The 72,089-nt window shown below is 42.8% G+C and overlaps 1 long non-coding RNA gene across 1 annotated transcript; it reads left to right on the top strand.

The window, feature by feature from the left end:
* The first annotated feature begins 14,391 nt into the window (after nucleotides 1–14,391).
* LOC103239192 (uncharacterized) lies at nucleotides 14,392–43,121 on the top strand. Its single transcript, XR_499449.3, has 4 exons — nucleotides 14,392–16,316; nucleotides 16,548–16,638; nucleotides 26,078–26,242; nucleotides 34,938–43,121. It is a non-coding gene; the product is annotated as an uncharacterized lncRNA (long non-coding RNA).
* The last annotated feature ends 28,968 nt before the right edge of the window (nucleotides 43,122–72,089 follow it).

Below are 72,089 nucleotides of genomic sequence, written 5' to 3'. Positions count from 1 at the left end.
GTGACATATTGTAAACTAGTAAACTATGTTCTTACTAAGATTACAATATGGGTCTCCGAACAACACCAATCCCGCTGCCACCAGCCCTGTCACATTCTGATTCACCATAAAATAAGAAAGAGTGTAAGATAATTTTTTTTTTTTTTTGAGACAGAGTCTTACTCTGTCACCCAGGCTGGAGTCCAGTGGCTCGATCTCAGCTCACTGCAACCTCCACCTCCCAGGTTCAAGTGATTTTCCTGCCTCAGCCTCCCAAATAGCTGGAATTACAGGCACCCATCACCACACCTGGCTAATTTTTGTATTTTTAGTAGAGACAGGGTTTCACCATGTTGGCAAGGCTGGTCTCGAACTCCTGACCTCAGGTGATCCACCCACTTCAGCCTCCCAAAATGCTGGGATTACAGGCATGGGCCACCATGCCTAGTGTAAGATACTTTTAATGGAACTTTCCTAAAGGGGGTTAAGTGGAAAAATGGACCCATGATCACAATAATTAGTAAAAGATGGAGCTAAATTATTCTTACACTGAAAACTATAAAACATTGATGACAAAAATTAAAGCAGACACATAAAAATGGAAAGATACCCTATGTTCATAGATTGGAAGAATTAATATTGTTAAAATGTCCTTATTAACCAAAGCAATTAACAGACTCAATGCAACCTCTACCAAAATTCCAAAGACATTTTTTACAGAAATAGAAAAACAACCCTAAAATTCATATGGAACCACAAAAGACTCTGAATATAAACAAAGCATTTGTAAGAAGAAAAAAAAAAAAAAAAGCTGAAAGCATCACATTACTTGACTTCAAAATATAATGCAAAGCTATAGTAATCAAAACAGTATGGTACTAACATAAAAACAGACACACAGACCAATAGAACAGAATATATAGCCCAGAAATTAACCCAGGAAATTTTGAACAAGGACACCAAGAATATGAAATGGAGAAAGAATAGTATCTTCAATAAATGATTTGGGGAAACTAGATATCCACATGCAGAAGAATGAAATTAGAGTCTTAGCTCATACACAAAAATGAGCTCAAAATGGATTAAAGACTTAATGTAAAGCCTAAAACTGTAAAGCTCCTAGAGAGAAAAACATAGGGAAAGAGCTCCTTGATGTTCCCTTTCTCCTGGCAATTATTTTTTGGAATATGACACCAAAAGCACAGACAACAAAAGCAAAAATAGACAACTAAGCCTTTATCAAACTAAAATGCTTCTGCACAGAAAAAAAAGTCAATAAAATGAAAAGGCAACATAAGGAATGAGTGGAAGAAAATATTTGCAAACCATATATCTAATAAGGGATTGATGTACAAACTATACAAGAAACTCCTATGACTCAATAGCAAAAACAAAACAAACAAACAAAAAAAAACCTACAAATGACATGATTTTTTAAATGGGCAAAGGGGATGATTAGATATTTGTTCAAAGAAGACATAAAAATGGCCAAGAGGTGTAAGAAAAGATGTTCAATGTCACTAATTAGCCAAGGAAATGCAAATCAAAGCCACAATGAGATACCACCTCACACCTGATAGGATGGCTAGAGTAAGAAAGAGAGAGAGGGAGAGAGACAGAGAAAGAAAGAGGAAGGAAGGAAGGGAGGGAGGGAAGGAGGAAGGAAAGGAGGGAGGGAGGGGATTTCTGCCATTTTGTTACTGTATTCTGGTAGCTGTGCTCTCTGGACCACCCTGCAAGTCTCCAGTTGGGTTCGGCATCCCTGAAGCTATGCTTCCATAGTGCTCCAGGGCTCTGTGCATTTCCAAGGGCAGCAAAGATGAATAAATCTCCGCTATAATTCCAGAACCTTCTATGTGTTTCCAAAAGCAAAAGAAATGAATACATTTCTGGGGTTGGTATTGTTTAAGGATGTGGCTAAGGACTTCACTTGGGAGGAGTGACCAGATCTGAATGATACTCAGCAGACCCTGTACAGGGACGTCATGCTGGAGACCCACAGCAGCTTGGTATCCTTAGGACACTGCATTATCAAACCTGAGATCATCTTCTGGAGCAAGGATCAGAGCCACGGACAGAAGGGCCCAAAACACAGCTTCCCAGCCATGTGAAGGTGCCTGCTACCACTTTGCTTTGTGCCATAAGTCAGAGTTCCCTGAGACCTCGCCAGAATCAGATGCCGCCATGCTTCCTGTACAGCCCACAGAACCGTGAGCCAATTAAACCTATTTTCTTTATAAATTAAAAAGAAAAGAATACAAATGTGAGCAAGGATATGAAGAAGAGAACCCTTGTACACTGTTGGTGAAAATGAAAATCAGTGCAACCACTATGGAAAGTAGTATGGAGGCACCTCAAAAAATTTAAATCAGAAGTACCATATGATCCAGCAATTCTACTTCTGGATATATATTCAAAGGAACTGAAATCAGGGTCTTGAAGAGAGATCTGCACTTTTACGTTTATTGCAGCATTATTCACAATAGGCAAGATATGGAATCAACTTCAGTGTCCATCAATGAATAAATGGACATAGAAATTGTGATATTTAAAAAAGTATATATTTATGGTATATGATATAATGTTTTGATATATGTATACATTGTAGAATGGCTAAATCAAGCTAACTAACATATGAATTAGCTTGTTTTTATTAATTTAAAAATAAATTTTTTTGACAGAGTTTCATTCTGTCACCCAGACTGGAAAGCGGTGATCTTGGCACACTGCAGTCTCCACTTCCCGAATTCAATCGATTCCCATGCCTCAGCCTCCCGAGTAGCTGAGATTACAGACACGAACCACTACACCTGGTTAATTTTTGTATTTTTAGTAAAGACAGGGTTTCACTATGACTCTCAGGCTGGTCTCGAACTCCTGGCCTCATGTGATCAGCCCACCTCAGCCTCCCAAAGTGCTGGGATTACAAGCATAAGCCACTGCACCCAGTCAATTTTTTTTCAAAAGTAAAGATAATTATATATATGTGTGTGTAAATACACACACACACACATATATATATATTTACACACACACACAATGGAATGTTAGCCTTTAAAAAGAAGGAAATCCCGCCATTTGCAGCAACATCGATTAAACTGAAGGTAATTATGCTAAATGAAATAAGCCAGACACAGAAGGACAAATACTGCGTGATCTCACTTGTATGTAAAATTTAAAGTAGTCAAATTCATAGAAGTAGATTATAGAACGGCAGTTGCCAGAGGCTGGAAGGAGGTTGAAAATGGGAAGGTGAAAATTTTAGTTGTGCAAAATAAGTAAGTTCTAGAGATCTACTATAGAGCATAGTGCTGACAGCTAACAATACTGTACTGTATACTTAAAATTTGCTAAGCAGGTAGATATTATTTAAGTGTTCTTGGTACCAAAATAATCATCATGATTAATATCATAATGGGGGCAGGAGAAAACTTTGGAAGGTTACATGTATGTCTACGGCCATGATGGGTGATGGCATCATAATGTATAGTTTTTTCCCAAACTCACTGAGATGTATACATTAAATATGTACAGTCCTTTATATGTCAATCGTACCATAATAAGTGGTTCAAAAATGAAAGAAAAGAATTCTAGTTTCTTTATTATTATCAGACTTTTAGAGCCTTTAGATTGTTAATTACATAATAGGACTCTCTCAAAGAAAAAAATAATATTCAAATATTCAAAGAGCTAATTAAAAAAAAAAAACTTTGGAGATGTTCATCAAGGGCTTATTTTTGAGCCAGTTTAATTATCTTTCATATTCTGTTTAGGACAAACTGCACTGCACCCTATGCTGACATGCATGAAAAAGAAGAGACACACTAATGGAAGAGGGAGAGCGTAGGGCATTAGGGTGGAGATACATATACTTCTGCCCTTTTCTTTTCATTTACTTCCAGCCTGACAGTCAAGTGATCACTCTGTCTGCCATGTCCAGGCACTGAATGATGTGTTAGTGACACAGAGAAAAACAAGACAAAATTCTTGTGTCCAGAAAATTCTAGTCACAGAGAAAGTAATGATACCTCAATACATAGTGGACCCCCTTAAAAGGAGAAAAGAAAGCTTCCCGGCAAAGAAGATGCCCAGGGTATCAGGAAAGGGGTAGAGGGCATTTTGAATTTATGTAAAAAGTAAGCAAGCCCACCCCAAAGCTCTTCTAGTTTTAAAATTGACGAGTCATACTATCTGCACAACCCTTTCCAAATGTATCTGCTGCTGCCCCTCTGTTGGCCTTCCCAAAGCCACATGGTTAACTTTTGCTACAGAACAGAGATCAGCGGAAATAATTGACACAGATTAAGCTACAGGCAGGTTGTATAGATCATGGGCCCAGATCTAATTCCTGCCTGGTCCACTCAATTACACAGGAGCTTCTTACTGGAGAAGCAGGTGTAGTTACTGTAAATAAGTTCAACTTTGGGCATGGATGTCATTGAGTAACTGCATTTGCCATGCTTGGGTGATACATAAAGTAGCCATCAACGGCATGATGGTTGAACTTGCAAAGATATAGCCAGCCCTTCCTGACAGTCTGGTATCCTCAAGGCAGCCTAGGATGGGGGATAGAAAATGCACTGATAGACTATCAGGAGGCTGGAGTGCTAGTCCTGGCTCTGCCTTTGATTCATTGTGTAACCTTGATTTAAATCCTTTCATTTTGCCAGGTCCATTTTCCTTTCCATAAAATAAAAAATTAGATTAAAATGCCAAGATAGACAAAGAGGGCAGAACAATGGTACATACATCAAGAACTGAGTTAGATAGAAGTGAGTTTAAATCCTGACTCAACTTATGTAACCACTCTAGGTCTCAGTTTTATCATCTACACAATAGGAATCACAATTGTTCCTACTCTTCTATGATACCTTAAGATCATGTCTTTTATAGGCCTGGCACATAGTAGGCATTCAGTAAGTATTCATTATTAGTATGACCATTAGTATTAAGATTCTGAGGTCATTTATTTATTCAACAAGGTTATTTAAATACCCTTTATATCTTAGGTACTGCACTAGTTTTTAAAGTACATTATTTATCTATTGCTGTATAACGAATTACTTGAAAACTTAGTAGCTTAAAATACAAGCAAATATGTATATCTCACAGTTTCCATGCATCAAAACTTAGCTGGAACGTGGTCCTGGCTTAACTGGGGTCCCTGCTTCAAGGTCTTTCATAAGACTGTAATCCAGGTATTGGCTGGGACTGCAGCCTTATCTGAAGGCTCAACTGGGAGAAACTATTTCTCACAGGTCGTAGAACAAAGGGTCTTGAGTCTTTGTTAGCTCAGGTCTTTCCTTACCATGTGAGCCTATCCTTAGGGAAGCTCACCAAGTGGCAGCTGGCTTCCCCCAGAGACAACGAGCAAGAGAACCAGCGAAGGCGCACGAGACAGAAATCACTATCTCTTTGTAACCTAATCTTGAAAGTGATATTCCATATTTTTGTTGTATTTTATGCATTAGAGTGAGTCAGTAAGTCCATTCTTCACTCAAGGGAGGGAACTGCACAATTGTATTCAATATCAGGAAGTGGGGATCTATTGTGGGTCACGTTAGAGGCTGCCTGCCACATAGGGGTACAAACATGGGATAGGTCACTTCAAGAAACTTATATTCTAATGGGGGAGACTAAGATGGAAACTAATAAACGTAAACATAGGAGTTTTCAGGGGATAGAGGGCACAAAGAAAAGAACGATTCTGCATGGTGATGGTACATGATGGTTCTGCCTTGAGGGGTAGGGGGATAATGAGGTCTGACACTCAAGAGCGAAAGAAGCAAGACCAGAACCCAGCTCAATTTCTAGCTCTGTGAATATTACAAAGTCTCTGGCCTTTCTTTCCACATTGAATGACTAATTCCCTTGCATAAGGTCCTAGGGTTGAGAATTGACAGAGCCAGAATTCAAAACTAGATCTGTAGAAAGTCAGGCTCAAGTTCTTACTAATGTCAGCCTATTGCCTTTTTCTCCCAAGTATCCCAGTGTGGATATTTGTCTCCTCCAAATCTTATGTAAACATTTGATCTCCAGTGTGGAGCTGGAGCCTAGTAGGGTGTGGTGGGGGGTTTGGTCACGGGGGTGGATCCCTCATGACTGGCTTGGTGCCTCATGGGAGTAGAATGCTGGATACCGGGGACAGGGAGCAGAGGAAAAGGGGGAATTGCTATTCAATGGTGTAAAATTTCAGTTATGCAACATGAATAAGTTCCAGAAATCTGCTGTACAACATGGTGCCTAGACTCAACAATACTGTACTATATCCTTAACATTTATATAAAAGGGGACGTCTTATGTTAAATGCCTTTACTACAGTAAAAAAAAAAGTGGGGGTTGGGGAGGAGGGATTTAGTTTCCCAAAGGACCAAGTGTTGAAACTTAGTGACAAAATGCCTAACTTTGCTCAACCTTACTATCTTCAACTGTTAAATGGGTCTAAAACAGCAGTTACCTTATAGGGTGATCTGAAGATTCGATGACATAGCCCAAGTAAATATTTGGCTTTGCACATGATAAAGGTCTAGTGAATATTTGTTGTTACTCTTTTTGTTAGCAGCAGCAGCTGTAGCCTTATTACTCCAGCACCCAAACAGGTGCCAAGAATTTATGCTCTCCCATCACATATTCCTTTGCACAGCAATTGTTTCCAGCCAGCTAAAGCAAAAAGGCTGAATGGCAAATCAAAACCTCCAACCCCATCTCAGAATAAGGAATATTCAATAAACTTCACAATCTAATAAAACATTCAAGGGAACCCTAGGGAATTGAAAACTCTTCAAACTGAAAATTATAAAAACAAGTTATTTTATCATATCTAACAACAGTCCAGTTGTAATGTCAACAATGTTCTGATTCTTAGAATGAACAAAGTTCGAATCAAGTTTTGGCAAGTTCTCTGAAACTATCTATTTACATAAATTATATGATACCATAAGATGACACGTTCCCTTCACATTGGACTTTTTGCAGCAGGATCATAAAGAGGGTAATTTTTCAGAAATACTGGAGGGCTACATCAATTTTCCTAAAGGCCTCTCTTAATTCTTTGATACACAAATCATTCTCGTCTGAAGCACCTGTCCTGTCAACCGGCCTGATGCTACCACATTCCCATCCATCAGATGCTTTGCTTGTAATTAGAGCCGTTCTCCAGCAAAATTTCCATCCACTTTCTGAAATCCTGCATCTTTTGCAAGATTTGCAATTTCACTTTGCAATCAATTTGCATTTCATTTGCATGGTATGGTCAGATACCTATAGCATCTGGCAACCTGTGAGGGAGTGTCCAACAAAGGTATTGATGCACTAGTGAGTAGTTACACTCGTGTAAAACGACTGAGAGGTTTGCTGGGGAATATGTGCTTGAGCTTCTGGTGATTATTTTTATATCATAACAATGTGGACTTTCTTATGCAATGTGTTGTGTAGGGCTTGAATAACAAATTCCTAACTAGTGGGGTCCCCTAAATTTTGTTTCTAACCCTTGAATACACAGGATATCATCCGGTGTCTGTTACAGTTAATTCTCCTGACTTGAACTAGGCTAAGTTTCTGTCCATAACAATGAGTGTTTCTTGGTCGGGCACGGTGGTTCATGCCTGTAATCCCAGCACTTTGGGAGGCCAAGGTGGACAGATCAGGAGGTCAGGAGATGGCCATCCTGGCTAACACGGTGAAACCCCGTCTCTACTAAAAATACAAAAAGTTAGCCGGGCACGGTGGCCTGTAGTCCCAGCTACTATGGAGGCTGAAGCAGCAGAATCACTTGAACCCGGGAGGTGGAGGTTGCAGTGAGCCGAGATCGCACTGCCGCACTCCAGCCCGGGTGACAGAGCGAGACTCTATCTCAAAAAAAAAAGAATATTTCTTGACTAAACCCTCCAGACACTTCAGCTCTCACACTTTTTTTTTTTTATTGTTTCACATGAATCAGTTAGTTCAGACTTGCTGGAATTGTGTTAATGTTAAAAATTGAGTAATAGTCCCAATAATAATTTCTAAACAAAGGGTGTTTATAAGCAGAGTCTTCATTACATAAGAATTTATTATCCAACTCTAACACAGTAATGAGGTTACATCAAGAGGCAAAAAGCCATTTTTAATATAAAAAAGAATTGAAAGACCACTTATAAAATGAATACCCATTCCAATCTCATTCTCCACATAATTGACTCAGTTGGTGACCTGGAACAAATAATTTCAACTCTCATATCCTCAGTGGCCTCATGTATTGCAAACTGAACACAAAATTATCCCAAATCAGAGATTTGCGCATTAGCTGAGATGAAACATGGAAAATATTTTCAATCAGTACATTGAAGTAAAAAGAAGGGTATGTGCAAGCAGAACCAGAGAGTTATCCCTCAATGTCAGTTTTTCTTTTCCACTGCATGGACAGAACAATTGAATTTTAGTCGGGCTGCCCATTTCCCACCTCCCTTGCAGCTAAGTGGGAACATATAACTAAGTTCTGACTAATGAGACAGAGAAAAATGTGTGTGATTTTTGTGTCATTCTCTTAGAGTGAAGGAGCTTATTTTCCCTCACATTTATCTTACTGTTTCCACTGTTTATATTACAAATTTGGTGGTGAAATAACTAGAAAAGTCTCAATGGCGAAAAATATTCTAAAGATGACAAAGAAAAATGAGAGACCCCAGCCACTGAAAACTCCAAGATGCAGAGCCACCAGATTAGCACAGTCTTTTATGTGCAAGAGAAATAAACGTCTACCTTGTTTAATCTATGATGGGGGGGGGAGTGGGTTTCTCTGAACTATCTTCTGAACTATATCATCTGAACTATATTCTACTGAGATTTTCCTCTTACCTGCCACAACATTAAACACACTTTCATTGGAAGGCAATATTGAGGAGTGGCTAACAATATGGGCTCTGAAGTCAGATTGCCTGTCTCCAAATCCAGCTCTACCACTCCCTGGCAATATGGTAAATTTAACCTGTCTAAACCTTAGATTGCTAATCTACAAATTGGTTATAAGAAGAGTAGCTACTGCTACCTCATGGGATCAATATGAAGTTTAAAGAGACAATGCATGGGAAGAATTTAGCATAATGGCCAGCACGTACCAAGTATTCAATCAATTTTAATCATGATTGTTGTAGGGAAAGGTTTTCAAGGCTGGAAAACACCCCAATGCTAAGTTCATTTGGGGGCTCTAAAGCTAAAATGGTGTCATTGGGGACTTGTTCATACAAACTTTGGCTCATCTACTAAGTAGATTTCCTTTTGCAATGTGACTGTTTTTCTCTTGGCAAGTTAGCAAATTTGGGGTTGGAAAAAAAAGGGGGGAAGACCATCATCCCTTCAGATTCAGTTTGGGTTTGGGAGATGAGTGTCAAGGATATAGTAGAGCCAGGCAATAGATGACACCCACTTTTTTCCAAGACTGTACCCGTCCCTCTTGCCACATGTGCCAACCATACACCTGCTCGCTCTCAGATCCTTTATCTGCTCTGTTCTCTTCCAAATCTTAAGGAGCTACGTTTTCCAAGCTCCTTTGCCTTCTTGCTTCCTTGTACACTCAGCCAATAGGAGGCTCTGGTGGAAGACTAGAGCGAGAGAAGAGGACACAGTTGAGTAGCTATCACTTCACACACCCATCCGGCTCTGGCAGAAGCTACAGCTACTTGATAATCTTGGCTATACTTGAAGGTCCTGGCACTTAGCCTCTGAAAGTAAAAACGCCTCTTTTTGTCCCTTTTCTTTAGGGACAGTAGTGACTTCCTGTTATTGGTAAACTCTAGGTTGCTTCACTTTCTGCTTTCTCAGTTCCTCTGTCACCTATGGATTCAATTTCCTCTATTAAATTCTCTCTGATTGAAGGACCTTTAATGATGCCAGTTTTCTTGCTGGACCCTAACAGACACAAGATGCTAACTTCAGTATTGAGTGCACTGGCTCTTATGTGCTGGGGAGTCAATGTCTATTCATTGAATAAATGCATACTTGGAGGAGAAGTTGATATAATCACCCTGAACCTGGTCCTCCAACCACTCTAAGCACTGTGAGACTAAAAACACCCCTTATGAGATGCTCATTTCTGTTCACAAAGACTCTCTGCTGGCTAAATCACAAAATATATAAAAATATTCATCTTTCAAAACCACATTTCTGTTCTGGTCCCCCAGACTAGTAAACCTCAAGTCCTTAGGCCCTCAATGCCCAAAGGTGGTAAAATGTCTCTTCTGAGGACTTTCTGGTTATAGGATGATCTAACTGAAAGCAAGATAGATGAGGAGGGTGGAGGAGGAGAGGGTGTAGAAGAAAGCCTAACTTCTCCGAGAAGCTATTTATCTCCAGACAGCAATGTCACTCCTGGGGAGCAGCAGAGTGCTTACAATATTTGTAAATATATATTTGGCCCCGAGAGTTCTCTCCCATGGAAACAGCTAATAAACCGAGCTGCCTGAGTTTACTCCTAATGCCAAGACATGTTCCAGGGGCTGATTACATTGCTGTTTTATTATATGGAAAAGAAGATAGAGTGTATGTGCAAGGGGCCAGGGGAGGTGATGGAGAACTCAGAGCTGAAAGCAGGAAAGTTACACTTCCAGGTTGATGAGGTCTTTATCATAAATATCCAGATCTAGAAATGAAAATTAGAATTGGCACCAGCTGTCCCCTTGAAGCAGGAACTGCCCTCTTGACTCAGAGTTCCAAAATGTTCAGGCACATCTGGCTAAGCAAATGGCCACCTTACCAAGTTGCCAAACAAAACCTGGAGATTGTAAGTACATGGGAAAGGACCTCTCTCCAAGAAAAATAATACCCCCAGGTGATGTCACCGCTGCCGATCTGTGGACCACACTTTGAGTGGCAAGCTGATGCATTAATCCCCTGTTTATGTTTCATAATTTAAAAGCCCAGTATCCAAAGCAGTGAGGTGGTTTCCATCTGCTCACAGCACATTCATGTCCAAGGTAGGACACTGGTACAACTCAGGGTCTGCTGGAGTATGCCCCTTGTCAAGACAACGCATTTCCTACACATGCCGAAATGTGTACCCTGGGATTTTCCTGGGACATTATTTGATTTGCCTCTGAGGATTTCACTGTTTGTTAAGATCTTATGAAAAAACAACCCCCCTCCCCAAGAAAAAAAGACAAATGAAGATCACCTTTGCTACTTGTTAAGAACTAAATTTAAATTAGTAAAGAAACTCTTTTGAGTGCATAATTTCAATAATTTTTTCCCATTTCATCCAAGCCAACAAGCTTAATTACTTTTTGTGATGACATTATAATAAGAATCATTGACTTTTACAGTTGGAGACAACTTTGAAGTTCAACCCCCTCCACGGTAACAATAATAATGTGTACCATTCCCCAAGCACTTGCTATGGGTGGTGTGCACTGGTCTAAGCACTTTACCTATTTTATTCACATGGTAGCCTAGACCAAAGTGTGTTCCTAAGAATATTAATCTCACACTATGCTCCACAAATTAAAGATTCTGTGATCCAAAAACTCTTGCAAAACTTGTGACCTCCTAGGTCCTTCTCAGGGAGACAAAATCAAAACACACATGGGCATACAAGAGACCTTAGGAAATCCTACGGTGAGAAAGCCATTGCATTTTTTTGAAAACAAGTTGCTTCCAAAACCTCTCTGTCTGTGCATTTCTTACTTTCTAAAATCTAATTCGCATTTCATTTAAATTAGTTAGATAGCTCAATTTCTTATTAATATTCATTGTCATATTTAATTAAGATGGAGAAGGCATCTGGTATCTTAGAGTTTTCAACCGTGAAGGTTATTAACAAAAGTGCTGCTGAGCACTTTCTTAACCAGAAAAACGACGACTGAAATCCACCCATTTTTGTTAAGAGATTTAAGATCCTCTAAATGAAGTCTTCAGGCAAATCTATGGGATATCTTCAAACACATCACTCGCTCCTCACCCTAGCGTAAGTCAGTCTCAGATGCGTTATAATCGATATTTAAACAACTACAAAGGTGAAGGCTGACCCTAAGCGTCCTTCCCATCCTTCCCCACAGTCCACTCGAGATGTTATCTGCAAGGAGTAAACAGGCCCGTCCCCAAAGTCTTGACCACCCTGGTGTGATATCAAACAGCTGCTCAGCGGCCCTGGAAGCCGCCTCCCATCTTTCTCCTGCTAAACTCACAGCAAGTTGAGCTTCCTGGCAGGGCTTCTCTTTGAAGTTCAAGAGGACCCTGTGTATGGTATGTGTGGGAAGGAAAACTAAGATTCATCTCTCATGGAGCCATCTTTTCCATGAGAACAGAGTGTCTTTCAGGAAGAAGGGGTCTAATTCAGCACCTCAAATAATAAAAGTGGTAACAATAGTAACCCACATGACATTTATAAAGCACTTACCAGTGTCAAAAATAGCACCAAGTAGTGTCTTAAGTGCTTGCTAGGAGTTAAAAACTTTAATGGTTCCCCTTTTATAAATGGGGAAGCAGGTTCAGAGAGGCTAAGTGACTTGTCCAAGGTCACAATAGGAGACGAGTGATGGAGCTAGAAGTTCCACTCAGAACTAATTTATGTGTTCCAAAACTGGGTGAAACAGTGGAAACAAATGTTAACTCTCAAAAGCGTCTGAGAGCTGGAATTGAGGCTCGGGCCAGAGACCTCTGGACCTCTGCCCTCTGTGATTATACGGGCATTTTCCTCCCGTAGCAGAATGGATCATCATTTTACACATTCCTATGCCCTTCATCACACTAGTGTAAATGTTTGCTTGCTTGTCTCTTTCCCACACTAAGTTGAGAGCTCCTTGCTGCAGACACTAAGGTTATTAGCCTTTAGCCTGGTGGCAATGATTATGATGACAGCTACCAGTATCTGGAGAGTTTATCGTGTGCCCCACCCCAGGGCTGATATCAAGCCAGGTGGTGACCATTCTGACTGCTTATACACAGTTTGTGCTGAGTGCTAAATAATTCCAGTATGATCCCTGCCAAGCACTATGCTGAGTGTCTTTGTCTGTCTTTTCCTCCTGAATCTTTACCGTAACTCTCTGAGGTTCTTCATCCCATTTTACAGATGAAGAAACTGAGACCCAGGGCAGTAAGATTATATTTGCCTGCAGTCACCCACGTAGTCCATGGTGGATGGAGCTAGTTTCTAGCTAACTATAATTAGCCTGAAAAAACAGTTCTTTTATTCATTCATTGATTTATGCATTGGTTTCCTTATTCATTCAAGAAATTTACACTGAGTATAGTATTCATGATCTGTGGCCCCATGACAAGTTACCTCAAAACTCAGGGGCTTCAAACAAAACCAAGCATTTATAAACTCATTTTTATGGGTCAGTAATTTAGGAATGGCTTAGCTGGGTGGTTGTGTTTCAGGCCTGCTCATGAGGCTGCAGTTACAAATGTCACCTGGGACTATGGTCTCATCTGAAGGTTTGACTGGGGCTAGAGGATCTACTGCCAAGGCAGCTTACTCCCATGGCTGTTGGCTGGAGACTTCAGTTGTTCACTTCATGGACCTCTCCATGGGGCTGCTTGAGAATCCTCACCACATGGTGGCTGGCTTCCCCTGAGCAAGTGACCCGAGAGAGTAAGGTGGGCATTGCAATGTCTTTTGTGATCCAGTCTCAGAAATTGCACATTATTTTTGCAATGTCTTATTGGTTATACAGGCCAGACTTCTTCAGTGGCATTGGGGGTTGGGGAGTAGCATTTATACAAGGGCCTGGACACCAGAAGGCAAGGTCATTGAGAGCCATCTTAGAGGATGCCTACAACGAACAACTACTCTGAACCACAACCAAATGTAGGTATCTGAATAATACAGATCTCCTGGTCTAATGGGGATGACAGGCATTATTTATGTAATCACATAAATGAATACATAGGATTGGGGGCTGGGAGACAAATGATATGCTTCTCTTAGAGTGTGGAATAGAACGGGCCAGCCCTGCTGGGCAGATGTGGCCAGGACTCTAGTCCCTGCAACATATTCTGTATGTGCCTTCGAGTAAGTATTCAACCTCTTAGTCTCAGCCTCAGCTAGAAAATGGGGACAATGTCAGTGACTCTAAGGTGTTGAACACATCTCAAGTTATGACGTGTCTACTTCTTAAGTGAATGGATATAAAATAAAAAGGTTCTGAATATTTCCAAAGGGCACTTTGGTGCTAGAAGATTATTTCTTGTTGCTTCCTTTGCTTATATTTGCCATCAGATTTATCTGAGAATTCATTAATTCATTCAACAACCATTTACTGAACATCTACTATGTGTTCCAGCCTTAGTCTCCTGTGCTGGGCACTGGCAATACATCAGTGAACCAGACAGACAAACATCCTTGCCCTAGAGGAGTTTATGATCCACTGTAGGGGCAGCATGTGGGAGGAAGTGGGACTCACCCCACCTGGTCTCAGTTTTCACCAAAGGTGTCCTGATGTCACCATGGACCTCCTGTGTTACTCAACATATTAACCAAAACCAATCAGAAGCTTCAGTCACAGAAAAACAAGCCATCTTGCCACTATGGCAGCCAGAGGATCAGGGATTTCATGGGTGGAAGCATCTCGGGACAGTGGTAGGTCTTCTTATGTTTTAACTACCCATAAAGCTGTACCAATGCATCCAAACTTAATGTCAGCCCTGGCTGCAGTTAACGTAGTTCTTGCTCTTGTATCCCCAATTTCTCCTCCATTGAGGGGAAGCCATCAATATCTCCTACCTCAGATCTCAAAATAAAACCTCGTAAACCTGGTCACTAGAAAAACGCTCAGCAATGCCTGTAATGGGTTGAATGGTGTCAACACTAAAAAGGTATGTTGAAGTGTTAAACCCCTACTACCTGTAAATTTGACCTTATTCGGGAAAAAACCAAAGGCCTTCGCAGACTGAGTAATCAAGTTAAGACGAGCTTGTACTGTTGTGTGGTAGGCACTCCTGCAGTATGACTGGTGTCTTTATCAAAGGAGAGAAATTTAGACCCAGACACAAATTTAGACACACATGTGAGGACACAGACACAGAGGAGGGCACCATGTGAGATGGACAAATGCAGCTGCAAGCCAAGGAACTTCAAGGATTGACAGCTCCCACAGAAGCTGAAAAAAGCAAGAAAGGAGCTTATTCAGAGTACTGAAGGAAGCGTGGCCCTCCTGACAGCTTCATTCCAGACTTCAGCCCCCAGAATTCTGAGAGAATATATTTCAGTTGTTTTAAGCCACCTAGTTTGTGTGGTATTTTGTGACAGCAGCCCCAGGAAACTAATGCAATATTCAAATGCTGAAAAGAAACTTGACGTTCGTTTCCAGCTCAGCATTTCCATTGTACGGATGAGCAAACAGATGAGACCCAGTCAGAGGAAAGCAGTTGCCCAAGGTTACCAAGCAAATGTGTGCCCAAAGTAGGCCCAATCTCCCAGTCCGGGGCTCAGAAGATACCTTTTTTTTGTTTGTTTGTTTCTTGTCATCATCAAGCTCCAGTCATCCTCAATGCTGTTATCATTTATTATTGCTGCAAGAAAGGAGGAGGCTCCAGAGTCTCTGTTTTCCAGTCTGCCGGGCGGTCTGTTTTTGCTGGCTTTGCATGAAAACGGCCAGGCTGTTGGCTCTGCGGGGTAACAGGCTGACTTGGGGTGTGATGTGAGTTGTAAGTACAATGACAGACGGCTCCAGGAACAGCCCTGGGCACAGTCTAGCAGAGTGAACCAGAAAACCACAGCACGTCAAGAGCATCTAATGGCACCATGTGGTTTCTCCACACCGCTCTCTGCCCTCCCTGCCAGGGTGCTTGCGAGCCCAGTGGGACTTTCTTAGTCTTTGTATCACTCCTTGAAGAGGAGGAGGAGGGGAGGGAAGGAGAGTTTCTGCTTGAAGGCCTCAAAGAATTCATTTTAGTATGCATAATGACAGCCTTTTATGCCAACTCTGATTCAAAGGTGCATCATTTTTGGCATGCCCAAATAACATAGAAGATGGGACCCGGGTGACAACAAAAGATGGAAGAAATAAAGAGCTGAGCCAGGCAGCATCCAGGAACTGGAAACTGTTGGATGGCACTAGAGCCATGAGTCAGCCCCCTTGGAGATAGCCTCACTGCAGAGTGGACACAAGCCAAGCACTTACAGATGACCTTTCCTCACCTTCAGCCATGATGTTGGCCTTCAGGAAATGAGAAAGCATCAACCTTCTGCCTGTCCTTGGAGTCGGAACATCTGGTTTGAGACACTGGAGAACTTGTCTGATTCAGGAGAAGCTAGGGGATTTCTCTGCAGGCAAAAGGATTGCAGCGTCCTGAGGCTGTCCCTGACTTTGGAAATCCACGGAAGTTTCAGCCCTGGCTGAGTTGCTCATTTGCTGTAGGACAAAGTCAGTTTGCGCCTCTGAACTTCAGAGTCTTCACTTGTAAAATCAAATATTGATACCTTCTGTGGAGGGTTATGAAGCATCACCTACAAGCTTCCATTATGCACCCTAAAGTGAGATGACCAGTGGATATGTAACCTGGCCCCCTCCTCCCACTTGTCGGCTGGGAAATTTGGGGGAAGACGCTTCAAATTCCCATGGCTCAGTTTTTTGTTTTTTGTTTTTTTCCCCCAGCATGGACCTAAAGCGGATATTATGGGGCTAGACCCATACCCTCCCTACACCGTGCCCATGCAGGCAGACTCAATGGCTTCCGACTGTAACCGTGAGTACCTACGATTCTTTGCCTGAGGGATTTATTTGGACTGCATGTGGGACCTGCTGGAAATGTTGGGATTGACTCCTGGAGGAGCCCTGCACTGTGGTTGACAGGAATTGGGGCCTGATCTCCCCAACTTCCTTGCCATTTGGTGAGACAGCCCTGGCGTGCATCCTTCCTAGAGATTCCCACGGGGACCACATGCAAGTTGCCCACAGTAGGGATGCTGGTAACATGGGGCAAGGACTGAGGCTTGATGAACTTCTTTCCTTTCCCATCTTACCTCCCCACTTCCTTGCACATGCTTCTTGAGATCTCCTCTCAGATCCTCCACTTAGACTCAAATCCTGTCTCAGGGTGGGCTCCTGGAGGCCCCTGATCTCAGCACTGCCTCACAGAGTTACTGTGAGGATGAAATGAACAAATAGATAGAAAATTCCTAGAGGAGTGTCTGTTACATGGCAGGGTTGAGATAAATGATTAGTCTGATCATTGTGAGGATTTAAATAATCTGGGAGCCAGGCTCAGTGGCTTATACTTGTAATCCCAACACCTTGGGAGGCCCAGGCAAGAGGATCATTTGAACGCAGGGGTTCGTGACCTGCCTGGGCAACATAGCAAGACCTCGTCTTTAAAAAAAAAAATTTTTTTTTAAATAGAAAATAAAAATAATCTGGCACGTGGTGCATATAAAGAACCTCAGCCTAATGCTGGACACAGAGTAAGGGCTCCAGCCATGACTGCGTCATTTTGCAGATGTGGAAACTGAGGTTCAGAGGCCTGAGGTAACTGTCCTGAGGTTGCATTCCACAGTGGTGGAGTTCCAATGTAAACCTAGATTGATCCCGCTCCTTATAACCTCTTCAGAGGGAGAAAAGGGGAGCAAAACTGTGGCTATTAGGACAAAGTGTTAACATCGACCCCTGAGCCTCCCTTTCCCTGGCCGGCTGTGAATCCAGAAGCTTGAACAAAAGCAGCTTTGGAGCCTCAAGCCCTGCAGATACAAGGCGTGTAGAAACAAAGCCGTGTCTCTCAGTCCTGGCTGGTGACCCTTCCCCGAAGCTATCCATCACCTGGAACAGGGATTTTATGCACCCTGTACGCCAATCACCTCTTCAATTACCTCTCAGGAGGAGGGAGAAACCCAGTGGTATCTGATGTCCCATTTGATTTAGGGTAAGTCACACTTAAGAGGGCATCTGAGGTTAAAGAACACAGAATTCTGGGCCTGTTTATAAATCAACAGGCTTGAGGTTTTCATTATTCACCTTCTAGATCATGGAGCGATATGACTCACTGGATCATAAAAGAGATCAAATAGCTTTGTTGCTAATAATTCTTTCCCTGACCCGCTCCCTGGCACATTTGGTTTGTAAACAGAGTTTTAATGGCATCCCTTGGACATAATAACATCATTTCTTTATAGCACCTTGGCCGCCTCGCCACTCTTGGCTGTAATCAGGTTTAGGTTTAAGCCTCCCTCATTTGTGGGAGCTAATGTTGTTTGGTGTTTTAAGAACTACTTAGGGCTGGGGAGATTGCCCTTTGAAAGGATTGAACCAGCTCCCTTCAGAACACAGCACTCTGATGAGTCTGGCCTAGAAGCCATGGATACTGTGTCCAGGACCCAGAACTTTGAGATCCCTGACTCTGGCCCTCACCCGGATTCCGCAGGGAAAACCCTTCCTATACAAGTCCTCAGTGACTTCAAAGGTGGTATCTCAACTTGTCGGGAATGTCGAATCAGCTCTTGAAGCCACATATCATTGCGTGGGTAAGACAGGATTGTTCATTAATTCACCATCACACACACAGATGCTCCAGGTTTGAAGCTTCTTTGGTTTGAAGCTCCAGGTTTGAAGGGGGTGGCTTAGTGATCACAAAATAGTGTGAGAAACAGGAAAAAAAAAAAAAAAAGAGTTGAAAGGTCATTAAAAGGATGGAAAATATCCTTCAGGACAAGCTTTCCCAAACATCAGTCATTTCTGTACCACTCTACAATGTGAGCCAAGTCTGAGCACCCTCTTATTATTATATATGTGCTTTGGGGGGTTTAAATGGACTTACTCTAGATACATTTAAAAGTTTGCCATAAATAGGAAGTAACCATAAAAAGAGATGTGGGTCCACATCTCTAATCCAGAACCCCCAGGGCCAGATGTGTTTCAGAATTCAGAATTTTCTAGACTTTAGAAAGGCAACAGGGTCATATACCCCTAGGACTGCACCCTTATTAGATACATTCATAGTTTTGCAGCATAACATATACACATTCACGTTAAGATAGATTTTTTTGTTCATAATGAAGACCATTATATGAAAATGAAAGACTTATATTTTTAAATTTTTTTGACATTGTAATTATACATATTTATACATTATGATTTGATGTTTAAGATAGCTATAGGTTGCATAATTATCAAATCACCTCATGCATTTATCACTCCTTTGTGGTGAGAATACTCAAAAGCTTCTCTTCTGGCTAGTTCACAATACTCAATGCCTGACTGCTAACCATAGTCACCCCACTGTGCAACAGAATGGCAGAACTTGTTTCTCCTCTCTTATTGCAACTTTGCAACTTTGTACCCATTGACCAACATCTCCCCATCTTTTCCTATTCCTGCTGCCCCTTCCTAGTCTCTGGTATCCACTGTTCTACTCTCTACTTCTGTGACATAAATGTTTTAGATCGCACATATGTGTGAGATCATACGGTATTTGTCTTTCTGTGTCTGGCTTATTTCACTGAATAATGTGATGTCTTCCATGTTCATCTATGTTGACACAAATGACTAGATTTCATTTTTTATGACTGAATAATATTCCATTGTGTATATATGCCATTTTAAATTTATTCCTCCATTGTTGGATGTTTAAATTGATTCCATATCTTGGCTATTGTAAATAATGTTGCATTAAACGTAAGAGTACAGATATCTCTTTGATATGTGAATGTCATTTCCTTTGTATACCCAGTAGTAGGATTGCTAGATCATGTGGTAGTTCTATTTTTAATTTTTTGAAGAACCTCCATACTGTTTTCCATAATGGTGATACTAATTTACAGTCTCACCAATAGCATGTAAGTGTTCCCTTTTCTCCACATCCTTGCCAACTTTTATTTTGTCTTTTTGATCATAGCCACTCTGACTAGAGCAAGATGATATCTCACTGTGATTTTGATTTGCAATTCCCTAACGATTAGTGATGTTGAACATTTCTTCATATACCTGTTGGTCATTTGCATGTCTTCTTTTGAGAAACGTCTGTTAAACTCTTTTGCTCATTTTTTAATTGGGTTACTTTTGAGGACTTTAGGGTTTTTTGTTTTGTTTTGTTTGTTTGGTTTGTTTTTTTTTTGCTTTTGTTTTTGTTTGTTTGTTGTTGTTTTTTGATGTTGAGTTAAGATCCTTAAGTTCCTTAAGTTCCTTATATATTCTGGATGTTAAACTCCTTGTCAGATATATAACTTGCAAATGCTTTCTCCCATTCTGTAAGTTGTCTCTTCACTCTTTTAATTGTTTCCTTTGCTGTGCAAAAGCTATTTAGTTTGATGTCATCCCATTTAAGACAAATTTTTAAAAGGCTATACATAATCTCCTGTCTGTTTGGTTTAAGTATAACTATTAAATGGTTTATGAAAAAATTTCCATTTTCAGAGCGCTTAGGACTTTGAAATTTCACAAAAGGGGTTATGAGCCCATACAGTGGGGGTAAAATAAGTGTGATTAAATTCCAGCTGAATATGATAGTGTGCCTGAAGAAACGAGCCAGAGAGAATCATGCTTCCACATTCTAGTATCAACTTGAGCCTCTGTCTTAGATAAAATGGGAAGGATTGGATGAGAAATGAAAAAACAATAACTGCTCAGAATAGACTTCAATGCTGCTTGATTTCAGGCAGTGGGTCCCCAACATCATGTCCAGGAACCCCAGTGGCATGTATCACCCACATGAGGAGATGCCTATCTATAAGGAATAAGTCGTTCAGTAGAACTAGCTAAACCATGGCATAGATGTTCAGATTAAAGGAGTCTTAAGTTTCCATCTATTCCAGGGGTTGGCAAACCCTTTTTGTAACAGACTAGACAGGAAATGTTTTAGACTTTTTAGACCATATAATCTCTGTCATAACTACTTTACTGTTGTAGCACAAACACAACCCAAGAAGATACCTACACAAATGGGCATGATTGTGTTCCAATAAAACTTTATTTACAAAAACAGGCAGTGGGTCATGTTTTGTGCAGCCTTTCACTAACACTTGAGGAAACTGACACCAAGAAGGAAAATGACTCACTCAAGATGATTAGTAGCAGAGCCAAAATCAGAAGCTGTGAATCTAAAGAAATAAAAGGAAAGAGGAGAGAGAAAATCTCAGCTTCTATCTTCAACCCTGGGAATCATTTTAAGGCAAAGTTTCTTGGAAGTCACTCTTCACATTCAAACAAGAAATAGCAGGTTCAAAGTGAAGCAAAGGTGGGAAATCTGCATGGATATTTAAAAGAACATACTTAGGTTCAAGGATACAATGCTTGAAAGGAAAACAGAACTTCTGTGAAGAGTCAATCTTTAGACATCTTCAGCAGGAAAATCACCTGCTGAAATGGATCTGGCTGAAATTTTTCTGCCCTGGGCAAAGGTGGCCTCAAGTTTCCTTATTATTATAGAATAATCTGATCTATTTAGAGAGGTGTGGGCACCAAAGGGGATTAAGTCTAAAAGACTCCAATCAGGAGGATATTATTTCTCCACTCCATTCAATTTAACGAATATTGATGACACTCTGACTTTGTACCAGGAACTGTGCATGTCTTGTTGAAGATGGAAATATGTATGAAATATGGTCTCTGCCCTTAAGAAATTTATAATTAAGAAACAATGTTATTGTCCAGGCACGGTGGCTCACGCCTGTAATCCCAGCACTTTCGGAGGCTAAGGTGGGCGGATCACCTGAGGTCAAGAGTTCAAGACCAGCTTGGCCAACATGGCGAAATCCTGTATCTACTAAAAATACAAAAATTAGCTGGGTGTGGTAGCAGGCACCTGTAATCCCAGCTACTCGGGAGGCTGAGGCAGGAGAATTGCTCGAACCTGGGAGGCAGAGGTTGCAGTGAGCCGAGATCTTGTCACTGCACTCCAGCCTGGGCGACCGAGTGAGACTCCATCTCCAAAACAAACAAGCAAAAAACAATGTGATTACTTCTCATTCTCAGGGAATAAGGTGTTACAGTGATAGAGAAAAATTAGTTATTAAACTTGCTCAAGGAACAAAACAGCTTTGAGTTGTCACATTCATGGAAGAAAAAAAAAAAAAGAACAGCAACCGACAGAGGAAAGTACAGGGAAGGCCCACATCACTCTCCAATCAGAACTACGTGGTCAAACAGGCTTCAGTAACCTCACTGGATTCCCCAATGCACAGTCATGTCAACAGGGAAGGGTGTATTATGAAGTTTCTTCTTCCAATGCCCTTTTGCCCTATACAAAGAGGCGGTGGCCACAGTATGGGATTCTTTCCCATGTCAATTCAGGGAATAGGCATCTGAGAGAGATAAGCATGGCATAAAGAGAGAGAGAGATAGGCAGAGAACAAATCTGAGGAGAAAAAAACAGGATGGTCAAAGAGGAAGAGGCAGAGAAAGAAAGAAGAAGGAGAAACAAGATGGGAGAGGGAAGGAGAAAGAGAGGAGAAGGAGAGAGAAGGAAGAAGATAACAAAGAAAGGGAGAAATGAGAGGGGGAGAAGAGTAGGAAGAAAAGAGAAGAGAGGAGACAAGAAAGAGTATCCTGGCGATTGCATTCAATTCCAACTACAAAGGGCACAGAGGGGATGCCATATGTGATATCTGAGGCCTCTGCTTTCTTTGGGAAGGCATTGAGAGGTTTCAAGTGGGGGAATAGTTAGTTAGATGTATACCATAAGACAAACTCTGTGCCTTCCACAAGAGGATAGGCTGAAGGAGATAAAATGAGACCAGCAAGGAAGCTGTTGCCATTGTCTGGCAAGAAAGATGGAAGAAGGCACAGAATTGAGCTAGCATGAGAAAAATCTGCCCTTGGACAGTGATGGGCTGTGGTGTCAAGAATGAAGTAAGACTTTCATCCACGTCTCTGGATCCAGAAACTTAATGTTTACTGAGATAGGAAGCACAAAAAACAAGGCAAGATTCATTATGAGTAGAAGAAATTCCAAGAACATTCTTAAAATAGAAAGGGAAGAGGAGAAGAAGAAAGCAGCCTAACTTCTGAGCACTTTAACAGGCACCATCTCATTGAATTCTTCCAATGAGCCTATGTGGTTGGCATTATATCCCTTTTTTTACAGATGTAAAGAGTAAATTTCAGGGAAGTTAAGTAATTTGTCCAAGCGCACACAGTTGTGCATCCAAACCATCTTTCTAGCTCCAGTGTCTGTGACCTTTTTATCTCTATCAGAGACACACAAACTGAAAGACATGTGTATTCTATGCCTTCGACCTGGGGTGCCACATATGGGAAATGGGAAAGGAAGATGGCTATAATCTGGTACTGGATATAAATGAATCCCAGGTCTCTTTGGACACCAGATGGTAGGCACCTGGTCTCCAGTTCTAAGCCCAGGTCTTGCCAACAGGTGAGACTCCCAAAATAGAGGATCTAGAGGAATCTCTTATTTTATTGTACCAGGAGGGAGGAAAAGGGAGTCTGTTTTCAGGCTGTTATGCAGTGCAGGGCCTGGTTGGCATTTGGGAAAATCAATCCTTCTAGAAAGAAATGAGGCAGAGCAGCCAAGTTCCTAGGATTATATGTCTCTCACCTGGAAGCCTTCTGCCAAATGACCCCAGGGAAGAGTCAGTCCAATGAAAGATAGGTTTCGTCTCTAAGTAAAACTTGCTTCTAGGGCACCATGAAGCCCCAGGAGGCTGAGAAGAGCCACCCTGAGGAAGGCAGAAGCGGTGAGAGGGAACTCAACATAACAAGCATAATAACAGCTCACCTCTGTCGCCCCTTTCATCTGGAGATCTCAGAGCCATTTACCACCACCCAATTAATTTTCTCAACATCCCCTACACCAGCAACTCCCAAAGAAGGTGTCATTATCGTCCTTTTATGAGCAAGAAAACTTAGAGGTTAGTTGGCTGGCTCAAAGCCACAAAACAGTTGTAAGGCAGAAACCAAATTTGAGATAATTGCCTTCCTCTGATTACAAGGAACCAGAGAGAAAAGACCCATTTGTAGGAGGGGCCCTGATTACCACTTTTAATCATTCATTTATTAATCATTCATTTATTCATCCACCTATCCATCCATCCTTCCATCCACCTATTCATTTATTTATTCATCCATCTGGCCATCATTACTTCCTTCCATCCATTTATTCATCCATCCAACCATCTCCATTGATTCATTCATTCATTCATTCATTTAACAACATTAACTGACATCCTGCTATGTTCCAGGCACTGTGCAAAGTGCTGACAATTACAACCATGACCAAAACAAACCCACGGTATTCGTTCATTTTCACACTGCTACAAAGAACTGCCCAAGACTGGGTAACTTACAGAGGAAAGAGGTTTAATTGATTCAGTTTAGTATGGCTGAGGAGGCCTCAGGAAACTCGCAATCATGGTGGAAGGCAAAGGGGAAACAAGGCGGCTTCTTCACAAGATGGCAGGAAGGAGAATGAACGCAGGAGGAGCTACCAAGTACTTATGAAACCATCAGATCTTGTGAGAACTCACTCACTCACTATCACAAGAACAGTATGGGGGAAACTGCTACCATGATTTAAATACCTTCACTTGGTCTCTCCCCTGATATGTGGGGATTATGGAATGACAATTCAAGATGAGATTTTGGGTGGGGAACGCAGCCAAAACACATCACCCACCATCTAGTGATTCTTCAAATAATCATTTTTTTTTTTCCCATCACGACAAGACTTTGCAGCTAACAAATATATTACCTTTTGTAGAGTCTGTGAAATAAGGGTTTTTATTTCTATTTCACAGCTGAAGAAACTAAGACTTAAGCAAGCCAAGTAATTTCACAGAGCTAAGATCTGGACCCATCATGTGTGGAGCCTTTTCACACTTTACAGCTTCTTTATTAAGCTGACCTCCCCAGTTCCTGGGAAAATCCCCCACGAGAACTTGATTCAGTGAAGGGTTTTGCACACCTTTATCCAGTAGAAGGTCATGTTACCAATAAAGCCTTGAGTTGACTAATGAAGTAGCTAGACTGATGCCCACACTGAACTGGACTTTCATGGGAGCATGAAAATAAAATAATTTACTTAAACCAGAAAAAATAGCAAGTCTGATTAAAATGATCAGGTTCTTCAGGTGTGTGAGTTAAACCATCAACTAAGGCTGAAGGGCACGTATGAAGTCAATTGATGTGGTAATTTTCTTACCGCTCTGATATGGATCAACTATGATGGTCTCTTCAACAGGCACCCACTACCCTTCATAGATGAACCAATTTTTCTCTGTTTCTGTTAGAGAACACCAAGAGAGAGAAATGAGACAAGAGACTGGCTGGTCATTCCAGTATTGTGTGCCATTTAAAAGCAGCAAGGACATCCCAAGGTGACATTAGCACCATTTAACAAACTGCATTCAAAAATGGCCATGTCAAACTTCTCCACTAGATTGCGAGCTTCTTGAGGATGGAGTCATGTCTGTCTGACTTAGCAAAACCCATAACCCTAGTCTAATCATGAGAAAAACATCAAACAAACCCCAATTGAGGGACATCCTACAAAATATCTTACCAGTTCTCCTCAGCTGTCAAGCTCCTCCTCAAAGCTGTCAAGGTCATCAAAAAGAAAGTCTGGGAAATGGCCACAGCAAGAGGAGCCTAAGGAGATGGGACAACTAAATGTAGTGTGATATCCTGGATGAGATCCTAGAACAGAAAAAGGACATTGAGGACACACTAAGGAAGTTTGAATAGTGAAGTATGGGTGTTAATAATAATGCATCAATATTGGTTCATTCACTGTGACAAATATACCATACTCATGTAAGATGTTAATTATAGAGGATACTGCATGTGGGACAGGTGAGAGCTCTATACTATCTTGATGATTTTTCTGTAAATCCAAAACTCTTCTGAAACTTTTATTTAAAAAAAAAATGTAAAATTGAACAGTATAATAAAAAGTGAAGCAGAATGAAGAGGAGAAATTGCTTTTTGGCTTTTTAGTTTCAGTCTGATAGAGTTTGTATCTTTCTGAGACTGTGTGGATATTCTTGTGTAAAATGTATTCATCACCCATTCCTTCCATGCATAGGTAGCTGTTGATTTTTTCTGTTGATTTCCAGGTACTTTGGCTACCTAAGGCACCTGTGGTCATCATCTTGCTCATAGAGAGGCAAAAGTTGTACTGGGGTGTATCTATTCTGAGGGTCCTCAGCCTATCTTATTGATCCTGTTGTCCTCTTTCTACTAAGTCAAAGGTAATACATCAGTGGGACTATAGACTTCAACATGGAAGGACAAACCACCAATGAGGAATGAGGCAATATTCTCATGAAAAGCCACCGTAGCCTATACCCTCTGCCATCACAAGCCAGGCCTGATGTTGGGATATTGCCTGCCCTCTAACTATTCCTTGGGTAAGTGATCACTATGGAGGCTGCTAACTGGGAAGCATGGGTAATCCTAAATTAGTCCTGGCAAATGCCTCTGCACTAATAACCCTTGGCACTCCCCTCACACCTTTCACCCAGGTAATCTCAAATAACTTGTCCAAACGTTCATTAATCTGGCCCACAACACCCCTGCTATTATTAAGCCCATTTTACAGATGGAAAAACAAACATGAAGCAATACCACTTGGGCAATGAGTTGGTGGCTTCATCCCCAACCCAGTCGCAGGTTCTGTGAGGAAAGGAGTGAAGTCAGTAGGTGCAGCAGCTGGGTACTCAGTGACCCCTGGTCTTGCCTCTAGTTTCTTGGCAATATGGAGAGTCAAATATTGGCCACACGGGAACAAAGAGGCTTTAAAGTCAGACAATTGGGTTTTGAGTTTGTGAACTGGAAGTTCACATACTGTGTGATCATGGGGAAGTTGCATAACCTCTGTGTTCTTCCATTTCCCCCAACTATTAAATGAAAAGTAAAACTTACCTTACTTCCTCTCACTGGAGGAAGATTTAGAAGATAGCATGAGTATAGTCAACTGGGGACAAGAAGGAAATGAGATTCTTGCTGAAATTCAATGCCTTAGATTCTCACTTGAGCCTTTAGGATGGAGCACAGAACCAGGGAGACAAGATCTCAGAACGGAAACTGAAGGGTAAGTATAAGGGACAGAGCTTAGGGAGTGGTTAAAAGGAAGTCAAGTAAGTTTTGATTGAGTCTTCAGCCATCAGCCAAGAGAGGGCCTCCAGGAAGCATGGTGTCACAAGGATATTCCAAAGGACTGCTGTTGGGAGGATAAAGTTTCTGACAGGAAAGTTGAAGGGGACAGGGGAATCTTCATTCTGTACCAATCCTCCTGCCCCACCAGTGCACCAACTTGCAGTGGCCTAGCTGATTCTAGCCAGTCAAAAATTGGAGGAAGCAGAAATCTTTAATCCACAATGGACAAATGCTGGAGCCTGGGAACTGGTTCCATATGTTGTTCCCTCTGAATAGTCAGTGAGATGCATGGTGGGCTGGGCACCCTCCTTCTGACCACTTTAAACAGGGAGCTTTCCACCTGAGTACCAACTGTGAAAAACATGCCCCCACTTCTCTCCCATCTCACTATGCAGCTGAGTGACCTGCTGGGCAGGCACAACAGCCAAGGTGACTCAGCATTTGAGTCATCCCCTGTGCCCCACACATGTTCACACACATACACTCAGACTCACATACACACACACTTTCTCACACTAACACACGTACTCTCACACACACACACGTTCACACACATACACATACACTTTTATACACCCTCACACTCACACATTCTCACACACACATATGCTCACACATACACACTCACACACACTTTCACACTCTTACACACATGTGCACACACGTTTCACACACATGCTCATACACACTTTCTCATTCACACATGGTCACACACTTTCCTCACACATTCACACATGCTGACACACACTCACACACACACACACTTTCTCACACACGCTCTTTCACACACACATACACTTTCTCACACATGCTCTTTCACATACACACATACACACTGTCTCCCACACGCTCTTTCACATACACACACTCATACGCATTCTCAGACTCACATACATTCTTACACTCACATTCACATACAATTCTCACACACACACACTGACATTCCCACACACACTTTCACACACTTGCATGCACATGCACTCATACTTTCACACACTTTCTCACTCATACACCTTTACACTCTCACACACTCACACATTCCCTACACACTTTTACATGCATGTGTGCACACACACTCTCACACTGTCACACTCACATTCATATACATGTTCTCTCTCCACCCACTCACACACTGTCACACATTCCCACACACATTCACACACCCTTTCACAAACATGTAGGCACACATGCTCAGACACACTTTACACACATGTATGCACACACACTCACACTCACATTTCCATACACACTTTCACACACACATGGATGCACACCCTCACACACTTTCACACATATGAACGCACACACAGTCACATTCCCACAGTCTCCATACATTCACACACATGCTCACATTCTCATACACATTCTCACTCATTCCCACTCTCCCACACACTTTCATATACACACATAGCCTCACACACATGCACACATAGTCCCTCACACTCTCACACACTTTCACACATGTATGCACACACACGCACTCTCACATTCTCATGCTCTCCATACACTCACACACACATTCTCACACACACACTCACATTCTCACACTCACACATTCTCATCACTCTCCCACACAACCTCTCAAACACAGCCTCACACATGCACACACAGTCTCACACACGTTCTCACACTCACACACTCTCACACACCTACACACTCTCTCACACACACACCCCATTTCAGGTGAACCATGTGGATGAGCAGTTCCCAGGATCCACAGAGCACAAGAGGTTCCCAGAGGAGCCCTCAGTCTCCTGAACTTCCTGCTGAGCAACCATTGCCTGTATCTTGCTTCTCCCACCAATGACCTGGTGTGAAGGAAGAGGTGAACGAGAGACAAAGAGAGGAGGGAGAGAAGGACAAAGGAAGGGAGGGAGGGAGTTAATATTATACAGACTTCAGAAGGGATCAGGCATAGCCTTCTCTATCACCGCATCCCATCATGTAGTAGATTTCAAGAAATGCTTTACTGAATGACATTGAATTTCTGTAAGATCCCCCGTCTCTGCTGCCTTTGTGGACCTGCCCAGTAAATCTCCCTGCCGTCCTAGGGCAGGGTAAAAGCAGAAAGGCGAAGTCCAGGCTAGAGGGCTTAACTCAGAAGAAGGCAAATAGCCAGGCCATTGAAACGGTGAGTGACTGAGTTGGTATGTGAGGAACAGAAAAACGGAAAGGTGGAAAGTCAGCTTACTCATAATATAAAGTTGTTATAAGGATGAAACAACACAGTGCATGCTGAGCCCTCATCACAGGGCCCACATGCTCCTCACAGGTGCTGCATAAATAAATGCTAAGAAGTTGTAAATAACAATGCAAATAATTGGAGCCGCAGTTTAGTGTCTTGTTCCCATCCCAGCCTGAATAAATGCTTAAGGTGCATTCACAAGGTGGGGTGAAGTGAAGCAGGCTGGATCTAAATGAGCTATACTCTCATTCATTCACTCAACATGGGGCCAGGTGTGGGTACACAGAAGTAGACACGTGTCAGGGCATGTGCACAAACAGATAAGTAGGATATTGTCAGAGTGGCAAGTGCAATGGATAAAATAATAAGGCAGTGGGGCAGAGAACGATGACTAGGTGGGGTATGAGGACAGTTGGAGAGGGCCTCTGAAAAGGTGACATTGGATCAGAAAGACCTAAGTGATGAGGAGCTGGCCATGCAGAAATTGGCAAGAGGGTCACAGACAGTGGGAACAGCAGATGCAAAAGTCCTAATAAGAACAAGCTTGGCATATCCAAGGGCTGCGTAGGGTGGGAGGAGGGGCTCCCAGAGTAATTATTGAGTGCAGATGCTGGGAGAAGCTTCCCTGTTCCCATGGTGATCTCAGAGAGCAGGCTGGGTATCGATACTGGATCAGAGATGAGCACAGTTGGATCTGAGAGGGTGGACCTTGCCTTACTCTAAGAATCTGAAGGCCAATGAATAACTTCACTTCCAATCTTGGACACAATGGTCTTCCACATGGGCAAAGAGTCTAAATGAAGGCTATTTGTTGCAGAAATGCAACATGCTGCTCACTCAATTTGAAAACCTCCGCCGGGCGCGGTGGCTCACACCTGTAATCTCAACACTTTGGGAGGCCTAAGAGGGCGGATCATGAGGTCACGAGATCAAGACCATCCTGGTTAACATGGTGAAACCCTGTCTCTACTGAAAATACAAAAAATTAGTCAGGCAAGGTGGCGGGCGCCTGTGGTCCCAGCTACTCGGGAAGCTGAGGCAGGAGAATGGCATGAATCCAGGAGGCGGAGCTTGCAGTGAGCTGAGATTGTGCCACTGCACTCCAGCCTGGGCGACAGAGTGAGACTTCGTCTCAAAAAAAAAAAAAAAAAAAAAAAAAAAAGAAAGAAAGAGAGAAAGAAAACCTCCAAGGACAAAAAAATAAAGCTCTGTATGAAAGATGATGGTTGGTAATAAATACGATGCAGCATTAGGACAAATACCTAATGCATGCGGGGCTTAAAACCTAGATGACGGGTTGATGGGTGCAGCAAACCACCATGGCACATGTGTACCTATGTAACAAACCTGCACATTCTGCACACGTAACCCAGAACGTAAAGTAAAATAAATAAAAATTAAAAATAAATAAACATGATGCAGCAATGCTCACTTTCCAAGCAAGATGATGACTTTACGTTTGTTTTTTCACTTGGGAAAAGTGAAGCAGAAAGGATGATAAAATGCCTAGTTAAGAATGAAAACGCTTTTAAAGTAAATTCTGCATGCAACTCTGTAATCATACGTCTGCATAGGAACCAGAACTAACCGGTAACATTTTAAAATAAAAATTTTGTTTTGTCTTTGGGTGTTGGGATCATAAGCGATAATTTCTTCTTTTTGCAAAATATTTTCAGTATTGTCACACCACCTTTCTAATTTAAAGGGAAAAAAAATGTATAAACACACTCTGGCAACTTCCACTCTATCCCGGAGATGAAATTGCAGCAAGGGGGCCGTTTCACAGCTTGCCTTAATTTTGTTTCATTCTTCTATACCCAGAGGAGGTTGTTCATCATTACCTGGCTACAGAATTGAATAGGTGTGAAATCCAAGCTGATAGCAATACATCACTCCCTATTGAACTTCAAAGCTCAGGCCAAACTGCCTATAAAAATAGTTTTCATTCCGTGCCTTAATCTCTTTCATACATTTTCATTGTGAGGGGTTTTTTTGGGGGGGATTTTAAAAGTTTTACCATCCTTTGGGTGAGTAATAGGTGACAGTTACGCATAGCATAGCGGAGGTGAGAGAGGGGTGGAAAGCCAGAGTTCCCAGAGTATTGATTTTGGTTCATGATGAGGCCAAGCCTGGACCTTATCGGACACCTTTATCTGAGCAATCACTAACAAGATAAGTACAAAAACCGTATAAAGACTTCTCATCATAAATGTCTTTATAAAAGTATTTATCAACCGCATACGGTGGACAAATAATTGAGCTGTATTAAAGTGGATCATTTTCTAATTCCACTGCCCTAAAGCCTTAGTGTTGTACAACAAAGAACCTGGAAAAAGCCCGGTATGTTTAGGGCTTTGATGGCTAAGATGCCCAAAATTATGGCCTGCATCCAAAACTTCCTTTTTGCAAATAACTGTCTTTCTGAGTTATGAGGGGTCCACTTATTACTCAATTATTCATGTTACTAGTTTTTTATAATTAACTAGAATAAATTACAGAATATGAGGGTCTGAAACTGGAGGGATATTTTTATCCAAAGAAGTTAAAATTTCCACCTGCAAATGTAGAAACAAGTTGTAAAGAATAGTAATAACAATAACAAACATTTGTATAGTGCTTATAATGTGCCAGGCACTATTCTAAGTACTTTTGTATTCATTGATTTAATTCTTCTGACAACTCTTTGAGGAAGACATTATCATCTTTTTACAGTGGAGGAAACTGAGGCACAGAAAGGCTAAACAACTTGCCCAAGGTCACACAGCTCTTAAATAGAGGAAGTGGAATTCCAAACCCATGAAATCCAGCTCTTATTGAACCATTCTTTTTCATTTTCAAAAAGCATTATTATTACTAATTTAGCTACTGCTGATATCATGGCTATTGGCACTTTATGTTTGTAGCTTGCTTTATAGTGTGTAAAATGTTTTTGCATATCTGTCCCATCTACCTTGCTGGATGTGATAAAGATGAATCGAACAGGATATATGACTTCATTTCACAGATGAGAAGAATGACACTCAAGGAGGTTAAATAAAGTTGTATTTGTAGTTGTATTTATGACTTAGAAGCTTGCATTCATCACCCCTAATCAATGTGGACATCGCATGACTTGGGCATGAGATCAACTTTATAATTACATTATAAATAGATAAATCTCCATTTTTCTGGTTGGATGTGTAGAAAAGAGGAAGAAAGGCACAAAATAAATTACACCGACTTCAAACTAAGGAAAGGAGGGAGCGGAGAAAAGGATGCTTTCCCCGGGGACATCCATTTTCAGATGAGATCCAAAATGGCGGTTGTCTTTTGACAAGTAGAGAGGCAGTGTGCTCACCCTTTAACTGGTCAGTTGCAAAGGGTCAGGGAAAAAAGGGCTGAGAAGGAGAGTTTGGAGACAGCCTTTATGGAGTGAGTAATTACTGTGTAGAGTGGGCAACTCCCCCAGGAAGCAGAGAAAGTTGTAACCCTGAGCATATTTGAAGAAGAGGAAGACAGGCACTTATAGGAAATAAATGATGTGTTCTTGGGGAATAAGACAGGCTTACATGAATTGCAGAGACCTCTGCTTTCTGCAAATGCTGCTTTTAAACAGTAGGTAGGAGCTGGAGCCAAAATGGCAAGGACAGGTTTATGTGGATGCTCCTCATTTCTGAGTCAATGTCAACCTTCTTGAAAACATCACCATTGTCGGGGATGAGTTCAAAGCACTTGGTAGAGAACAATGCTTCCTTGTAGGCTGCTCTGCCATTTTCTCCAGCACCCTTGTCCGGTGATATCTACTGCAATGCAGATGTGTGCTACTTGTTTCCTTCATGTATCATTTCTTCCTAGCTTTTTCACCTTTACGCTTCCTGTACCCTCTCCCCCACCAGCTCCACGTGGAATGACCTCTATCTGCTTTGCGTGACTGGCAAAGTCTAACTATTTATCCCTGAGCTGTCAGCACCTCTAAAAACAATCATTTCTCTTCTTCCCTGGGCAAAATTAGGACCTTTCTCCTCCATGCCCTCCCACCCCAGCACCTTATAACATCCCTACTTTAGAGCATTTGTATCTTCTTATTGCATCTGTTCCTTAGTCCATCTCCCCAACCAGATTCTCAAAAACCAGAGGGTGTCAACCAAGCACAACGCAGTTAGGAACAGACTTTGTGGTCAGACCACCCATATAACCTGAAGCAAGCTCCTTAATTTCTCTGAAACTTAATTTTCTCATCTGTTAAATGGGGATAAGAGTAATAACATGATTGCTATTAAAATTAAATGAGATAATGTAATTTAGCAAACTGTTTAGCACAATGTTTAACTGTAATTATTATCAATTCATCTCTTTTTTGAAATGGAGTCTCGCTCTGTCATCCAGACTGGAGTGCAGTGGGGCAATCTCAGTTCATTGCAACCTCCACCTCCCGGGTTCACACCATTCTCCTGCCTCAGCCTCCTGAGTAGCTGGGACCACCAGCGCCCGCCACCACGCCTAGCTACTTTTTTGTATTTTTAGTAGAGACGGGGTTTCACCGTGCCAGCCAGGATGGTCTCGATCTCCTGACCTCGTGATCCGCCCGCCTCGGCCTCCCAAAGTGCTGGGATTACAGGCGTGAGCCACTGCGCCCGGCCATCAATTCATCTCTAAATCCCCTGAGTCTAGCACCATGATAAGCCATTGAAAATACTTAGTAAATGCTAAACACAATACTTTTTGGCATTTCTTTCAGCATAAAGCCTTTGTGTTCAAATGTAAACTTACGCAAAACAGTATAGAGAATTGTTTTGAGCATCAATTCTGGAACCAGATATCCTGAGTTTGATTCTGCGTTCTGCCACACTAGCTATGTGGCTTCAGGAAAGTTATTTATTCTCTCTGTGCCTGAGTTTTCTCTTCCATGAAATGGGAACAATAATAGTACCTAATTCAAGTGTTGTTATGAGGAATAAATAATCTATGGAAAATGCTTAGGATGGTATATTTCATATTAGAAGCATTTTATGAATGACTGCCATTAGCTATAATTAGGATCCCAGTATACAAAAGAGTTAAAGTAGAAGGAATGGGATCTGTGGCTCTGCCCAATCTTTCACCTCAATTCCTCCCCACTCCCCAAAACAGCTTCTCAGGATACAACTATGTTTTCAAAGCAATGTTTAGCAAATGGATTTTGAAATAACTGATGTTAGCCTAGAAAAGCCCAAGTTTCTCTGCTCCTCTCTGCATCAATAAGACAGATGGCCTGTCTTGTAGAAGAAGAGATTTCTGTCACAGTTATCAATTGCTGTGTGACAAACCATCCCCAAAACTCAGGAACTTAAGATAATGACAGTCATTCATTTTGCTCACAAATTTGTAATTTAGCAGGGATCAGCAGAGATGGCATATTCTGTTCCATGCAGTGTCAGATGGAACATTTCCAATGAGGATAGAGTATTCATTTCCAAGATGGCTCATTCACATGGCAAAACTGTCCTGTCAGCCTGGGGCCTTTGATTCCCCTCCATGTGGACCTCGTCATGAGGTTGCTTGGACTTCCTCCCAGCATGGCTGCTGATTCCAAGAGCGAGTGTTCCAAGAGGCCATGGGAGAAGCTGAACAGTTCTTATGACCTAGGCTTGAAAGTTCTAGAATAGCACTCCCACCACATTATACTGGCTGAGCAAGTTGCTAGAGCCAGACATGTTCAAGAAGAAAAAAATGAGACTCCACCTCTCAGAATGAGGAAGAACAGAGAATTTGTGCCAGTCTTCAATCTGCCATATCTCTCCCAGGTGACTGGACCAAGCTGGAGACACCCCCATGAGCCCAGAAGCAGCCTTCCTTCCAACTCTGCTAACACCTGAACAGATCTCCTTTTGATTTTGGACTCTCTGAGAAGTGCTACAACAGCTTTTTCTGAATCACTTTTTCTAGTTTTGTGCAAATAGTAACTGGGGAATCCAGAAGAATGTACTAGAGCAGAGAGTTGGTCAAAAATGTGTTAGTCCTAAGAAGAAATAAAAGGGAGCCTGGACGTTAAATCTGGGAAGGAGAACAGCTCGACGCACACGGATTAAAAATATATCACCCACAATGAATGAAATGTTAATAAACAGAAATAAAGAAGTATTAAGTTTCCCTAGTCATAGTACAGAACCATCCACATAGCAAATTCCATGTATATATTTGAAGATACTGATAACAAAGAGCTAAAGGGCACATTCCTTGCCCTTGGGAAATTTATCCTCTAATGTAAGTCAGGCACCAGCAGACTAAAAAGGCTATGAAAGGAAAGGTATTACTGGGAAGAGTAATGGATTAAGCTATTGAAGTCTTGGGTTAGAATCCTGGTTCCACCATTCAGTAGTTGTGTAATCTTTAGTACCTGAAGAATTGATTCAACCTGTCTAAGCTTCAGTTTCTCCATTAATCTCTTCTGTGAAAAAGAAATCAAATCATGTATGGCAACATGCTTGCCAACCCAGCAAAGCACTGGCCTAAAGTAGTCATCAAATAAATGTCCCCCGTATTGTCAATTGCAGTTATAACTAGTAAAGCACCCAAAAGCATCAGGTTGGCACATAGCCAGGAGGGTTAGACCATCAAAACTGATTTGTTTAAAAGGATGTAATAATAATTTCGACCTTGGAAAATTCCAGGAAAGGCCAGGAGACAGACATCTACTCTGGATAGCTTGGAAGACATTGGATACATTGGAGTTTATGGAACTCCTAAGAACTAAGTGTCCTTAGTCCCTAGGTTGCAAATTCCTGGGTTAAACTATCATCCTACTAAAGATAAAAAATGGACTCCTGCACCCACCTCCTCCTACAGGCCAGACTAAACTAGGCATCCCATTTTACGCTATATATCTCCTCTTTCCTGCAGCTCCTGTTGTAATTAAATAATCATTTGTGAAATTATATATTTAATTGACAACACACTAGACTGTAAGCTCCTCATGAAAGCAAAGGCCAAGCTTGTCTTACTCACCCACAAATCCCTAACATCAAGCCCCCCTTTGCTACATAGTATGCCCTCAATACATATTAGTTGAATTAATTACATGATCATTTGATGGAATTTCCAGTTGTGGGTTTCCAAGCTCCTACTCCAGCCATCTGACCAGAATTAAGAACAGGAACTTGATCCCAGGCGGAGGTTTCCAGACAGCAAGATATCTAGGCATAAAACCCACAGCGCCAACGCTTTGCTCCCTGGCCTCGCTCAGGGATCCCACAGATTGCACGTGTTTTGCATATGGAACCCCATTGACGTCACTGGGAATTTCACGGATGGAACAAATGAAGAGGTGGCAATGGAAGTTTGCAGCATGAAGCTGTCAAGGAGAGGTGCTTTGTGACTAGGAGACCAGAGAGCATGTGCCCCAACGAATGAGAGGCAAGCGGCATGCTGACAGGGGACAGTCATTGGCTGCCTTTTGAACACACTGGGGTCAAGGCTCTGTCCAGCTCACTTGGTCCCCAACATTGGAAGCTTGGGCTGGTTCCATAATAACAGCCTGGGCCTGACTTTCCATCCCGCATCCCCCTCCTCAACCCTGGCTCCTGCTCTCTGCTTCCCTCCCACCAGTCCCCAGACAAAAACAAAAGGCCCATTACGAAGTTATTAGCTTCGTCTCGCATATCCCACGGAGTAAGACAACTGCCAACCCCACTTCAACTTAAAATGTTTAACAGATTTGCCCACATCTAATTTCTGTCACTGTGTTTACAGTACAAGGAACCCAGAGAAGAAAGCAGTGGAGAAAAGTAGTAGGGTTGGGGTTGTGGGGGGGACAGTGGAGGAGGCAAAAAATAAATGCCAAACTCCTTCAAAGGGCGACATTCCTCCTTGTGGTTTGCAAACACTTCCTCTTTCCCCAGCCATCCTGTAATCAGGCTCCAGTGCTCACCAGAGGAGTGTTTACATCCAACACCATTACCGGCAGGGGAGACAGGCGAAATTAAGGCCTCTGGTCTCTGTTCTCTGAGGCCCCATTATCTTTTCCCTCCCCTTTACCCCCTTTCATCAAACGCCTCCAATATATGAAGGGGTAAAAGCCTTTAATGGGATTTTGAAGATCTTAAAAGCCAGGCGGTTTGTTTAAAAAGGAAAAAGACCAAGAGTGGAGCATAGCCTGGGATCCCTGGGTCCATTTCTTGAAAAAGGGAGCAAACTTTGTTCTATTTTTTCCCGTCTGCCAAATCAAGTGCTGGGTTTGAGGTTTGTCTTGGATGGACAAGCAGACCACACAGAACTGCCAGTGCACAGCCCCCTTTCCAGGGATGCTGAGAACTCCGTCCACGGCACTCTCCAGGCCTGGCGTCTTCCTCCCCATCTCTCCATTGGAGCCATCCCCAAGACCCAAATTGGCACCAATATCCCCGACCACAGTTAGCTGAGCCTAATGGTGGCCAAGGGAACAGGAGAGAGAGGAGACAGCAGTCAAGGTCAAAGGAAATATTGCATGTTGGTAAATCCAATGGGACGGATGTTGGGAAAACCCCAGTCATACACAACCTCAAAGTTTGGTTAGGAGAGAAACTGGGTTTTCCAAAGCAATAGTGCTATTTGGTATTCTCTTTCCACTTATTTGGGCTAGATAGGCATTGCTGAATCAGCGTTAGATTGGCTTGGGACATGTTGCGCCACAGTTGTCTGGAGGAGCCATATTGGGTTAAAGAGTGATTTCTTAAGAACATTGCATCTGGATGGTGCATTGCATTGAAGTGTGCTGTATTGAAGACATTGTTGAATTTGTGGGCAATATTTGAGTAGAATATTGGCATGTAATTTTGTATTGCCATAGTATTATTTTGATCCCTGGTGCCACGTAGGCTGTAGTATTATTTCAGAAGACATGCTGAGATGCAATACTGTTTGTTCAGGACTGTTGTTGAGTTGGACTATAATGTCACATTGGCATGTGGTATTGTGTGGGTAAGTGGTGTGGTGACACCATCAAGCACTGGTTCTGTTCACCAGAGGAACTGACTGTCTCAGCATAAAACCCAGTCTCCCCTCCCACTGCAGTCACATGCTCCCTCTACACAGAAGCTGATGGCTTTCAGGAGACAGCAGACAGAACCGTGTCTCCGGGAATCCCAAGGGAGACCTTGAGGTCATCAAAGCTCAATTACTCAGATTAACGATTGGCTGAACAGCAAGTCAGAATCCCTGGGACTCTTCTACAAAGTGCAATGGGGTCTTGAATTACTGCATTCTCTGGTTTCCCTGATGGCAACAGCCTCCCCTCAAACTGCACAGAACTTCCGACCAAATCTGAAGTTCTGCTCCTTTCCTTGTGCACTTCAAGAAGTTTCCTAAACTCACTAGGACTTGGGGCAAAGGTAGTCTAGCCCCAAGGGCTGGGGGTGACAAAATGTGCCCTCCTCCTTACATTGCTCTCTGCACATCGGCAGGCACAGTTTTCTCCCTTGCTTAAAGCAACTGTCAGCAAAGCACCTTATTCTGGGGACATCTGAACATTTTGACTTTTTCTTTTTTTTTAAATAATGGAACCAAGTGGTGCCACCTCCAAAGAGAATAACAACAATCACAACAATAGCAGGTACTGTGAATCACATGGTCACAATGGGCCAAGCACTAAACTAAGCACTTTATATGCCTTGCCTCATCACATACTCCCACAGCCCTGTGAGGGAGGTATCATTAGCTTTGTTTGACAGATGTGTTCAATTATTTGTTCAACAATTATTTTCAGAGCAACTGCTATGTGCCAGGCACTGTTCTTGGCACTGGGGGTGCAGCACTGAACAAAACATGCAAATACCACTGTTTGCCTAGAGATTCCAGCCTAAGTTTTATTATTATTATTATTATTATTATTATTATTATTATTATTACAAAGTCTTGCTCTGTTGCCCAGGCTGGAGTGTAGTGGTGCAGTTTCAGCTCACTGCAACCTCCACCTCCCAGGTTCAGGCGATTCTCCTGCATCAGCCTCCTGAGCAGCTGGGATTACAGGCACGTGACATCACGCCCAGCTAATTTCTTGTATTTTTAGTAGAGATGGGATTTTGCCTTGTCGGCCAGGCTGGTCTCGAACTCCTGGCCTCAAGTGATCTGTGCCCCCCCTCCCCCACCTTGGCCACCCAAAGTGCTGGGATTACAGGCGTGAGCCACTGTGCCTGGCCTGGGTTTTGTGTTTTTGATATCAGCTACACTGTCTTACATGCCAGTTGCTTGGTCATTGTCCATTAGATGTAAACACAAATGACACAGTGTACCACCTCTACAGGCTCAAGTACTAATGTGTTCATGGAGGTCTGAGGCTGAGTCCAGAAAGAAAGAACTGACAGGGAGGAAGGGATAAAGTTTGGCTTCCTTGTTGGGTTATAGCTGACATCTCTGAGCTCTCAAAGGCATCACCAGCAAGGCAGAAGAAACATGGGTGACCTGTGGACTGAGACAATTTACTCCCAGGCCAGAGAGGGCTGTTGTAATGGAAAGGCAATACTTTGTTTTTAAACTAACAACAGTTTGTATATGGGACCAAGGCTTCCCTTCCTCCTGGTACTGCAGAAGAGAAGGAGGTTTACGGAAGAGCAAGGAATCCAAGCTTGAGAGACCAGGGTCCAAGTCCTCGTTGTACCTTTTCTGGAGATTGGGCTGGTCATGTTGCCCCTCTGAGACTGTTTCTTCAACTGTTAAATGGGAACTTTTTTAACACCTAATTGACAGAGCTGAGGTAAAGAGTGTTAAATGAGAATATTGTTGGAAAGTGCTTTGCCCATTACAAAGAGCTACGCAAGTGTTAGATAATCCACCTGTCTTCCAGGGACCAACCTTCAAATTAAGAACTACAAAATTACAAGCTCAGGAGCATCAAGAGGCTAACCAAGGTCTGCAAAGTGGGGAAGAAAGCCAAGTGGAGGTTGTAGGATAAATAAAATGGAGTTCACGTTGACATATTGTATATATCTCAAGTCCTGTGGTTGGTACATGTATGTGTAGATTGATAGATAGACAGATAGACAATTTCATTCGGAGCAACCATATTATCCCCGTTTCATGGTTTAATAAACAGCTGTTCAAAGAGGCAAGTCAGCTTTTCTGTGGTCACAGACAAAAAAAATGAAAACACCGGGATTCAAGTTTAGAATGGCCATCTCCAAAACCCAAGTGTTTCCCCCAATTTGTCACCACATTTGCTCAAAGCACTCCCAAAAAGAAAACCTACGCAATTAGATTTACATTTAAAGGCTCAACCTGTCATTATTACCTGTCTCCTCAAATAAATAGACCCCCAACCCTCAGTCACGCCACTTACAGAAGCCCCTAAATGGAGCTAGTTGTCTCGTCTGAGTGGCTTCCTGGAATCAGGCAATGCATGAAGTGACCCCTTCCCCCTTGCATCTTCTCCTGTCTCCTGGCCCTTCCTCAAACAAAGCAGACTCTTACGTGTCAGGCAGAGGGTGGCTGATGTGGGGAGCCCCTTGCAGTACTGAGGCTCCACGTCTTGTCTTTTCTAAACATAGGACAGCATTCCCGATATGATAGTGTTTCAGCTTGTATGGTTTGGGCCCCATCCTCCAGTTCTAGTTCTGGGTCCTATCCAGAACAGCTTTCTTCTTCCAGACTGTCTCCAGACCATAGACTTTAGTGCTCAAAATGCAACCTCCTCCACTTAGCAACTGGCTAACGTTAGGCAGGTCATTCGACTGTCCCTTAATCTCAACACAAGACTCCACCCTCCATTCGAGTTTTCCTGTCCCAATCTCTCCAGATTCAAGTCCTGTCAATCCAGCTCCCTAAATATTCCTCAAATTCATTCGCTTCCCTCTTTTCCAATGCCACCAGCATTCACTACCTCTATTTCTCTCTCGGATTTGGTCTTACTACTTCCACTCTTTCCCCCACCATCTCTTCTCCTTACTGTAAACAGAATGAGCCTTTTTAAGTATGCAAATTCACTCATCATATTCCCCATCCGGCCATCCAAAATCCTTCACTGGCTCCCTATTGCCATAAGGCAGCGAGCCAAATGACGAACTAGGTCAGCTCTACAGTCTGGGGTCTTACCAGCCTTAAGACATTGGCCAGACGGCTCAACCTCTCTGCTTTGGTTTTGCAAACTGTGCCTATAACTCCGAGTTGTTGCAAAAATTAAATGAGTTAATAAATAAAGACTCCTTGGAAAAGTATCTAGTAAACAATAAAGAAATCAGTAAATATTGCCTTTTATAGTCATCTTCATCATCATCATTGCTGTGGTTATGATTTGAGTACAGTCCAAAACCCTAAGCATGAGCTACAGGGGCTGGAAAGACCTGTTTCTTGCCTACCTATCCAACCCTAGCTCTCTGTGTCACCCCTTATATTCTATGCACCAGCCATTCTGAACAATCTTGGTCCTTGGGTGCAACACAGGGGCAATGACTTATGCATAAAGATGTTCATCACACTGATGTTAATTATAATAAAGATTTTTTAAAAGCTAAATATCCATCAATTAAAAATAGTAAAATTGTGGTATAATGAGAGATTACACAATAATTTTAAATTATGACTCTGATGAATATTTAATGACTCGAGGAAATACTCAAGATATGACAGTATATGAAAAATGATGCAAAACTCTATCTACAGCATTATCTCAACCTGAAGGAAATAAATCAAAATGTTTAACAATGATCATCTATATTGCTAGATTATGGGTGATTTTTTTTAATACTTTGCCTGTTTTTCAAATTTTGTAGAATCGGCATGTATGCCTTTCACAGTGGAGAGGGGGATGAAACATAAAAGAAAAATAAGAAAAAGACAGAGAAAAAGACTCACCTTTTTTGTTTCAAATTTAAATATCTAGTATTAAAAGTTAATTTCATCCAAACTCACTCTCCACCACCCACCCACACACATACAATTGTCATCATTTTCCTCCTTCTCCTGTGTTCATGAAAACAGTATTTTCACTTTGGATTCTAAACAATTGAACTGAAAACTTCAAGAAAAATCAATTTTCTCCACAAACTAAATTAATTTGTTAGGCTCCTCTCCCAGAATAAGAGAAATCTTGAAATTAGAAGAAGAAGAAAAAAAAACCACTCCAGTTTAGAATAAAATCTAAAACAGATTTAGTGGCAGGGGGCAAATGTATATTAAATTTAGAAGAGGGAAGATAAACAAATCATACACTTTTATACCAGAATTTTGGAGTGCTGTTTCTATACCTAAGTTACAAATTGTTGCCTGGTCAACATGCTATATCTCTCAGGAGCCCAGCTATCCCTTAATGTGCTATTTGGTGATAGTGGTGGGATGTGGGGTGTGTGTGTGTGCGCGCGTGCACGTGCGCGTGCACATGATTCTTGGGTTGACCAGATATTCGGATGTACTCAGACTTAATCTCTGTCTGTGGGATGCTGGGTTGACCAGATGTCTGAAGTATGTGTGTGTGTGTGTGTGTGTGTGTGTGTGTGTGTGTGTGTGTGTGTTGAGAAAAAAATAATAAAAAGGTAAAGGGTACAGCAACTTTTACTATCTCCCTGCTCTAATAAGTTATAATTTCCTCTCAACCTCCCTTTTTGGTGGGAACAGTAGGTTCCCATACCAACTGGAACAGGGAGGGGGGATGGGTGTGAGGACCATTTGATGGTTTGTCAAGATATGTACTCTAGCAGCTCATTTTTTAAAAAATGTTTTTAAATGAAAAAGCTTTGCCCCATAGACAAAAAGTGGCATTAATATTCTTGCAAAAGAGCAAAGAACCTCATCCTGAAGGATGCGGGATAATATGACTAATACATCATTAGGAAGCCTTAATGAATTAAAATAGTATTCACATTTTCCTGTGATTTTATGCTTGGTTGTGAAGCATTTCAAAAGGAGAGAATGAAAGAGACAAGCACTGTCGCTTACATTGTTACTTTGACATTACAAATAAGTGTATTTATGATGGCATTATACAGTTCATATATTTTCCTCTAATAGTGCCAATAAAAAGATGGCATTTTCCCAGCGTCTGCTCTCTCTGTTCATGTTTTATGTCTTACTTTCCTCAACAGGCTGTGTGCTCTTAAGCAAAAGGCTAATTACTTTTTAGTGAAGGGGAGGGGAAGCCAGTGTTCTGTCTTTCTACCATGTGATTGCTATTTTTCTGTTAGTCCTCAGAAACGCGAAATGCAGTGGGTTTTCTTTTTTCTGTCAAGAGACATGCCACACACATGCACACTTTACTAACAGTTCACATTTTTCAGAGTTCTTAACCGCCTACCAGGACCTGGACTTTGTGCATATGACTGCAATCTACCTTCATGACAAGTTTATGAGGGCATGTACTCTGATTATTCCCACTTTTGAGATGAAGAAACTGAGGTTCTTAGAGAACCCAAGCCCACTCCACGTGATTGAGGACTCGGGTCCCTCAAAATCAGTGCTTCTGACGACATTCTTTTGCTTTTTGTTCTTTTCTTTCATGGTTGAGGCTTTCACTACATGTAATGGATAAATGTTCCAGTTAGCAGCACAGGTTTCAGTCTCACCGAGCCTTTAATCAGGCACATCCTCCTTTTGGATGTGATGGAAATACCATCTTAGTTTCTTCTTCCATGGGTCTAGCTATATGACCTTGAATAAGTAACTGAATACTCCTGAACATCAGTTTTATTATGCTGGCACAGAATATGAGTTTAAGAACTGTGATTCATTCATTCAAGTAATATTCAGTAACCTCATCTTAGGGTGCTGGAAAGATGCCAGGTGAAGAAACAACAGTGATAGTGACACAGTCCCTCCTCTCACAGAGCATGCAGTCTGGTGCAAGAGAAAAACACACACAGTGGCCAATGTAAGTGACTGTGACTAGTCCTTTGATGTCAGTACCAGATTGGAGCTGCTTAAGATTCCGACCAGCATCTGAAGCACCAATATGCAAAATTACTTCAAAGTTATTTAGAAATATTATGCCGGACACGATGGCTCACAGCTGTAACCCTAGTACTTTGGGAGGCCAAGTTGGGAGGATCACGTGAGTTCAGGTGCTTGAGAACAGCTTGGTCAACATGGCAAAACCCCATCTCTACAAAAAATACAAAAATTAGCCAGGCATAGTTGCACACGCCTGTAGCCCCAACTACTCGGAAGGCTGAGGTTGGAGGATGGCTCAAGCCTGGGAGGCGGAGGTTGCAGTGAGCCAAGATTCTGCCACTGCACTCCAGCCTGGGTGACAGAGCCAGGCCCTGTCTCAAAATATATATATATATATAATCATAAAAGTTCCACTCAAAAACAAAACAAAAAACTTGTAGAAGTCAACAGGGCTTCTGCCAGATGATTTAAGACATCATTTGTGGATACAGGAATCAAACATGGGCTATCATAACAATAACTTGAGATTATCACATCAACAAGTTACTACTCCTGTCGATCAATATCTTTTTTTTAAATATATATCTGCCTGTCTAGGCATCCATCAGCAGAACTGAAATGTGAAAAGGCTTGCTAAATGACTGCCAGCTAGAGAGTAAAGTTATTTTTAAGGACTCAGCAAGACTGTACTCTTCAAGATATTCTCAGACCCTCTCCACCTTCAAGTCTCAGTGATTCTGCTGAGTCCTCCAAAACAGGATTTCTCAGCCTGGGCCCTATAAACATTCTGGGCCACGTAATTCTTTCTTGTGGGGGCTATTCTGTGCATTGTAGAATCTTTAACAGCATCTATGACCTATATCCACTGGGTACCAGTAGCACCTCATCCTACCCCACTATGACAATGAATAATGTCTCCAGGCATTGCCAAATGTCCCCTGTGGAGGCAAAATCATCCCCAGTTGAGAACCACTGGTCCAACACTAAAAGGACCTCAATGTCTTGGAAAGAGTTAAGATCAACTTATGATCTAGCCCAGCATGGCCTGGTCCCTTCTAAGATACCTTTTCTTTCTTCAAGTCAGGGATTAGGAAGGAAGTCGTCAAATGTTTCATTCATTCATTCTCTCACTCCCTCATTCAGCAGATATTGATTGAGGTGTAGTGGCAGTCCTCAGGCACACTCTGATACAAAATCGTTGAGCACTGTAACAACGTCCAAGCAAATGTCATTCAGGACATGATCTGAACTACCGAAGCTGACTGTATTAGCCCATTCTCACATTGCTATAAAAAACTACCTAAGACGGAGTAATTTATGAAGACAAGAGGTTTAATTGGCTCACAGTTCCACAGGCTGTACAGGAACCATGGCTGGGGAGGCCTCAGGAAACTTACAATAATGGCGGAAGGCAATGGGGAAGGAATCACACCTTACATGGCCAGAGCAGGAGGAAGAAAGTGAAGCAGGATGTGCTATATACTTCTAAACAACCAGATCTTGTGAGAACTCAATATCATGAGAACAGCAAGGAGGAAGTCCACCCCCATGATCTAATCATCCCCACCAGGCTTCTCCTCCAACGCTGGGGATTACAATTCAACATGAGATTTGGGAGGAGACACAAATCCAAACCACATCACTGACCAAACCACATAAGTTCTTACTTTGACGCTGCTGCTAATTTCTTGAGCTAGTCCCTTTTCTCAAACACTCAGTTTCATCACCCGTAAAATGGACTCGATATGTACTTTCTAAACATCAGTCATTTGGGTGGTATCTTCAGAATTTCTACCATACTCACCATCTGTGTAACCATTTACAAGCATATGTTGTTTATTGTGCTTTGCTTTATTGCACTTTGCAAATACTGCATTTTTTACAAATTGAAGGTTTGTGGCAATCCTGAGTTTAGCAAGTCTATCAGCGCCATTTTTCTAACAGCATGTGTTCATTTCATGTCTCTGTGTTGTATTTTGGTAATTTTCACAATATCTGCAAGTTTTTTATTATTATCATTTTTTTCTGTTACGGTGATCTGTGATCAGTGATCTCTGATGTTACTATTATAACTGTTTCAGGTGCCACAAACTGTGCCCATACAAGACAGCAAACTTAATCAGTAAAAGTTGTAAGTGTGCTGACTGCTCCACCAACCAGTCGTTCCCCCATCTCTCTCCCTCTCCTTGAATCTCTCTATTCTCTGAGACACAACAATATTGAATTAGGCCAATTAATAACCCTACAATGGCCTCTAACTCTTCAAGAGAAAGGAAGAGTAGCACAACGCTCACTTTAAATCAAAAGCTAGAAATAATTAAGCTTAGTGAAGAAACCATGTTGAAAGCCAAGACAGGCAGAAAACTAGGCTTCTTGCCCCCAGCAGTTAGCCATGTTGTGAATGCGAAGAAAAATTTCTTGAATGAAATTAAAAGTGCTACTCCAGTGAACACATGAATGATAAGAAAGTGAAACAGCCGGCTGGGCATGGTGGCTCATGCCTGTAATCCCAGCTTCTTAGGAGGCTGAGACAGGAGAATCACTTGAACCTGGGAGGTGGAGGTTGTAGTGAGCTGAGATCGCACCATTACACTCCAGCCTGGGCAACAGAGCAAGATTCCATCTCAAAAAAAAAAGAAAAGAAAAGAAAAGAAAAGAAAAGAAAAGAAAAGAAAAGAAAAGAAAAGAAACGTGAAATGGAGAAAGTGTTAGTGGTCTGGATAGAAAATCATACCAGCCAAAACATTCCTTTAAACCAAAGCCTAACCCAGAGCAAGGCCCTAACTCTCTTGAACTCTATGAAAGCTGAGAGAGGTGTGAAAACTGCAGAAGAAAAGTTGGAAGCTAGCAGAGGTCATTTGATGAGGTTTAAGAAAAGAAGCGGTCTCTATAATATAAAAATGCAAGGTGAAGATCAAGGACCAATGGAGAAGCTGCAGCAAGTTATCCAGAAGATCTAGCTAAGAGAAGTGATGAAGGTGGCTACACTAAACAGATTTTCTATTTAGACATATAGCCTTATGTTGGCTATATGTTGAAAGGAGATGCCATCTAGAACTTTCACAGCTAGAAAGGAGAAGTCAATGTTTGGCTTCAAACCTTCAAAGGACTGGCTGTCTTGAGAGGGGCTAATACAGCTGGTGACTTTAAGTTGAAGCCAGTGCTTATTTCCCATTCCAAAAATCCTGAAGTCCCTAAGAATTATGCTAAACCTCCTCTGTCCATGTCTATAAATTAAAAAAACAAAGCCTGGATGACAAAACTTCTGTTTATAGCATGGTTTACTGAATATTTTAAGCCCACTGTTGAGATCTACTGCTTAGGAAAAAAATATTCCTTTTAAAGTGTTACTGCTCATTGACAATGCACCTGGTCACCCAGAAGTTCTGATGGGGATGTACAGGGAGATGAATGTTGTTTTCATACCTGCTACACAACATCCACTCTGCAGCCCATGGATCAGGTACTTTTGACTTTCCATTTTTATTATTCAAAAAATACATTTTGTAAGTCTATAGCTACCATAGATAGATATATAGCTACCAATTCCTCTGATAGAACTGGACAAAGTAAATTAAAAAGCTTCTTGGAAGTATTTCCATTCTGGATGCCATTAAAAACATTTGTGATTCATGAGAAGAAGTCAAAATGTCAACATAAACAGAACTTTGGAAGAAATCTATTCCAACCCACATGGATGACTTTGAGTGGTTCAAGACTTCAGTGGAGGAAGTAACTGTAGATGTGGTAGAAATAGCAAGGGAACCAGAGTTAGAAGTGCAGCCGGAAAATGTAACTGAGTTGGTTGAGTCCTTTTTTTTTTTTTTTTTTTTTTGCAACAGAGTCTCTCTCTGTTTGCCCGGGCTGGAGTGCAGTGGCAGCACAGTCTCTGCTACTACAACCTCTACCTCCCAGATTCAAGCAATTCTCCTGCCTCAGCCTCCTAAGTAGCTGGGACTACAGGCACCTACCACCACATCTGGCTAATTTTTTTATTTTTAGTAAAGATGGGGTTTCACCATGTTGGCCAGGCTGGTCTCAAACTCCTAACCTCAGGTGAGGAGGCCTAACCTCAGGTGATCCGCCTGCCTCGGCCTCCCAAAATGCTAGAATTACAGGTGTGAGCCACCACAGCCAGCCTGAATTGCTTGAGTCTTGTAATAAAACTTTAACAGATGCAGAGTAGTTTCTTATGGAAGAACAAAGAAAGTGGCTTCTTGAGATGGAGTCTACTCTCAGCGAAAATGCTGTAAACACTGTTGAAGTGACAACAAAAGACTTAGAGTGTTCCATAAACTTAATTAACAAAGTAGCAGCAGGATTTGAGAGGATTGACTCCAATTTTGAAAGAGATTCTACTATGGGTAAACTGCTATCAAACCACATCACATACTACAGAGAAATCATTCATGAAAGGAAGAGAGAATCAATGCAGTGATTTTCATTGCTGTCTTATTTTATGAAATTGCCACAGCCACCCCAGCCTTCAGCAACCACCACCCTGATCATCCAGCAGTTGTCAACAGTGAGGCAAGACCCTGCACCAGCAGAGAAATAATGACTCACTCAAGGCTCAGGTGATTGTTAGCATTTTTAAGCAATCAAGTCCACTTTAATTAAGGTGTGTACATTAATTTTTAGCCATCATGCTATTGCACACTTAATACATTATGTTGTAGTGTAAATTAACTTTTTAAAAACTACTTTTATTTTAGGTTCCGTGGTGCATGTGCAGGTTTATTATGTAGGTAAACTCATGTCACGGGAGTTTGTTGTATAGATTATTTCGTCACCCAGGTAGTAAGCCTAGTACCCAGTTGTTATCTTTTTCTGGTCCTTTCTCTCCTCCCATTCTTTACCTTCAAGTAGGCCCCAGTGTCTGTTGTTCCCGTCTTTGTATCTAGGTGTTCTCATCACTTAGCTCCCACTTACAAGTAAGAACATACTTATAAGCTCCCATTTATAAGTAGTTATGCAGGTTTTAGTTCCTGCGTAAGTACACCTTTTCTATGCACTGGAAAACCAAAAAATTGTGTGACTCACTTCATTGCAATATTTGCTTTATTGTGATAATCTGGACCTGAACCCGTGATATCCCTGTGGTATGCCTGTACTTCCAATATTTCAATATTAAATCAACTCTTTTTATTTACTTAATGTCACAAGGAAATTGTATGACATAGGCTGGGTACAGTGACTCACGCCTGTAATCCCAGCACTTTGGGACGCTGAGGCAGGCGGATCACTTGAGGTCAGGAGTTCAAGACCAGCCTGGCCAATATGGCAAAACCCCGTCTCCACAAAAAATACAAAAATTAGCCAGGCGTGGTCGTGCATGTCTGTAATTCCAGTTACTCTGGAGGCTGAGGCAGGAGAATCACTCGAACCCGGGAGGCAGAGGTTACAATGAGCTGAGATTATGCCACTGCACTCCAGTCTGAGTGACAGAACAAGACTCTGTCTCCAAAAAAAAAAAAAAGAAAGAAAAAAAGGGAAGAGAGAGAGAGAGAGAGAGAGAAAGAAAGAAAGAAAGAAAGAAAGAAAGAAAGAAAGAAAGAAAGAAAGAAAGGAATTGTATAACATAATTATATATTACATATATATATATACACATTCATAGTCACATTTATATATAAAAGGTAACCCTAAAAAAGAAAAACAGTGAAAGCAAAACACAGCTATCGAATTCTAGCTGCACATTGCTGTCAAAGAGAGGTTCTAAGCATACTGCCTTCTCTCTCCATATTACAAACCAGGCCAAACTGAGACTATGTATGTGCCAATGAGTAGTGAAAGAGGCTTGCAAAGGGAAAGCCCTCTCACCATGTGATTCAAAACCATTTATTTTCACATTTTTGGGCCATCTCAATTCATGCACATCTACCAATATCATGCATATCACCTTTTAGGAAACACAGGACAAGCTATGCCAGTACTAATTCTTAATGCCTTGCTTCATTGGCCTTGCTGGGTGGCCTTATGTAAATGACATATTCTAAACTTCAGTTTTCTCATCTATCTAATGGAAATATCATAGCTGAGCCTCAAGGCCGTTATGAAGAATTAATGTCACATGTAACCTTGTTTTGCTTTCCAAGGTTCCACGTTAGCTGTAACCTAGAGAAACCAAGTCTGTGGCCAGGCATGGTGGCTCATGCCTACAATCCCAGCACTTTGAAAGACAAAGTCAGGGGGTTCGCTTGAGGCCAGGAGTTTGAGACCAGCCTGGGCTACACAGTGAGACTGTCTCTACAAAAAAAAATTTAAAAATTAGCCAGGCATAGTGACATGCACTCGTAATCCCAACTACTCCAGAAACGGAGACCAGAGGATCGCTTGAGCCCAGGAGGTCGAGGCTGCAGTGAACTATGATTGTATAACTGCACTCCAACATAGCCAATAGAGTAAAATCTATCTCTAAAAAAAGAAAAACTTATTGTATTGGGAGTTATACCTAATGTAAATGATGAGCTGATGGGTGCTGATGAGTTGATGGGTGCAGCACACCAACATGGCACAAGTATACATATGTAACAAACCTGCACATTATGTACATGTACCCTAGAACTTAAAGTATAATAATAAAAAAAAAAATAAGTAAAAAGAATTAAAAAAAAAAAAAAGAAAGAAAGAAAAACGTGGCAAGTGGCTCACACCTGTAATCCCAGCACATGTGGGAGGCCCAGGTGGGAGGATCACTTGAGGTAAGGAGTTCAAGACCAGCCTGGTTAACATGGTGAAACCCCGTCTCTATTAAACATATAAAAATTAGCCAAGTGTAGTCGTGTGTGCCTGTAGTCCCGGTCCTGGTCTAGCTACTCTGGAGGCTGAGACACAAGAATCGCTTGAATCCCGGAGGCAAAGGTTGCAGTGAGCCAAGATCACGCCACTGCACTCCAGCCTGAGTGACAGAGTGAGACCTTGTCTCAAAAATAAAAAAAAAAATTTTAAAAAGCAAAACCAAGTCTCACAACAGTATTTGTAGGTGGCCATTTGAGTAATTCTTAGGAGGTGGCATAGGAAAACAAAACAAAATGAAATCTTTCAAGTTCACCACCCTTCAGCTAATGGTCTTAGCCATTCACTTAGTCCCTCAGAGCCTCAATTTCCTTGAGTATAACATGGAATCAGAAAAGCTATACTGCCTGCCCTTACTATATATATCCACAGGATAATCGAGGCTCTTTATGAGCTGCCAGGTGAGAGATGTGCATATCTGTAGTGACTTCAGAGCTGCTGGGAATGAACTGTACCTCTCCGGGTGTTCTCAGCTGTACCCAGGCAGGTAATGGGCTGCTTGGGGATGGCTGCCGCTGAGAAGAGGAGCTACACAAGAAATATGTTGGAAGGAGGTGCATATGCCTGGAACTGGGGTAAAAAGTTCTGCAAGGTATCCAACGAGGGAACGGAGAGGCCAAGAAGTGGGGGGTGAGGGAGAGAAGAAATGGAAGAAGGCGTCAGGAGCAAGGAAGGGGTGACTTGGAAAACGTGCCCTCTGGTATCAGAATCCTTGGCAGGCCCTGCACTTTTGAGGTTCAAGTTTGTTTATTCTTGGCAAAATGCAACTGCCTGTTTCTCAGAGAAAAGTCTTTAAAAGGCTTATAAAATCTACTCAAAAGGCTTTCTGGACATCAAATAGCTCATAAAAAGGAACATTTTGATGAGTTAAGTGTAAATGAATCAGAAACATACGGATTCCATTTCGCCTAATCTGCCGTTGGATTTAGAAATGAAGGGGAAAACTGCTCGGAGCCAAATTCTTCAGGGGCTTTGCAGACCCCCGAAACCTTTCAAAGCCATTGGCAACGTGAGGCGAATCCCCTACAGAACTTTGTATTGCCCTCCTGAACTTGAGCCCCTAAGAAAGGCCCCCACTGGAGGATTCATTCTGAGCGATAAAGAAAAGAAAAGGGATAAACATCACATGTTTACTATGTTCTGGGATCTTTACTTGGCATGTCACAGCTACCATTTGCTGAGGAGGGGACACCTTTGTGTCATCTGAGAGACAGGGGAGCACAGATGATGGTGTCACCAAGAAGACGGGGTGCTAATCTCACACAGCTCCCCCACAGATCAGCTCTGTAAACCAGGCCAAGTTCAAGTTATATCCCTGGCCTCAGTTTCCCCATCTGTAAAGTAGAGCTAAAAGAGGCATGAACCAGGTACAGTGGCTCATGTCTGTAATCCCAGCACTTTGGGAGGCTGAGGTAGGAGGATCACTTGAGCCCACGAGTTCAAGACCAACCTGGGCAAAATAGTAAGACTCCATCTCTGCAAAGACTTTTTTTTTAAAATAAATAAACTAAAAAAATAAAAGGGGCCTCTAGGTAGAACTGCAGCAATTACATTTAAATTTTTTATAGAGGATCCTAACCTGTGCCTGGTACCTAAAAAGGACTTGGTCAAGATTGGCCGTCATTATAATAAACGAACCTGGTAGAGTGAGCACTATTGTCATCCCCACTTCAAAGTCAAAGGAACTGAGCCCACGAATGGTCCAGAGACTCATCCCAGGTCCTACATCCACCTGGGTAGACACATGATTTTGACTTGAAGTCTATGATTCAACAGCCCCAGGTCTTGTCACTGCATTCCACCATTTCCCCAGAGGACTCCAGGGTCCTACCAGAACTGATTCAACTCCAGGAACCTGGAATTAATGTCCCAGTAAGGTTGGTGCTGGGGATCTCACTCCAACCCCATACTGGTGGTTGGAGGTAAGCCGAGATGGGCCCTTTTTCAGAATGCCCAAGGTCTATCTGATGCCAAGACCAAACCAGCCCATGCCCTCCATCAGAGGTGTTGAAGGATATTCCTGGCTCCAAAGCTTTTGACAGACAGGTTAATGGAATTACAGAGAAGAAACCGAAGATGAAAGGAGGGAGAGAAATCTGGAATCTCGCTGCTTTTTCCATTCACTTTCTGGCTAAGTTTGTGTAATATGGCTGTAAAAATCCACAAAGCAAAATCCAAAGTTAAAAAAAAAAGTGTATGTAAATCGGCCAGGTGGATAATACTTGGCATGTTGTACATGTTTTCACACATGGTTGTATCAAAGGGGATAATTATAGCATATGGAAAATAGTACATATTGTTTCCATATGAGAGATAGAGAGAGAGTGTTATAAATGATTAAAAGGACTTAAGGGTGTAGAACGTTCTCTTAATAAGAGGAACTGTTTGTTTCTTAGAATTAGCATTTTTGAGCAAGAATCACAAAAGTCTTTCTAGTATTCTGATAGAAGGAAGGCTTCCAAACTTCTTTGTGAGTCTGATGAAACTTCTTCATTAAAACTTGGATAGATTAGCCAATCATGGTAGCGAATGCCTGTAGTCTTAGCTACTCGGGAGGCTGAGTTGGGAGGATTTCATGAGCCCAGGAGCTCAAGGCTGCAGTGAGTCATGATCACACCACTGCACTGAAGCCTGGGTGATAAAGCAAGACTCTGTTTCAATGAGAGAGAGAGAGAGAAAGAGAGAGAGAGAGATTAGATAGAATCACTTCATTTTTAAGGGATTATGGGGACAGGTATTTTTTCATCTCACTTCTTCACCAGTGAGCCTCACAGCCAAACAGCTGGTGGGGTTAAGAAAGCCTGGAGCCCCAACAACAAAAAGACAAACAACCCAATTAACAAATGAGCAAGGAACTCGAGTAGGACATTTTTCCAAATAAGATATACAAATAGCCAATAAGCACATGAAAAGATGCTCAACATTATTCAGTCATTAGGAAAATAAGACCCTACTACACACCCACAAAGGTGGTTATAATCAAGAAAATGAAAAATAACTAGTGCTGGCTAAAAACAAACAAACAAAAACAAGTGTTGGTGAGGATGTGGAGAAACTGGAACCTTTACACATTGCCAGTGGGAATGTAAAGTGCCTGTAATGTAAAATGGAATGCCGTCTCTCTGGCAAACAGTCTGGAAGTTCCTCAGAAAGTTTAACATCGAGTTATCACACAACCCAGCAATTCCACGCCTCAGTGTACATCCAAAAGAACTGAAAACAGGTACTCAAAAAAATATTTGTACACTAATACTCGAAGTAGCAAAATCCACAATAGCTAAAAGAAGGAAATACGGCCAGGTGTGGTGGCTCACACCTGTATTCCCAACACTTTGGGAGACTGAGGTGGGAGGATCGCTTGAGCCCAGGAGTTCAAGACCAGCCTGAGCGACAGAATGAGACCCTGTCTCTACAAAAACTAAAAAATTATCTGGGTATGGTGGCACACATCTGTGGTCCCAATTACTTGGGAGACTGAGGTGGGAGGCTTGCAGGAGCCCAGAAGGGGGAAGATAAAGTGAGCCGTGATGTCATCACTGCACTCCAAGCCTGCGTGACAGAGTGAGACTTTATCTCAAAAAAAAGAAAGAAAGAAAGAAAGAAATAACCAAATAACCTAAGTGTACAACAGATAAATAGATAAACAAATATGGCATATCCATACAATGGAATATTAGCCATAAAAAGAAATGAATTAGTGATACATGCTATGAGCCTCAAAAACATTATGCTAAGTGAAAGAAACCAGACTTAAAAGATTACATATTGTACAATTCCATTCATCCAAAATATCCAGATTAGGTGAACCCAGAGACAGAGCAGACTGATGGTTGCCAGGGGTGAAGGGGAGGAAGGAATGGGGAAAAACTGCTTACTGAGACAGGGTTTCTTTTGTAGTGATGAAAATATCATTGAACGAGATATAGGTGATGGCTGCACAACACTGGGACTGTATTAAGCGCCACTGAATTGTTCTCTTTAAAATGGTTAATTTTGACCAGGTGCGGTTGCTCATGCCTGTAATTCATGCATGAGTTACGTGGGAGGCCAAGGCTGGCCATTCACCTGAGGTCAGGAGTTCAAGAAAAGCCTGGCCAACCTGGTGAAACCCTGTCTCTACTGAAAACACAAAAATTAGCTGGGCATGGTGGCCGGCACGTGTAGTCCCAGCTACTCAAGAGGCTGAGGCAGGAGAATTGCTTAAACCCGGGAGACAGAGGTTGCGTTAAGCTGAGATCATGCCACTGTGCTCCAGCCTGGGCAACAGAGCGAGACTCTCTGTCAGAATAAATAAACAAATAGTTAATTTTATGTTGTGTGAATTTCACCTCAATAAAAATAAATAAATAAAGGCTCGAGCTCACTTTCTTGTCCTCCACCTGCCAGAACCAAGAACCTTGGCATTCAGCTCAACACCAATAGCTGTAGTTGTCCTAGCATTGGCCTCCCAGGGACTGTAATTCCTTTCCTGGGATGAAGCTGGATGGGCCCCAATGGTGAATATCTGCTTGCTTCTTTGAAGCATTTTAATGAGATACAGCTGCACAAGACCTGGATTTTCACTACCTTTTTTCCTTAAATCTTTACCTTTGTTATTCCCTGGAAAAATAATCCTGACAGATCTAGAAGGAGCTGGCCATTCAGATCTTTGCCATTCTCCGTATCTGGACAACCTAGCTTGAATGACAAGGAAATCAGCATCCATGAAGAATCGTGTGTCTTTGTAACTTGGAGGTGACCTGCCTTTATGCTGACAGTAATACAGATTCAAGTATTTCTTTGCCTCCTACTCACTGTGAGCCCCGGAGCAAGTCACTACCTTTCTTCATCTGTAAGATGGGAACGAGTATTATTCTTCAAGACGCTGTGAAATTAACAGCTTTAGGCATATAAAAAGTGTTTAAATAGGCCAGGCACAGTGGCTCATGCCTGTAATTCAACACTTTGATAGGCTGAAGTGGGAGGTTCGCTTGAGTCCAGCGTGAGATCAGCGTGGGCAACATAGTAAGACCTTATCTCTACAAAAAAAAAAAAAATTATAAAATTAGCCAGGCATGGTGGTGCACACCTGTAGTCCCATCTACTTGGGAGGCTGAGGTGGGAGGATCACTTGAGCCCAGGAGTTTGAACTATGATCACAACATGGCACTACAGCCTGGGTGACAGGGTGAGTCCTTATCTCTTAAAAAAAAAAAAAGTCCAAATAATATCATTTATGTTTATTTCTCACTATCCAGACCTGGTCTAGGAATTTTAAAATGGGGATAATGGGCTGGGCTCAGTGGTTCACCCCTGTAATCCCAACACTTTGGGAGGCTGAGGCAGGCAGATCACGAGGTCAGGAGCTCAAGACCAGCCTGGGCAACATAGTGAAACCCCGTCTCTACTAAAAATACAAAAATTAGCCAGGCATGCTGGTGCACGCCTGTAATCCCAGCTACTCAGGAGGCTGAGGCAGGAGAACTGCTTGAACCCAGGAGGTGGAGGTTGCAGTGGGCCGAGATCATACCATTGCACTCCAGCCTGGGGGACAGAGTCAGACTCCATCTCAAAAAAATAAATAAATAAAAGAATAAAATGAAATAAAATGGGATAATGATGCCCAACAGGCAACGAGACAGATGCAAAAAGGGCACATAGGGGATGGCATCAGCATCCTGATGCTCCACCATCGTTGTACATTTGGAAATAGATAGACTCTCCCCTGCACTACATGCCTAGGAAAACTGCAGCCCAGGGAGGTTAAATGACCTGACAAATATCACACAACAAATCAGCCACTGAGCAAAAATTAGATCTCTGGTATCTATGACTCCTAAACTGCTCCCTGTGCTTTGGGGTAGAATCTATGAATGAAGATTCAGAAGCGTCCCTCCAACTGGGTACGTGCTGACTCCAGTGTGACCCTGGGTACTGCATGCTCAGTGAGCGATATGGGCCTACCAGGGTCACGTGCTAGTTTGGAAACGGTACACTGGCAGAGTGAAGAGAGCCTTCCGACTGAAGGCCACCAATTCCCTGCATCTCTCTGGCAAGCAAGAAAAGGAGGGCTTAAAAAATCCTCTTTTTTAGCATTTATTTCCCAGAATTTGTTCATTCAGCAAATATTTATTGATTTCTTGTTATGTGCCAGGTTCCGTTCCAGAAGCCAAGAACACGAGGTCCCTGTGCACATAGAGCTGACATGCAAGTAGAGAAGAAAATAAATGCACAAGTTAGAGAAAAATGAAGAGAATTTCAGAGTAATAAGCATTGTGAAGACAATAAAATGAGGAAGTGTGATTAAAATGTGCAGGGAGCCATGCTAATTTCCATTAAATGGACGTAGAGGTCTTCTCTAAGGGGATATTGAGTTGAAACATGAATGATCGGAAAGAGCCAGCAAAGACCTGGGGGAAGAGTGGTCCTGGCAGAGGGAACAGCACATACGGAGGCTGTGAGGTAGAAACAGGTCCGACATGTTCAAAGAACAAAGAAGCTCGGTAGTTAGGGTGGAGTAGGCCAGGTGGGTAGGAGACAAAGATAAGAGACGAAGATAGGAACGAGAAGCTCAGGGCCAAAGGATGTAGGGCCTCATGACTTTCAATTACACAAGAATCTTACCATAGACAACTTAGACAATGCAGATCAAGGAAAAGATTGAAGAGTGCCTAGTCACCTGTAATCCCAACACCTGGAGAAGACTGATCAGTGGTATTTGGGTGCATGTCCTTTCAAACACTTTTATTTCATATCCAATTATATAAATGTATAAATATGCATTTACAAGAGTAGGATCATATAATACATCCATGAAACTGGCTTTTAAATTTATTTTATTTATTACTGAAAACACCATAAACATCTTTCTATGTCAGTACACTTAAATATACAGTGTCTGGGACATAGACACTCAACAAATTTGTAGAAGAAAGGAAGGAAGAAGGAAGGGAGAGGGGAAAGACAAAGGAAAGAAGGAGGGAAGAGAAGGAGGGATGGATGGAGGGAAGGAGGAAGGGAAGGAAGGAAAGAAGGAAGGAAGGAAGGAAAAAGAAAGAAGGAAGGAGAGAGAGGGGAAGGAAGGGAGGGAGGGATAAGAAAGAAGGAAGGAAGGAGAGAGAGGAAGGAAGGAAGGAAGGAAAGAAGGAAGGAAGGAAGGAAGGAAGGAAGGAAGGAAGGAAGGAAGGAAGGAAGGAAGGAAGGGAGGGAGGGAGGGAAAGGAAGGATGGAGGGAAGAAAGAAGGAAGGAAGAATGGGAGAGGGATGGAGGAAGAAGAGATGAAAGGGATGAAGAAAGGAAGGAAGGGAGAAAAGAAAGAGGGGAAGAAGGGAAGGAAGAAAGAAAGAAATTATTCTTAATTGCCATGTAGCTTTCTAGTGCCTGAACATAGCTTCATTTCTTAACCAATCGCCTATTGTTGGCGTCAAGGTCATTTCCAGTTTTTCCTGCCATCAGCAACACCACAGTGATCATCTTTGTCTTCACATCTCCATGCGCTTCTCCAATTACATCCTCAGAATTAACACCCTAAAGTGGAATTTCTGGGGAAAATCGTTTGCACATTTTTAGGGAACTTGCCTCTCCAGAAAGATTTATCAAGGTGGCCTCACATCAGTAATGTTCAAGGGTGCTGGGTTGCCCTCATTGATATGAGTAAAATGTTTTCTTAAAAGACAGAGAGGGCTGGGCACAGTGGCTCATGCCTGTAATTCCAACGCTTTGGGAGGCCAAGTTGGGTGGATCACTTGAGGCCAGAAGTTCAAGACAAGCCTGGCCAACACAGTGAAACCCTGTCACTACTAAACATAGAAAAAATTAGCTGGGTGTGGTGGCACATTGCTATAATCCCAGCTACTTGGGAGGCTGAGGCATGAGAATAGCTTGAGCCCAGGAGGCAGAGGTTGCAGTGAGCCGAGATTGCACCATTGCACTCCAGCCTGGATGACAGAGCAAGACTCTAGCTCAAAAAATAAATAAATAAATAAAATTAAAATAAAAGACAACGAGAGAAAAAAATAAAAGCAGAGGCATCCAGAATCAGTTTCCTGAGCATCGCTGCATTTCTGTTGATAAAACATCACCTTACTTCACTGTATCACGCAAGCATCTGTTTCTGCCTAGAAACTGAGAAACTTCGTCTGCTGGCCCTCCCTGCATCTTGGGACATTTCTAAAGGGAACCATCTTAGACTTCAAGAAACAAGACCAGCTGACGGGGAAACAATCTTTTCCATTTCTAGTGTTGGTGTTACTGAAAGAACTGCCCCAGATGAGATGCACCCCTTTCTCTCTGCAAAATTAAGAGGCGCAAAAAGATTCCTGGTGCTGACTGCCAACCCCTTTCATAAGCCACTGGTTTTAATATTGGTTTGGCAGCTCCGATAATGATTTCTTTTTTTAAAGCACAGGGCTTCCAGGCCAACTTCAGAATGTGGCCATGAACCCAGCTATGAACCCAGCTATGAACCCGGCCATGAACCTGTCCTGAGCTATGACTGTTTACAGCACTTCACACGTCCCTGCCGTCTTTTAACCAAGGCCCCTTTCCACAGTTATTCCTTTTGTCTTTCTCCTTCAAGAAAAAGCTCAAAGTTTTCAAATTACAGAGAAAACAAGCGAAGATGAGACAGGCCCCATCTACAAATCTATGGGGTTTCATAATACTAATAACAGTGCAGCTCGGTTGGCGTACTCTCAAATCTTTCCACTTAGGAGAAACACTATTGCTCCCAGTTTGGAGACAAGGAAATTGAGGCCTGGAGTGGAGTGTTAGCTTTGCCCTCTCGTCACATTGTGGTCAGCAGCAGCATTGGAACTGGAGTCAGGATTTCTGCTGTCTGCTCAGTGTTCTGTGAACGTGTCTTCTCTCCTATAAGCCTCTGTTTCAGACATCTCCCTAATCAGGCTCCCTTCTTTTCAGCACCAGAGAGTTGGGAATGCAGAGAGCTGATACATGAAAAACTACACTTGCTGGCCGGGTGCGGTGGCTCACACTTGTAATCCCAGCACTTTGGGAGGCCGAGATAGGTAGATTACCTGAGGTCAGGAGTTCAAGACCAGCCTGGCCAACACGATGAAACCCCGTCTCTAGTAAAAATACAAAAATTAGCTGGGTATGGTGGCACACACCTGTAATCCCAGCTACTCGGGAGGCTGAAGCAGGAGAATCGCTTAAACCCAGGAGGCGGAGGTTGCAGTGAGTCGAGATTATGCCACTGTACTCCAGCCTGGGCGACAGAGCAAGACTCCATCTCAAAAACACAAACAAACAAAAAACTACACTCGCCAGGGACATGCTTAGAAAAGTCAAAACTGAGCAGACAAAATGGAAGGAAAACTCTCTCCTGTCATTTCACCAACCCAATGCGTTGTCCTCAGGCAAGGCTCTTCCTTCCCCTTTCGAAATGGGTGTTGAAGGTCGTGGCTCCATCTCCGCCTCAGGCCCAGCAGACACGTGTGTGTGCTGGGTGAGATGTGCCCATACCAGCTCCAGGAGGAGACACAAGCAGTGCCCCAGGCTTCCCAGCCCAGCACTGCTCCGAGGTTCCCGCTGAATCTCGAGACTGGGAGACCTCAGAGATCTGGCATAAAAGGGAAGCAAAGCTTGGAGAAGCATCCTGATTTCTTTGGGGTAGGGATGAGTCTTTTAAATCTTAAGTCTTCACCCGGGGACCCATGGGATGCTGGGGAGAAGGTGGGGTAGGAAGGACACAGTCTCAGGGACATGAAATACACACAGCTGGGGCTGATGGAAATGCCTAAGCACTCGGACTAAATAAAAGCAACCTCCTCCTTCCTGCGTTAGAAAAAGGAGAAGAGAAAATGAAAGGAAGAAGAAAAAAAGAAAAGAGAAAAGGAACTGACACACAAAAGGCTACATCCTCAGGCAGGTTATCATAAAAGGAGCCCTTCAGACCCTGAGGCCCTTTCATCTCAGTTATTTTTCGGAGGTTCTGTTGGCCCTGTTTCCATTGGCTCAATCTGCCCATGCATTTACCTAATGTTTATTATCTATACCTGAAAGGCGAGTCGCAGCCATCCCAGAACAGAACTTAGGCCTTTATTACTCAATGCACCCGCAGCAAACTCTTGGCCCGGAAGAGGCCAGGCTGCCTGTTTATCCAACTCCTCCCTTCCCAGGCCCCAGCCCTTGCTTCCCTCTCCACACAGCCAGTCAACCATTAAAAAATTATGCGCTTGGCCAGGAGCGGTGGCTCCTGCCTGTAATCCCAGCACTTTGGGAGACCAAAGTGGGATCATCACTTGAGCCCAGGAATTCGAGACCAGTCTAGGCAACATGGTGAGACCCCCGTCTCTACAAAAAAGAAAAAACAAACTAGCTAGGCATGGTGGCACATGCTTGTAGCCCTAGCTACTCAGGAGGCTGAGGCAGGAAGATCCTTTGAGCCCAGGAGTTGGAGACAGCAGTGATTTATGATCACGCCACTGCACTCCAGCCTGGGTGACAGAGTGAGACCCCGTATCTTAAAAAAAAAAAAAAAAAAAAAGGCACTTCAGGAAACAAGCAAAATGTCACCCATGGCTCACACAGTGAAGAACCCAGAGAGAAGAATCCAGGTGAGTCTCTCTTTACCTAGACCAAAGGAGGGGCTGCATGTGCAGTAAAATTTGTCAAAAAAACAATGTCAGAAGCTTTGATGTATTTGCCATCTTTCTTTCTTTTTTTTTTTTTTTTTTTTTTTTTTTTGAGACGGAGTCTCCCTCTGTTGCCCAGGCTGGAGTGCGGTGGTTAGATCTTGGCTCACTACAAGCTCCGCCTCCCGGGTTCACACCATTCTCCTGCCTCAACCTCCCAAGTAGCTGGGACTACAGGCGTGTGTCACCACACGCAGCTAATTTTTGTATTTTTAGTAGAGACGGGGTTTCACCGTGTTAGCCAGGATGGTCTCAATCTTCTGACTTCATGATCTGCCCGCCTTGGCCTCCCAAAGTGCTGGGATTACAGGCGTGAGCCACCATGCCCAGCCTTTTTTTTCTGGAGAAGGACCTTCACTCTTGTTGCCCAGGCTGAGTGCAATGGCATGATCTTGGCTCACTGCAACCTCCACCTCCCAGGTTCAAATAATTCTCCTGCCTCAGCCTCCCAAGTAGCTGGGATTACAGGCGTGCACCACCACGCCCGGCTAATTTTGTACTCTTAGTAGAGACAGGATTTCTCCATGTTGGTCAGGCTGGTCTCGATCCCCTGACCTCAGGTGATCCACCCGCCTCGGCCTCCCAAAGTGCTGGGATTACAGCCGTGAGCCACCGCGCCCAGCACCACCTTTCTAAGAGCTGTGCTGTATGTTGTGTCTCGGATTTGAAGAACCTGACAGCTATAGGAACGATGATCCGGCCAGGTGCCGTGACCTTGATGTTAGTCTCCTTCTACAGATGAAGAAACTGTAAAGTTAAGTAACTGACCACATTTCCCAACAAACAAGTGGCAGAGCCAGACATGTAAGCTAGGCAGTCCTAGACCACAGCCTGCGTTCTAGAGCTGTGTGATCCAGTAGTGTAGCCACCGGCCACGCAGGGCTGCTGAACACTTGAAATGTGGCTGGTTAGGATTGAAATATACTGTAAGTATAAAATACATACTGGATTTTCAAGCCTTAGTATATTAAAAGAAAATACTATCATTTTTACATTTTTATCCATATATTTTATATTTGTATACTGGTTTTATATTTTTATATTACTCTCATGTTGAAATAATATTTTTGTTCTATTGGGTGAAAATAAAACATGTTAAAAGAATATCAAGTGTTTCTTTTTACCTTTTTTAAAAATGTGGCTACTAGAAAGTTTAAAACTACATCTATGGCTCACATATTTCTACTGGACCGTGCAAATGGAGACTGTTGCTACTCACAGGATGGACCAGCACCACACTGGCATGCCCTGGGAGCTTCTGACAAATCCAGGCTTGCCAGCTCCACCCCGTATCTACTTAAGGCAGAATTTGCTTTAAAAAATAATACTATTATTAGAGATGGGCTCTCACTTTGTTGCCCAGGGTGGTCTTGAACTCCTGGGCTCAAGCAATCCTCCCACTTCAGTCTTTCAAAGTGCTATGATTACAGGCATCAGCCACTGTGCCCAGCCCAGAATTTGCATTTTAACAAGATCTCCAGGAGAGTCATGTGCACATCAGTGTGAGAATCATGAAAGTCCATGGTTTTACCAGGTGGTTTCCATGGACTTGTAGTATCTGTGTAACAGGAGGTTGTATATATACATATACATATATATGTATACACACACGTTTTGTTTTGTTTTGTTGTTGTTGTTGTTTTTGAGATACAGTCTTACTCTGTCGCCCAGGCTGGAGTGCAGTGGCCGGATCTCAGCTCACTGCAACCTCCGCCTCCTGGGTTCAAGTGATTCTCACACCTCAGCTTCCCGAGTAGCTGGGACTACAGTCGCACGCCACCACACCAGGCTTATTTATTTTTGTATTTTTAGTAGACATAGGTTTTCGCCATGTTGTCCAGGCTGCTCTCAAACTCCTGGCCTCAAGTGATCCTCCTGCCTCAGCCTCCTAAAGTGCTGGGATTACAGGCATGAGTCACCACACCTGGCTGGTTCTATATATTTTTAAAGGGGAAAGAGGATGTTATAGGAAGTCATAATTAAATAAGTTAGAGATCAAATTGGCAAAATCAAACAGGGTCCTTTTCTGTAGGACACCGCAGGGCCTTTGATGTGTTGATGTGCCTTGTGAATTCTCAAGAGGAGTACATGGACTGCAGGGCCCCTCAGGTCCATAGTCAACTGATTATGTGAGCTTGAGCTAGTTACCACCCCTGTCTGTGTCTTGTTTCCTCATCTATAAAATTGGGGTCACAATGTTATTGACATTCTCTTAACCAACCTCCTCTTGATCTACTCACCAGAGTTCCCTCCACGGATTACAGCTGACCGTTAAACAACATGGGTCTGAACTGCATGAGGCTGCTCGTATTTTCTTCTGCCTCTGCCACCCCTGAGACAGCAAGACCAGTCCCTCCTCCTCCTCCTCCTCCTCAGCCTACTCCTCCTCCTCCTCCTCAGCCTACTCAAAGACCATGAGAATGAAGACCTATACGATGATCCACTTTCATTTAATGAATCGTAAATATATTTTCTCTTCCTTATAGTTTTCTTAATAACATTTTCTCTTCTCTACCTTTACTGTAAGAATAAATAATATAATTTTATATTATTGTAAGAATATACTATATAATACATATATAATATAGCATATAATACATACATAATACAGTATATTATATATATGTAATTTTTTTTTTTTTTTTTTTTTTTTTGAGACGGAGTCTCGCTCTGTCGCCCAGGCTGGAGTGCAGTGGCCGGATCTCAGCTCACTGCAAGCTCCGCCTCCCGGGTTCACGCCATTCTCCTGCCTCAGCCTCCCGAGTAGCTGGGACTACAGGCGTCCGCCACATCGCCCGGCTAGTTTTTTGTATTTTTTTAGTTAAAAGATGAGTTCATTGACTATGTCATTGGTAAGGCTTCCAGTCAATAGTAGGCTGTTAGCAGTTAAGTTTTGTGGGGGGCAAAAGTTATATGCAAATTTTTTACTGTGCAAGAAGGGTGGGTTGAGGGAGTACCCCAACCTGCCACATTGTTCAAGGATCAACTCTGTGTCAATAGTTACTAACACCTCCGGGGATACTTGAGCTGGGAGACTCCTCGGTGGAGTCTCATTCAAACCAACCCCTACCAGCAGTTACTTGTCTTTGTTCCTAAACCTATTGATGCCAGTTGTATTCATAAATGTCATGTAATTTAATTATATATCATGTAAAATATTAGTAAAAAATGAGATGAGTTGAAAATGGGATAATAAGTTGAACACCTTGAAAGCAATGCCTTTTCTCTGTATCAGGCTCTAGTGCTAAATATATGTGTCCCGTCTCATTTGACCCTCACCAAAACCCAGTAAAGTAGCTATTATTGTCCCCTTTTTGACAATAAGGAAACTGAGGCACAGAGAGGCAAAGCAACTTGCTCAGAGTCACACAGCTCCTAAGTCGGAAGGCCAGGATTGGAACCCAGGGAGTCTAACTCCTGGCCATTCTCTCATAACCCCTATACTCCTACCTCCAATCCAATGAGTAGTAATTCTTTGCTGCCAGAGTTACTACTGAGGCTCTTTCAAACTTCTGTACTCTTGAACAAGGTAGAGTGGGAAGAACCAGCTTCTAGCCCCAGCCCTTCCCAACTAGGCAAGGTACTGTCCCTGCTGGGTGGCAGGTTCTCCATCCATTCAATAAGGAGTTAGATCAAGGCTTTGCAAAAGCTTCTGCAACATCCTAGAGGATTCCAGAGAGGGAGGGAAAGGCCTCCTACCCCTACTTCACACCCCACATACACACTTCATCCCTACTTTGTCTATTTTAGATACTGCATTATAATTTTGTTTGTTTGAAGGAAAACAACAATGTTTGAAAATCACTAAATGAGAAAGTGTCTTTGAGCTTCTGTTGCCTGCATAGTAAGTGAAGAGTTGCCTGCATAGTGAGTGAAGAGAAGCGGGGAAAGCGGGTGTTTAAAGATGGTGCCAAAAGGGAGGAAGCTTGGATCTGTTTCCAGATCATCCCATCCACATCAGATGCCAAGTGAGGGTTTGATCTGAGCAATGAGAAGACAGAGGGTGGTTCAATTCAGGAGGTCCAGAGGAGGGGAACCAAGAGAGTGGCACCAGGACAGAGGGATCAGAGCATGCTACAAGCAGAGCTGGAAGAGTGGAAGCCAGAGCTCTGTACTGTGCTGCGGGCCACTGAATCCTCAGCCCCCAACAGGCCAGCCTTCCTTCCCTGCCCATCATCCCATTATACAGATGATAAAACTGAGCCCCAAAGAAGGCACATGGCTTCCCAGGGTCGCTCATTCTTTCATGCATCCATTCAGCATATATTCCCAGAACACCAGCCAGGTTCTTAGAAGTTAAGAGAGTCCCTTCTGTATTTAGAGGCTCCTGGAAATATTCACAGATGAAGAAAGGTCAAAATGGGACATAAAAACCAGAGTGCAGTGGATGCAGGGGCTCACACCTGTAATCCCAGCACTTTGGGAGGCCGAGGCAGGCCAAAATTTATTGCGAGCTTCCTGAGACAAAGCGTGCTTGGGTGTATGTGAGACTAGAAGTTCGAGACCAGCCTGGCCAACATGGCGAAACCCTGTCTCTACTAAAGATACAAAAATTAGCCAGACATGGTGGCGGGCACCTGTAAGCCCAGCTACTTGGGAGGCTAAGGCAGGAGAATTGCTTGAACCCAGGAAGCAGAGCTTGCTGTAAGCTGAGATTGTGCCACTGCACTCCAGCCTGAGCAACAGAGTAAGACTCCATCTCAAAAAACAATAATAATAATAATAATAATAATTAAAAGATTTATGAAAAAAATCAAAGGATGTTTATGTATCACTCTCTATATGGGATGCACTCCCAGTATGGGACATACATTTGGAGTGCTGTGACAAATGTCACCTCTTTTCTCTGCTTTTGTGTGGATGTGTAGATTGTGTGGATGTGTGACTATTTGGAGATAACCTCAAATGTCTCAATTTGAGACTCTTCATGAACATGAGGTCAAGAATAAATAGTCCTAAAGGCATCTACTGTAAGCCAAACCTCACTGAATGTTGGAAACAAGAATCTTTTCCTCTGTGGCTGGCTCCCACATCAGCTGGGGACACTCATGGGTACCCAGAGGCAGAGACAATGCAAACTGCTCAGCATGTGATAGGGAAACCTAGGAAGCTAGGGAAGCCCAGAGAGGAGGAACTGCAAACCAGAAGCAGCAGCAACTCCCAGCCCAGAGAGCCATTCCCCCGACAACCTGCCAGGCCTCGGGAGCTGATTCTGCTAGACCTGTTCTCTTGCTGCCCAGGATGGACTGCAAGCTCAGGGCGTCCTGTGGCTTGAAGGACTCAGGGAAGAGACCTCTGGGGAAGGCAGCCCTGACAATTTTGCAGCCCAGTGACTCAGCAGCCATCTTGCCAAGACACAGGCTTCCTCCCTGAGAGCTGAGACCCCCGTGCACCCCAGCACACCCCACGTCAACAGAGTCAGAACATATTAGAGTGGAGTTTTGCTCCCCAGTGCCTCTTGTCTCAGCAAAGCCAACTAATTCAGATTTAACCTTCCTCTTAATAGGCTGTGTTGCTGAGCCCTCTAATTAATGCCACATATTTCCCTCAGCTGTCATCCTGAATAAATGTTTACAAAGCTATTAACGTACTGTATTTGTAAACCGGGACCACTCAGCTTTGGGGAGTCATGTGGTACGCATTTTCTCCTCAAAGATGGAAAAGACCTAGTAATAATAAATACGTTGTTTTGCAGGGATGGGAGCAAGGCATTGCCTGAAGGAAAAAAAAAAAAATTATTGTGAGCTTCCTGAGACAGCGTGGCTGTGTGTACGTGAGGAATCAGAGCTCTTCCCGAGTTCAGAGGAGCTGCCAGGGGCTGGATTTGGCCCAGGTGGGGCTGAGAGTAGGCGAACTCCAGGGGCAGAAAAAAGCAATATGCTAGTTTGAGATCTGAAGACCCAGGCTCTGATTCCAGCCTCCTTGTTCTCCAGCTCTGTAGCACTGAGCAAGCCAGTTTTCTTCTTAGGAACTTAGTTTTTCCATCTGTAAAATGGGAAGTTGAGATTTACAAGCGTTTTCTGTGTCTGATCCAGAATTCGAGTCTGATTCCTTCTCTGCTTCAACTTCTACACAAGCCCTAGAGTGGGTCTTGTGTAAATTCTTCAAAGGTACCCGTGCCCCTAAAGAGGAAGTCCTGATGTCTGGACATGAAATCCCAGACCCGACGTAATCTGCTCCACTGGCCTGTCCAGACTGAGGTCTGATTATTCCTGCCTTCTATTCTAGCCAGGCTCCATTGATTGTCAGTTTCCTAAAAGGAGCCCACCTCACTCTCACTTCTAAGCCTTTGCCTATGCTGGGTTTCCTACCAGGAGCACCTCTTCCCTTCTGTCTGGCCTATTTCTACTCACTATTCATGTCTCAACTTCTAGATCACTTTCCTAGGAAGCCTTCCTTGACTCTCAGTTCTGGATGAGATTCCTGCGCCCACAAATGCATCCACAGCACCGCGAACATCTCCTCTCTTAGGACCATTTTGTAGTGGCTTATTTATATATCCGCCCACTAGAGTGTGAGCTCAAAAGGAGCAGGGACGATGGCTATTCGACTAAATGCTGTGTCCCAGATGCCTCACAAATGGGAAATACTTTCAATTAATGTTGCTGGGAACACATGAAGTGACAGGTGACAGGTGGCAAAGAACAATGTGGGGGCCTTTCTAAACACTTTGTAGCTCTAGGAATTTTGGCCCATTAACACGCCATCCTGCAGTGCCCTTCCTGTTTCTCTCAGTAGTACCAATAAGGGGCTCAGAAGCTGGGTGTGGTGGCTCACGCCTGTAATCCCAGCATTTTGGGAGGGCGAGGCGGGCAGATCACCTGAGGTCAGGAGTTCGAGACCAACCTGGCCAACATGGCGAAACCCCATCTCTACTAAAAATACAAAAATTAGCCAGGCGTGGTGGTGGATGCCTATAATCCCCACTACTTAGGAGGCTGAGGCAGGAGGATCTTTTTTTTTTTTTTTTTTTTGAGACAGAGTCTCGCTCTGTCACCCAGGCTGGAGTGCAGTGGCCCGCTCTCTGCTCACTGCAAGCTCCGCCTCCTGGGTTCGCGCAATTCTCCTGCCTCAGCCTCCCGAGCAGCTGGGACTACAGGCGCCCGCCACCTCGCCCGGCTTATTTTTTTGTATTTTTAGTAGAGACGGGGTTTCACCATGTTAGCCAGGATGGTCTCGATCTCCTGACCTCGTGATCCGCCCGTCTCGGCCTCCCAAAGTGCTGGGATTACAGGCTTGAGCCACCGTGCCCGGCCCAGGAGGATCATTTGAACCCAGGAGGCAGAAGTTGCAGTGAGCTGAGATCATGCCATTGCACTCCAACCTAAGCAACAGAGGGAGACTCCCTCTCAAAACACACACACAAAAAAAAGAAAATAAGGGGCTTAGAGAGGTTAAGTGACTTGCCTATTATTATACAATTAGTCTGGGACAAAAACTGGGTTTTGAACCTAGGACTGTTAGTCTCTCAAGGCACAGACTCTTTATTATTACTATTATAATACTTTAAGTTCTAGGGTACATGTGTACAACATGCAGGTTTGTTACATATGTATACATGTGCCATGTTGATGTGCTACACCCATCAACTCATCATTTACATTAGGTGTATCTCCTAATGCTATCCTTCCCCCTACCTTACCACAGGTCCCAGTGTGTGATGTTCCCCACCCTGTGTCCAAGTGTTTTCATTGTTCAATTCCCACCTATGAGTGAGAACATGCGGTGTTTGGTTTTCTGTCCTTGGGATAGTTTGCTCCGAATGATGGTTTCCAGCTTCTTCCGTGTCCCTACAAAGGACACGAACTCATCCTTTTTTATGGCTTCATAGTATTCCATGGTGTATATGTGCCACATTTTCTTAATCCAGTCTATCATTGATGTACATTTGAGTTGCTTCCAAGTCTTTGCTATTGTGAATAGTGCCGCAATAAACATACGTGTGTGTGTGTGTCTTTATAGCAGCATGATTTATAATCCTTTGGGTATATACCCAGTAATGAGATGGCTGGGTCAAATGGTATTTCTAGTTCTAGATCCTTGAGGAATCACCACACTGTCTTCCACAATGGTTGAACTAGTTTACAGTCCCACCAACAGAAAGCACAGACTCTTAACCATGGTAATATCAAACCGCCTAACAGTGCCACCAGCAGCGGGGCCACCACCACCCTCTCCCCTCCCACCGAAGTCTATGCCCTGATACCTCACACTTGCTGATGTAAATGGCTTTAGTACTGTACTCCAGCTTTTCTCATGCGTTTGTCATCATGGTTACCTAGAATGTGCTAGTCAGGATTCTCTGGGTGTAAGTGACAGAAAGACAATTCTAACTAAAACTAATCAAACATAGAGATGGGGAGGAATAGCAACTCTTCTGTCAAGTCACAGAAGAGGCAGAGGTCAAACTGGCCTTAGGGATGCCTATAACCATGTCTCAGACCCAGCCAGTCCCTGTCTCTTGTTTCTGTCATCCCCACTTCTCCTTTTGGGTTCCTTTAATTCCCTCAGGCCAGAAGCCATCAGGAAGCCAGAATGGAAGCTACACCTGCACAAACAACAGCAAGGACAAACACTCTTCTCCACCAAGGCCCTTAGAAAAATCCTAGGGAAGCAATTTGACTGGTCAAGACTGAGTCATGTGCTCAGGTCTGGACCAATCACTGTGGTCAGAGGTGGAATGCTGTGATTGGCCATTCCTGTCAAAGCTCCACAGTTAGAAAAGAAGCAGTTTCCAAGAGGAAGTGGATAAAGATGTTTCTAAAAGAAACAGTCCTGTCTATGGCAGAGGATAGATGATGTCCTTTATTTTTAAAGTCCCAGTTCCTTCCTACAGGGCTATATTATGGGAATCTTCATGAAGTTGAAGTTTTACTTATTTACTTGTTTCAGCTCAGTGCTTGGAAAGAAAGACAAAACAAGACAAAGCCAAAAGCTGACACTGGGGAAACAAAACACCAGTTGTTCCTGATGCAGCCTCTCATCCTCCTGGAGTTCACCTTTTGATGGAGAGGATAGGCAAGTTAACACACAAGCAAAGTCCGGTGGGTAACTGCTCCCACAGAGGAAGGCAAAGAGGGATTCATCACCAACTGAGCTTTGCAGAGTGTTTTTTGAATGGAGAGGAGGCACCTGTAATCCCAGCACTTTGGGAGGCCAAGGCAGAAGGATCACTTGAGGCCGGAAGTTCAAGACCATCCTAGGCAACATAGTGAGACCTCGTCTCTACAAAAAATGAGATGGAAGGGTTGCTTGAGCCCAGGAGGTCAAGGCTGCCGTGAGCCATGACGGCACCACTGCACTCCAGCGTGATGACAGAGCAAGACCCTGACTCAAGAAATAAAAATGTAAAGGTTATGAATGAAGAGGAGAAAGAAAAGCCAGGGTTGTAAAATGGAGAAATGAAACACAGAACTGTTACATCAATAATGCCCAAGACTGCGCCCGGCACCTATTAGATGCTCAATAATATTTTGTTGAAGGAATAAGTTACTGAATGAGAGTAACTTGTCACAGTTAAGGAAAGGAAAGTGTCCCTGCTTGATTACAGGGCTTGAGAGTTGGGGCAGCAAGAATTTGAATCTCAATTGCAGCATCCACAAGTTGTGCAAATTAGGCAAGTCACTTCAGCCATCAGAACCTCAGTTTCAGCCTCTATAAATGGAAAATAACATACCTACCTCCTACTGTTCAGGATCGGATTCAATAAGCTCTCCAAAGTGCTTGGGCTGGTGCTGAGACACCACGGCGTTCCAGTCTGTGGCCGAGGATAGATGACGTTCTTTATTTTAAAAGTCCTACTTCCTTCCTCTGGGGCTACATAGCTTGAATCCTCATTAAATAAACGTTTTACTTATTTGTTTCAGCTCAAATGCTTGGAGAGCAAGACAAAACAAGACACAGCAAAAAAAAAAAAAAAAAAATCAAGACAAAGTTTTTGTAAGAGCTAATGTCCCTTACAACAAAACATAGCTTTCCTGCAGAACCTCTCCATGGTGAATTGAAAACGGCTTTAACTGGTTTCATTCCAAGCAGCAGAAACAATTGTTGCCGACCTCACAGCTTTTCTGCGGGAGAGTAACCCCTGCAAAGGGTATTTCAGCTTTGCCTGTCTCTATTTAAAAATGCGTGTGAAATACCAACCCAGTCAAAATAGCAACGCTTCTAAAATCGCTGCTGATGTCCTAGAATGCAAAACCCAAGGAACACAGTTCCCTGGCTCTGCTCTAAGCACTACATATGCTCTGTATTTTGACCCTGTAAAGCCAGAAGCCCGGGGTTTTTCACAGATACTGGCAGCCACCTGAAGGTAACAAGACAGCCAGGCCAGAAAGGATGTTGAAACTATTTTGAGGGTTCTATAAATCTACATTAACATTTTTCTTTTCTTGGATCCGTCCTTTCTCTCTCACCTCTCCTAGCCCCTTCTCTTCTTCCAATTCTCTTGCTCCTTACCTCTTCCATGACAATGGAAGGAAAATATTTATCCCAGCCCATAAGTATTAACTACAGAGAACTCATCACCAAACAGGCACATAGACAAGGGCAGTGCCCTCACTTCCACTTTAGAAGAGAGTATCCCTCTCTTCTATTCCTCCTGGTGCCTCCATAAAAACTGCCTCTTAGGTATAACTCTTGGCTCTCCTGGGTTCAGAATTCCTGCACCAGAAGTTTAG

This window comes from Chlorocebus sabaeus, chromosome 11, assembly GCF_047675955.1.
Source record: "Chlorocebus sabaeus isolate Y175 chromosome 11, mChlSab1.0.hap1, whole genome shotgun sequence".
In the NCBI taxonomy this organism is placed as follows: Eukaryota; Metazoa; Chordata; class Mammalia; order Primates; family Cercopithecidae; genus Chlorocebus; species Chlorocebus sabaeus.
This window is presented reverse-complemented; position numbering and strand designations above follow the sequence as displayed.